The sequence below is a fragment of the Zingiber officinale genome, chromosome 1B, assembly GCF_018446385.1.
Source record: "Zingiber officinale cultivar Zhangliang chromosome 1B, Zo_v1.1, whole genome shotgun sequence".
NCBI lineage: Eukaryota > Viridiplantae > Streptophyta > Magnoliopsida > Zingiberales > Zingiberaceae > Zingiber > Zingiber officinale.
This window is the reverse complement of record NC_055986.1, coordinates 170,509,717-170,580,483: the sequence shown is the minus strand read 5'-3', so window position 1 is coordinate 170,580,483 and position 70,767 is coordinate 170,509,717. Positions and strand designations below refer to the sequence as shown.

The 70,767-nt window shown below is 38.9% G+C and overlaps 6 protein-coding genes, 1 non-coding gene and 1 pseudogene across 9 annotated transcripts; 5 read left to right on the top strand and 3 right to left on the bottom strand.

The window, feature by feature from the left end:
- Positions 1-12,906: 12,906 nt before the first annotated feature.
- LOC121991959 lies at positions 12,907-15,858 on the top strand. The gene is made up of 3 exons (XM_042546046.1): positions 12,907-13,387; positions 13,729-13,863; positions 13,950-15,858. Exons 1-3 carry the CDS (start codon positions 12,983-12,985, stop codon positions 15,582-15,584), a joined length of 2,175 nt encoding a protein of 724 aa, XP_042401980.1. The 5' UTR covers positions 12,907-12,982; the 3' UTR covers positions 15,585-15,858.
- An 809-nt stretch (positions 15,859-16,667) lies between these two features.
- On the bottom strand, positions 16,668-16,800 carry LOC121995111. Its single transcript, XR_006115843.1, has one exon. It is a non-coding gene; the product is annotated as a small nucleolar RNA snoR111 (small nucleolar RNA).
- Positions 16,801-39,152: 22,352 nt separating this feature from the next.
- LOC121992035 (probable sugar phosphate/phosphate translocator At3g14410) lies at positions 39,153-45,379 on the top strand. The gene is made up of 7 exons (XM_042546157.1): positions 39,153-39,396; positions 42,360-42,467; positions 42,592-42,626; positions 43,880-43,992; positions 44,089-44,350; positions 44,428-44,696; positions 44,807-45,379. Exons 1-7 carry the CDS (start codon positions 39,256-39,258, stop codon positions 44,953-44,955), a joined length of 1,077 nt encoding a protein of 358 aa, XP_042402091.1. The 5' UTR covers positions 39,153-39,255; the 3' UTR covers positions 44,956-45,379.
- Positions 45,380-45,786: 407 nt separating this feature from the next.
- LOC121992057 lies at positions 45,787-48,333 on the bottom strand. The gene is made up of 4 exons (XM_042546191.1): positions 48,036-48,333; positions 47,866-47,943; positions 47,260-47,715; positions 45,787-46,623 (listed from the first exon to the last, which is right to left on the bottom strand). The coding sequence occupies exons 3-4, from the start codon at positions 47,691-47,693 to the stop codon at positions 46,080-46,082; spliced, it is 978 nt and encodes a 325-aa protein (XP_042402125.1). The 5' UTR covers positions 47,694-47,715; positions 47,866-47,943; positions 48,036-48,333; the 3' UTR covers positions 45,787-46,079.
- A 142-nt stretch (positions 48,334-48,475) lies between these two features.
- Positions 48,476-54,098, bottom strand: LOC121992046 (probable 3-hydroxyisobutyrate dehydrogenase, mitochondrial). Of its 2 annotated transcripts, none has more exons than XM_042546169.1 (10): positions 53,863-54,098; positions 53,473-53,561; positions 52,841-52,955; positions 51,997-52,147; positions 51,242-51,324; positions 50,871-50,966; positions 49,785-49,927; positions 49,233-49,317; positions 48,771-48,850; positions 48,476-48,684 (listed from the first exon to the last, which is right to left on the bottom strand). In XM_042546169.1, exons 1-10 carry the CDS (start codon positions 53,992-53,994, stop codon positions 48,597-48,599), a joined length of 1,062 nt encoding a protein of 353 aa, XP_042402103.1. In that variant the 5' UTR covers positions 53,995-54,098; the 3' UTR covers positions 48,476-48,596. The 2 variants fall into 2 exon arrangements, with proteins under 2 accessions (XP_042402103.1, XP_042402112.1); XM_042546178.1 differs by having other exon boundaries at positions 53,473-53,589; positions 53,863-53,995.
- A 1,702-nt stretch (positions 54,099-55,800) lies between these two features.
- Positions 55,801-55,944, top strand: LOC121994654 (annotated as a pseudogene).
- A 5,815-nt stretch (positions 55,945-61,759) lies between these two features.
- Positions 61,760-62,395, top strand: LOC121992136 (inhibitor of growth protein 1 homolog). Of its 2 annotated transcripts, none has more exons than XM_042546310.1 (2): positions 61,760-61,906; positions 62,015-62,395. In XM_042546310.1, the coding sequence occupies exons 1-2, from the start codon at positions 61,816-61,818 to the stop codon at positions 62,353-62,355; spliced, it is 432 nt and encodes a 143-aa protein (XP_042402244.1). In that variant the 5' UTR covers positions 61,760-61,815; the 3' UTR covers positions 62,356-62,395. The 2 variants fall into 2 exon arrangements, with proteins under 2 accessions (XP_042402244.1, XP_042402235.1); XM_042546301.1 differs by having other exon boundaries at positions 62,012-62,395.
- A 4,015-nt stretch (positions 62,396-66,410) lies between these two features.
- LOC121992028 (U-box domain-containing protein 8-like) lies at positions 66,411-69,543 on the top strand. The gene is made up of 2 exons (XM_042546144.1): positions 66,411-67,701; positions 69,254-69,543. Exon 1 carries the CDS (start codon positions 66,540-66,542, stop codon positions 67,641-67,643), a length of 1,104 nt encoding a protein of 367 aa, XP_042402078.1. The 5' UTR covers positions 66,411-66,539; the 3' UTR covers positions 67,644-67,701; positions 69,254-69,543.
- The last annotated feature ends 1,224 nt before the right edge of the window (positions 69,544-70,767 follow it).

Genomic DNA, 70,767 nt, shown 5'->3' with positions numbered 1-70,767 from the left:
GCTTGAAGCTTGACTTGAGCTTAGTTTGTTTAGATATTATTGAGCTCTCAATTCAAACTTGTTTGATTATTTAAAATTTTTACTTGTTTAATTAGTTGTTAGTAAGCTTGATAATTCAAACTTATTTGTTTATTTTCTTTATTTTTAATTTATTTAACATATTAATAAGAGTTTAATTAATGAGCATAGTTCACAAACGTTGTTCACGGTGTTAGGACCTTCGGATAGCGGTTAGAGAGGGAGGGGTGTGAATAGCCGACCCCAAATTCTCGTTTCTTCCTACAATTTGAGTTAGCGCAGCGGAAATAAAAGGTAGAAACGAGAATGGAGAAGATCAAACCTCAAACACGATGATATAACGAGGTTCGGAGATGATACTCCTACTCCTCGGCGTGTCCGTAAGGTGGACGAATCCTATCAATCCGTCGGTGGATGAGACCCCAGAAAATCGGCTAATAAGAACTCCTTCTGGGTGGAGAAACCTCGCCACAATCTCTTTTGCAACAGCAATAAAGGAGTATAAGAAATAAAGCAAGAAACAATGGATAATATGAATGTAAATACACTCTACCAAGTTTGCTTGCCTTCTTCTCGTCGACTGGAGTCCGTTGATGAAGCAGCAACTTCACGGATGATGCCAACAACAGCTGATCAACCAGTCGAGAGAAGCTCACACGAAGCTTCAGAAAAGAGGAGCTCAGCAAAGCTCAAATCGCAGTAAGGAGGAAGAGCAAGAATTGTTCCTGTAGAGGCCCTCGACCTCGATATATATATCCTGCACCTACTACACCTGTGAAGAAGACAAAGAGCAACACAGAAATCTAGCCGTTGTGTCGCAACAGCTAGGCCTGGACTGATCAGGCTCCAACCTGATCGGTCTGGGAGCCAACTGATCGGTCTATGGACCGATCACGCCCTAGGCTGATCGGTCCCCAGACCGGTCAGCCATCTCTGTGAGGGTTGGCTTTAAAGCCTGATCGGTCTGTGGACCGATCAGGCAACGATCAGTAGCTTCCTGATCGTTTTCTGATCGGTCTGTGGACCGATCAGATAACCTTCAGCGAACCACTGTTTGGTTACTGATCGGTCACCAGACCGATCCAATGCCTTAGAGCTTCCCAGCCCTAAATCCTAAAGCTTTCCCTGTCTAGAGAACGAGCTACCGAGCCCTCTCTGACCTAGTCTGGAGAAACGAGCTACCGAGCCCTCTCCGACTTCCATGTCCGGTCCAGAGAACGAGCTACCGAGCCCTCTCTGACCTAGTCCGGAGAACGAGCTACCGAGCCCTCTCCGACTTCCACGTCCGGTCCAGAGAACGAGCTACCGAGCCCTCTCTGACCTAGTCTGGAGAACGAGCTACCGAACCCTCTTCGACTTCATCCGGTCCAGAGAATGAGCTACCGAGCCCTCTCTGACCTAGTCCGGAGAACGAGCTACCGAGCCCTCTCCAACTCTGTCTGGTCCAGAGAACGAGCTCCCGAGCCCTGTCTGACCTAGTCCGGAGAACGAGCTGCCGAGCCCTCTCCGACGTCGTCTGGTCCAGAGAACGAGCTCCCGAGCCCTCTCTGACCTAGTCCGGAGAACGAGCTGCCAAGCCCTCTCCGACTTCCCATGCCAAGCTTCCATACTTGGACTTCTCCCGTGCCAAGCTCCCTGCTTGGACTTTTCCGTGCCAAGTCTCCATACTTGGACTTTTCCCGTGCCAAGCTCCCTGCTTGGACTTTTCCGTGCCAAGTCTCCATACTTGGACTTTTCCCCGTGCCAAGCTCCCTGCTTGGACTTTTCCGTGCCAAGTCTCCATACTTGGACTTTTCCCGTGCCAAGTCTCCATACTTGGACTTTACCGAATCAAGTCAACTCAAGTCGGGTCAACCAGGTCAGCCTTGACCGAAGGTTGCACCCACAATCTCCCAAGTTTGTATTCTTGTTAAACATCAAGATATAACTTTTCTATTCTCGTCAAACATCAAAATACAACTCGAGTCAGGTCAACTCGAGTCGGGTCAACCAGGTCAACCTTGACCTAAGGTTGCACCAACAATCTCCCCCTTTTTGAGTTTGACAAAAACCATAATCAAGTTAGGTTAACCCGATAACCTAACTTAGGTTTTACAATAGTTCTCCAATCAATGTTCTTTCTTGAACATTCTCCCCAAACTCCAATGTTCTTCCTTGAACATTCTCTAGACATTTCTCCCCCTTTTTGACACACATAAAAAAGAGTGAATCAAGGTTAAGAGTTTCTTCCTAATGAAAGTCTCATACCTTTCATTGAAACCCTTAATTTCCCCCTTGATACTAAAGACAATAATCAACTTAGTGATAATCCCATATCACTCATCCTCAGAAATCCAGTAAAAACTCCACCTAAAAGTCAACTCCCCATTGACCAATAGGTAAAACTCCCCCTAAAGGTCAACTCCCCTTTGACCAATAGGTAAAACTCCCCCTAAAGGTCAACTCCCCCTTGACCATTGCACCAACAATGTCTTGGAGAGTTTCAACCCTTTAGAAATAAAAAACACCAACTTCCAAAGCTGAAATTTCAGACAACAATCGAAAATCAGCATTTTGGCACGCTCTGATCGGTTACCAGACCGATCAGAACCTCACTGGATCGGTCACCAGACCGATCCACACTTCTCTGGATCGGTCCAGTGACCGATCCAGACTTCCTTGGACCGATCAGGATCCCCTCTGATCGGTCCACAAATCTCTGATAGGGATTTCTGATTTTTCTCCCGAAATTCAGAAACCCCTAAAAAATCACAGAAAATTTCAAAAATTATAAAATTTTGAGGATACATTCCTCATAACATATATTATCATGGAAAAATAGTTTTCTATGAAAATAACTTCCATTTTTAAATCTTGATACAAAGTTCGAAAGACTTTGAAATAGCTCAAGGTTAATCCATCTTTGTGTCAACTTGCTCAATGATGAATGCTATCATTAGAAAAGCTTCATCAAGGTTTTTCAAATCAATTTTGAAATGATTTTAAACCATTTAATTTAGGACCACAATCTTAGGGCTAAGTGTACATGACTTGTACGCAAGCTTTCTCTATGATCCTCAATTTCGAATTAGGCTCATCTAGGTACAAGAACTATGCACCTTGATCCTAACTCATAATCCTAATATCTCACACACATCTAAGGTGTATCAAACACATCCAAGTCAATTTTGATGTGAGATATGAGTTTAGGTTATCTTAAGCTAAGTTCTCATGCATTTTCTAAACAACAATTTGATCTCCATATCAAATTATGTTTTTATCCTTAAATCAATTTAATTGATCATACATGCAAGAGATGATGACATGGCATAAAATAATATCATAAGTGGAAACATGTGTCAATGTCATGATGTCATGGCATAAAGTATGAAACTTAAATAAGGCATGACATATAACTAACCTAAGCATTATCATGACATTTCAAATGATAGTAAATTAGATATGATGTCATGACATGGCATATGACAAATAATATATGGCAAATAACATATAAAGGTATAGAAAATACCTAATTCTAGCTTTAGTTGCCATTTTTGATAATTTTGCCATAAATTCTATATTCCTAAGTGTAATAGTTCTAAAATCATATACTAAAGATTTTTAGATCACTATGTGCCAATTAGATTGACCCTAGAAAATTCCTCAAGTGTGGTTGACACATCCTAATCACCTTAGGAATGAGTAAAATTTTAAATTTCATTTTCAAGGCTTGATTACACCTTGAAAATTCCTAAAATGCAACCTTTTGCCATGATTAGGTTAACTACCTATCCAATTAAGGTTGGCACACCCTAACCCATCTAGCGTGATGGAATCACGCTCCTAGGAACCCAAAACCTATTTGAGCTCATTGGGTTCACTAAATATTCACTAGGGATGACTTCCCTAGCAACCCTCCTAATGACCCTCCTAGGCTTTAAATCCTTGGTCATTTGGGACTCATCAAGATCAACTCTAGGGTTGACTCCCCTTGTGACCTTGGTGATGGTCTTCCTAGCCCTAGGTCTTGTTCCATAATCGAATGGAACATTATGATAAGTGGGCTTGACCATTTGAGACTTAGGTTTGTGACTCAAACCTCTCATGTCCTTGGGCTTTTGTTTTTGACCCTTAGACCCTAGAGTTGACTTCTCCAAATTCTTAAGGGTCTTTTCTAAAGTGTCAAGTCTTGACCTTAAGACTTGATTTTCCTTCTCTAATACCTCAAGTTTTAATTTGTCATTTTTCTTTGAGGTATTCCTAGGCATATGTCTAGTTGTTTTGGGATTCCTATCTAGGTTTTCCTTAACCTTAGATGAATTAATTCTAGGGTTGGTACTTCTAGTATTGTCCTTATCTAGACTAACATGTTTGGCACCTAAGCACATGTATCGGTTTCTATAGTTATCATGCTTATCATTATTGACAAATGCAATAAAGCTACTAGCATGTGTCTTATTAGAATTGCAAGTATATGCCTTAAAGGGTACCTTAGGGTTTGCCTTAGCTCCCCCCATAGATGTGCTTGGTCTCTTGTCCTTGTGAGGTTGCCTCCTCCTCAGACATTGGCTCCTATAATGTCCCCTTTGCTTGCATTGGAAGCACACCACGTGCTCCTTGCCCTTGCGTATCGGGACTCCGGCTTCCTTGACCTTTGGCGTCGGTGGAGTCTTCCTAATCCTCTTTGGACATTTACTCTTGTAATGCCCATATTCCCTACACTCAAAACACATTATATGTAATTTACTTGAAATTAAGTTGCTTGAGTTACCTAGGGTTGAGGATGGATATAAGCTCTCTTCTTCATCCCTTCCGGAGGTAGAGACTTCTTCTTCTTGCTCCAATCTTGAAGAAGAACTCTTCTCCTCTTCTTCCTTAGATGTTGAGTAGCCCTCAACTTCTAATTCCATACCTCCATGATGTGAGCTACTTGGCTCACTTGACTCCTCTTCATGACTTGAATTGGAGCTCTCCTCATGGAACTTAGCCAAGTTGTTCCACAACTCCTTGGCATCGTTGTATCCACCTATCTTATGCAAGACATCATTAGGTAATGAAAATTCAAAGATTTTTGTTACCTCGTCATTGATCATGGATCGGTGGATTTGTTCCTTCGTCCACTTCTTCTTCTCAAGAGGTTCTCCTTCTTTATCCACCGGAGGAATAAAACCTACTTTTACACAATTCCAATTTACTAGGTTAGTCATAAGAAAATACTTCATTCTTACCTTCCAATACGCGAAGTCGTCGCGATCGTAGAAGGGTGGAATCGTGATGTCTTCTCCAAGTCGATCCATTTTCTAGCTTGTGCTCCCCCGGGTGTTAATCCGTCGAAGAGCAACCTTGCTCTGATACCACTTGTTAGGACCTTCGGATAGCGGCTAGAGAGGGGGGTGTGAATAGCCTGTTAGGATCGATGGTCGCGGCTAGAGAGGGGGGGTGTGAATAGCCGACCCCAAATCTTCGTTTCTTTCTACAAGTTGACGTTAGCGCAGCGGAAAATAAAACAAAGAAACAAAGACAAGAAGATCAAACCTCAACACGCAGCGATGTAACGAGGTTCGGAGATAAACTCCTACTCCTCGGCGTGTCCGTAAGGTGGACGAAGCCTATCAATCCGTCGGTGGATGAGTCCCCGGAGAACCGGCTAATATATATACTTCTTCTGGGTGGAGAAACCTCGCCACAATCTTTCTTGCACCAGCAAGAATAGGAGTACAAGAATACACAAGAAGAAGCAACAATATGAATGAAAAAAAACAAACAATCTTGCCTTCTCGTCGGCTGTTGATGAAGCAGCAACTTCACGGGCCAAATACAGCAGCAACTGTTGGAGACCCCAGCCGAGTAAGCTCACGCGAAGCTTCAGCTAAGAAGAGCTCAGCAAAGCTCAACTACAGAAGCAAGAGGTAGCAGCTGAGGAGAGGAAGAAGAAGAAGTGTTGCTGTAGAAGCCCTCGATCTCCTTTTATAACCTGCACTGCAAAGAAGACAGCGAAGAAGACGGAGATAGCCGTTGTCACTCATAACGGCTATACCTGGACCGATCAGGCTCCACCCTGATCGGTCCGAGGCCTCCCTGATCGGTCTTGGGGACCGATCAGGACCTATGCTGATCGGTCCCCAGACCGATCAGCACTCTTCACAAAGAACTCGCCCAACTCTCTGATCGTCTCCTGATCGGTCTGTGGACCGATCAGGGTGCATGTGGATCGGTCCACAGACCGATCCCCTCCTTTTCTCTTTGCCTTCTGTTCGCTTTCTTGATCGGTCTGCAGACCGATCAGATAACATACAGTAGCATACTGTTTGGTTACTGATCGGTCACCAGACCGATCAGATAACCCAGTGTATCATTAGATCGATCCACTGATCGATCCAGCTCTTGGTTTTTGCCCAAACCAAGTCTCACGCCTTCCAAACCAATATCCGGTCAACCTTGACCTATTGGTATCTCATGCTTAGCATCTGGTCACTCCCTTGACCTGCTAAGACTCCCTACCAAGTGTCCGGTCAATCCCTTTGACCCACTTAGACTTTTCTCTTCGTGGCAAGTATCCGGTCACTCCCTTGACCTACTTGACCTTCACAACACCAGATGTCCGATCAGCCTTGATCCATCTGGATTTTTCCTTGCCCGGCTTCACTAACCAGGACTTCCCAACTGCCTGGCTTCACTCACCAGGACTTTCACTTTCACCTAGCTTCACTCACTAGGGTTTTCACCTAGCTTCACTCACCAGGATTTCCAATCTGCCTGGCTTCACTCACCAGGACTTTTCCGTCTGCCTGGCTTCATTCACCAGGACTTTCCATCTGCCTGGCTTCACTCACCAGGACTTTCACCTGGCTTCACTCACCAGGATTTTCCATCTGCCTTCCTGATCTAGAGAACGAGCTACCGAGCCCTCTCTGACCTAATCCGGAGAACGAGCTACCGAGCCCTCTTCGTCTTTTACTTCCGATCAAGAGAACGAGCTACCGAGCCCTCTCTGACCTAATCCGGAGAACGAGCTACCGAGCCCTCTCCGTCTTTCACTTCCGGTCCAGAGAACGAGCTATCGAGCCCTCTCTGACTTCCACTTGCCAAGTTCCCATACTTGGACTTCTCCGTGCCAAGTCTCCATACTTGGACTTTCTCCCGTGCCAAGCTCCCTGCTTGGACTTTTCCCGTGCCAAGCTCCCTGCTTGTACTTTTCCGTGCCAAGTCAACTCACCTCGGGTCAACCAGGTCAACCTTGACCAAGGGTTGCACCCACAACCTCCCAAGTTTCTGTTCTTGTCAAACATCAAGATACAACTTGAGTCAGGTCAACTCGAGTCAGGTCAACCAGGTCAACCTTGACCTAAGGTTGCACCAACAATCTCCCATCAAAATATAACTCTTCTGTTCTCGTCAAACATCAAAATACAACTCGAGTCAGGTCAACTCGAATCGGGTCAATCAGGTCAACCTTGACCTAATGTTGCACCAACATAGCCGACCCCAAATTCTCGTTTCTTCCTACAATTTGAGTTAGCGCAGCGGAAATAAAAAGTAGAAACGAGAATGGAGAAGATCAAACCTCAAACACGACGATATAACGAGGTTCGGAGATGATACTCCTACTCCTCGGCGAGTCCGTAAGGTGGACGAATCCTATCAATCCGTCAGTGGATGAGACCCCGGAAAATCGGCTAATAAGAACTCCTTCTGGGTGGCGAAACCTCGCCACAATCTCTTTTGCAACAGCAATAAAGGAGTACAAGAAATAAAGTAAGAAACAATGGATAATATGAATGTAAATACACTCTACCAAGTTTGCTTGCCTTCTTCTCGTCGATTGGAGTCCGTTGATGAAGCAGCAACTTCACGGATGATGCCAACAGCAGCTGATCAACCAGTCGAGAGAAGCTCACACGAAGCTTCAGCAAAGAGGAGCTCAGCAAAGCTCAAATCGCAGTAAGGAGGAAGTGCAAGAACTATTCCTGTAGAGGCCCTCGACCTCGATATATATATCCTGCACCTGCTACACCTGTGAAGAAGACAAAGAGTAACACAGAAATCTAGCCGTTGTGTCGCAACGGCTAGGCCTGGACCGATCAGGCTCCAGCCTGATCGGTCTGGGAGCCATCTGATCGGTCTGTGGACCGATCACGCCCTAGGCTGATCGGTCCCCAGACCGGTCAGCCATCTCTGTGAGGGTTGGCTTTAAAGCCTGATCGGTCTGTGGACCGATCAGGCAACGATCAGTAGCTTCCTGATCGTTTTCTGATCGGTCTGTGGACCGATCAGATAACCTTCAGCGAACCACTGTTTGGTTACTGATCGGTCACCAGACCGATCCAATGCCTTAGAGCTTCCCAGCCCTAAATCCTAAAGCCTTCCCGGTCTAGAGAACGAGTTACCGAGCCCTCTCTGACCTAGTCTGGAGAAACGAGCTATCGAGCCCTCTCCGACTTCCATGTCTGGTCCAGAGAACGAGCTACCGAGCCCTCTCTGACCTAGTCCGGAGAACGAGCTACCGAGCCCTCTCCGACTTCCACGTCCGGTCCAGAGAACGAGCTACCGAGCCCTCTCTGACCTAGTCTGGAGAACGAGCTACCGAGCCCTCTCCGACTTTATCCGGTCCAGAGAACGAGCTACCGAGCCCTCTCTGACCTAGTCTGGAGAACGAGCTACCGAGCCCTCTCCAACTCTATCTGGTCCAGAGAACGAGCTCCCGAGCCCTCTTTGACCTAGTCCGGAGAACGAGCTGCCGAGCCCTCTCCGACTTCGTCTGGTCCAGAGAACGAGCTCCCGAGCCCTCTCTGACCTAGTCAGGAGAACGAGCTGCCAAGCCCTCTCCGACTTCGTCTGGTCCAGAGAACGAGCTCCTGAGCCCTCTCTGACCTAGTCCGGAGAACGAGCTGCCGAGCCCTGTCCGACTTCCCATGCCAAGCTTCCATACTTGGACTTCTCTCGTGCCAAGCTCCCTGCTTGGACTTTTCCGTGCCAAGTCTCCATACTTGGACTTTTCCCGTGCCAAGCTCTCTGCTTGGACTTTTCCGTGCCAAGTCTCCATACTTGGACTTTTCCCCGTGCCAAGCTCTCTGCTTGGACTTTTCCGTGCCAAGTCTCCATACTTGGACTTTTCCCGTGCCAAGTCTCCATACTTGGACTTTACCGAATCAAGTCAACTCAAGTCGGGTCAACCAGGTCAGCCTTGACCGAAGGTTGCACCCACAATCTCCCAAGTTTGTATTCTTGTCAAACATCAAGATACAACTTTTCTATTCTCGTCAAACATCAAAATACAACTCGAGTCAGGTCAACTCGAGTCGGGTCAACCAGGTTAACCTTGACCTAAGGTTGCACCAACACACGGATGTTGTTCATGAACATTATTCACAAACATTAATGAGTTGAACATATGTGTTCAAACTTATTTATTTAGTTTAGCAAGCTGTTCAAGCATATTTATTTAATTGATTTTGTATATATTGAATGAACATAAACAAGTACTTATCAAGTCAAACACCAAAATTATTCATGAATAATTGGTTCATTTACAACCCTACCATTGCCTACTTGTTTTTTATCTTTGTATTAGAGTGCTTGTTTTGGGAAAATGCTTTAGCTTTCACCCTAAAGCTTGTTACAGAAATGTTTGAATTGGAAATTGTTGGTGATGCCGGAAGCATCACTTGTAAAGAAACTCTTAGGAAGTTAAACCTTGGGCATATAAGATAGCATTATTGACCTTATATATTCCATGATATGAGACAATTATTATCATCCCCTTTTATTCAATTTTTTTTTTAAATTTTAGTTTAGTGTAATAAGTGTTTGTCTAATATCTATAATAAATGGTTGTTTTAGAGCTTGATTTATTTATTTTTCTTGTAGAAAATTGGAATGTCTCCCACTAGGATATATCTATCAGGATATACGAGAAAAAAAAGTTGAAGGATTTATTGAGTATCAAAGAGGGGTGATAGACAGATTTGTTGTTAAAGAATCGAAAAATCCATCACTTGAAGATTTGAATAATGAAGAGTAAAAATAAATAATTATAATGAATTACACGAAGGCTTAGACATTGAAAATGATATAGAGAAAGATGTGAATGAGATTGAAGGCAATTAAAGTGGTGATGACTTAGACTTTGAAAATAATTATTTTGAAAGTGATGATAATATTATTAATGCAGTGAATGAAGAACCAAGTTCATCGATTTCACTTGACATTTTTTATCTAAGAAACTGGAAGAAGTTAGATCCTAAGTGGAAGGATCAATTAGTGGAAAAGGGGTCCTATAAGAGATGTATTGATAGGGAAAGGTCTCAAAGATAGATCAAATATATGATTCTCTTCATATTCCTACACTCGGATTTTTCTAAATAGTCAAAAATACTATTGAGATTAGTTGGTTTATTCAAAACTACTTGATAAAATATTTTATTTTTGTTGCAAGTTGTTTAAAAGAGGGTCTCAACCAAGTCAATTAGCAAATGAAGGATACTATGATTGGGGGGATCTTAGTAAAAGACTTAAAGAACATGAGACAAGTATTGAATATAACAATTATTATGCTTGCTAGTCTGAGTTACGTATTAGGTTAGTGAAGGGTAAAATAATTGATCATGCTATTCAAGATCAAATCAAGAAGGTAAAAGAGCATTGGAGGAAGGTATTACATCGATTAATTTCACTTGTGAGATTTTTGGTTGAATAAAACATAACATTTTGTGGTAGTAATGAGAAACTTTATGATGATAACAATAGAAACTTTATGGCTATTATTGAGATGATTGTCAAGTGGGACTCAATGATGAAGGAACATCTTGAAAGAAATGCACATCATCATCATTTTAGCCACAAAATTCATAATGAGTTGATATGTTTGTTAGCTTCTGAAATCAAGAGTTCTATTCTTCAAAACATTAAAGAAGCTAAATTTTTTTTCTGTAATACTTGATTGCACTCCTGATGCTAGTAACAATGAGAAAATGACTTTGAGCATTAAACACTCCGTGTGGTTGTCATTTTTTGAATTTAACCCTTTGTAACATTGCAAATTCCTGTGGAAAAGCAGAAAACTTTTTTGGAGTAGTTCAATGACTTTATACAATATTTTCTCATTCTACAAAGAGGTGGAAGGTTTTGATAGAAATCTTTACCAACATTTGAACTTGAAAATTTTGAGTTTTTAGTGGATATGATTATTTAATATGACATAATGGATAAAGTTAACATTATTAACAAAGGCTTACAATATGAAAATATGCTTGTTGACATTGCTATGATCAAGGTTAAGGGGATAATTGCTTCTTTTGAAGAGTAAAAAGAATCTAGATTTGGACAAGTTATCAATACAATAAAAGAATTTATTTCAACAATGGAGCTTGATCATATTTTTTTGTGAAAAGAGACAAATATATAGTAAAAAGATATTTCTGTTAAATTTTGTTTGAGATCAATTATGATCCCAAAAAGATTGAATACATTAGTAATGATTTTGATTGAGAGTGAGTTTCTAGAAAAATTTAATTATGAAAAATTGATGGATGACTTTATAGATAAAAACTTAAGAAGATTAATTTTTCATAGTTATTTTTCATTTTCTATTATGTAAAGATATTGATTATTATCAATGTAGATTATAATATTTTCCGTTATTGTAAATCTCAGTTTATGTATTCCATTAATAATTTTTTTTTTATAGCATCGAATTTATTATTTTTTAAATTAATACAGTATTCATTATTTTTTGCACCGGACTCTATGGCCGCCCTGGGTTAGGTGAACCATAATATTTTTGTACATGCTGTAAATTAATCTCATGCTTTGCTATAACAAACCAACTGTGCCACTCTGTCTAGCAAAAACAATCAAAAACAAAAACTATTACTACTAATATGGCGCATCTGCAAGGAACCCTTAGGAAAAAACATTATGATGATATTTGGTCGGTGGATTTAAAAATGAGAAAATAAAATGATAGTAAAAGATAATATTTAGATTATAAATTTTAAAATTATAATTTTTAAATAATTTCTAAATTTATTATATCGTATATACACTAAAGGTAGTGTTTGTAGTTCCTTCAGGGTTGTGTGATGGTTAAAATATAAGATCTTCATATGAGATTTTAAGATCGAAATTTGATGCGTTCGAATATATTTTTTTTTATATCTTGATCATCTATACTAATGATTAGTAGTTACTTATAATTTATTTCTTTTATATTCATCTAGGAACGGATTGATAAAAATACTATGATAAATAACTTACTCACTCAGATAAAACAAAGTATTATTCAATTTGTTTCAAACTTAAAGCATATCAAGTATAAAGAATGACAATGTAAATACTCTCCTTGGTGGGACTCTAGCAACCGTCGTGATCTATAACAGATGAATCATGAAATAAGTCGAAAAAATCAAACAGACATCGCACGTGACGACGTGGCACGACGAGGGCCCGCACTCCGAGGTCCTCCGTGCACCCTGTCTCATCTCGGCATCCACTGCCATCCTATTCTACCTTACCCTCGGATTCCTTTCCCATTCCCCGAGGACGAAATAAGCCTGACCATCTCAACACAACAAGCATGCTTTTGGCCAATTATCATCAAAATCTGAATAGCTTTGTTGTTTTTCACGCCGATGAAAGCACGTTTCCTGTAATGGGCATCACATCGTTTTCTGATCCACTCACTATATTCGAAATAAAACCGAGCCCCGCGATCGTGCAGCGTACATGTCTGTTTATTTATTTAATATCTCCTGAAATTGGTAATCTATTTTCAAGATCGGAGCCCGAAACTCGGAGAATCACATGATAATTAAATTATTTGGGGCAAAAAATATTAAAGACATTATTTATTTATAAAGAGTTGTTGCAAGGATAATTTGGTAATTTCGACAGTACTCTGGGTAAACGCTTGCTTCCCCATACCCCCTTTCTATTCGCTCTCCTTTTTTCCTTCCCGTGCCATGCCGTCGGAGTGACGTTGTGGTGAATGCCGACTTCCACCGTGGCTTCCGCCGTCCGCCGCATCCCGGGGATTCCCCCCTCCAAGGTGCCTCCTCACTCTGATCTCCGTCCCGCGCGCAAGCCCCGCCCTCGTCGCCAGATCCGCGGCCCCGCATTCCCCGGCGTTAATGCCGGGGCCCGCCCCAGAAAGGACAGCGCCGCTTCCGGCGGGAGGAGGAGCGGTCCCAGCACTCCTCTGCTCCGGTGGAAGTTCTCAGAGAAGCCCTCGCAGAAGACCGAGGCTGTTACTGCCGGTGAGCCACCGTCGCCGCCTCCCCAGCTCACTCGGGTCTCCGCTAGGAAGCTCGTTGCCGGGATCTGGCGCCTACGGCCTATAGATTCCGCCTGCGGTGGCGGGGGAGAAGGATGGCGAGCTCGTGTAGGTCTTGAGGTATGATAGTACTATGAACTTCGCCCCCTTTGTGATTTTGTTTCTAGGGTTTGTTTCAACTGTACGACATTTTGACAGCATTCTTGTGTTGTTAAAAATTGTTTCTCGTTGCTCAGATTGTTCGCAACCTTCAATAGTCCCTTCATGATCTCATAGAAAAAGTGAAAAAGAGACATTAAGAGTATTTATTCAGCTCTTAATTTAGCAATCTGTTCTTGCTATGTAATTGTTTTTATTCACTTCCAATTTATGATCCATCTGGTTGTTTGCAAAGTTTGGTACTTGTACACGATCATGGCACTTGGAACTCATTTCTCTGCTCCTTGCATTTGTCTCTGCAGTCAGGCTCTGGTTGCCAACAAGTTCAGTTGCTTTACAATCCCCTAAGCACTGGCATCCATACTAATAAGAGCAAGAAGCTTGAGTTTGCAAGTCCAGTCTCCGTCTTAAGTCCAAAACACAGTGAGATCCACAAGGTTACATTTCCGCATTATAAATTCGCTTGAATCCTTGGGTTTTATACTTGTGTCGATTGTAATTATAGTTGCTTCATGTTCAACAGTGTTCTGGTTTTCCAAGCTCTGCACTGGAGAAGGCTACTAAATGGGACCCTGGGAGCTCAATGACATCAGAAGAGGTCTATCGATTCTACAGTCACTTGAAGCTTCTTGAAGACCAGGAGGTGAACACTGTATCCGTCATTTCTTCTCTCAGAACTGAGCTTGAAAAGGCTCATGTACGCGTTAGTGAGCTCGAGACAGAACGCAAGTCATCCAAGAAGAAGTTGGATCAGTTCTTGAAAAGACTTGCAGAGGAGAAAGCATCATGGCGGAGCAGAGAGCATGAGAAGGTCCGAACAATAATTGAAGCAATGAAGGCTGACCTCGATAGAGAGAGGAAGAAGCAGCAAAAGATAGACATCGTTAATTCCAAGCTTGTCAATGAGCTAGCTGAGGTCAGGTTAACTGCTAAGAAGCTGTTACAGGATTACGAGAAAGAACGCAAAGCTCGTGAGCTCGTAGAAGAGGTTTGTGATGAGCTTACGAAAGAGATTGGGGAAGACAAAGCTGAAATTGAAGCACTGAAGATTGAAGCAATGAAGATACGAGAAGAGGCTGAAGTGGAGAAAAGAATGTTGCAGATGGCAGAAGTATGGCGCGAAGAAAGGGTTCAGATGAAGTTAATTGATGCAAAGCTAACTCTTCAGGAGAAGTATTCGCAGATGATGGAGCTAAAAGCAGATCTAGATGCATTTTTAGCTGCAAAGAAGAGTGGAGCTATGGATGTTGCATTAACGAGAGAAGCTGAGTTGCTGAAAGATAAAGTAAACTTGGTTAATGTTGAGGACATAAAAGAGTTCATTTACCAGCCGCCGCCTGCTTCCGAAGATATTTATGCTGTGTTCCAAGAACTCCAGCCAAGACAAGAAACTAGTGAAGCAAATATCCACCAACAATGCAGCGGTCTTAGCCCTCGAAGCCATGCCTCCAAGATTAACGAATCAAGTCATGAGAGCAATGTCTTTCTAGAGCATCACATAAAGCCGCATGAAGATGAGTTGTTTGATAGTGATGAGGATGCTGAAGATGAAAGTGACTGGGAAACAATGAGTCATCCCGAGGAACAAGGTTCAAGCAATACACTCGATGGGAGTGAACCATCTGTTAACGATTACTTTAAGGAGAGCAATGCAGATGCTTCAGTGAGTGAAGCAGAATGGAAGGAGATTGGGGACAACAAACCAGATGCTGAAACTGTACGAGAAGTTTGCTCGACAAATGCAAAGTCGAGGAAAAAGGTGCCTTCGATTAGTAAGTTATGGAGATCATCCATGCATGATATTACAGGGATAGAACCAGGACGACTGTCAGTATCAGACGCAAGAGTTTCGAATAATGGCGAAGAGCACAAGAAACATTTGGTCGAGCATGCGAATGGAAGGCTGACAAAAGGAGGAAGGATCTCCAATGGTACATTATCTCCCGATATAGGATTAGGCGAAAGTGGCTTAAGCCCAGGGAGCTTAGGACAGTGGAATTCGCCTGATTCACTGAATCCTCATATCACTCAGGGAATGAAAGGGTGTATTGAATGGCCGCGAGGTAATCAGAAGCGTAGTTTAAAGGCAAAGCTAATTGACGCGAGGATGGAGAGTCGAAAGATTCAGTTGCGACATGTCCTGAAACAGAAAATTTAGTATGCCAACGACCAATATGAATGAAACCCATTGAAGAGGAGAATGTTCCTTCATTGAAGAAGCCATGAAACATTAGATACATTCTCCCATGGAGAGAATTCACTGGGTAGTTCCTACATTTGAGTAGTTTTATAATCAACTTTAGTCCGGAGCTGATCTTGAACTTGTACTCTAGGTCTCTATTGTATATGATGTGTAGGTAACTCAATTTCAGCGACTATGAAATGTGCAATATTAATACATTTACAGTGCTACTCGTAATAAATTTATCAATTATATGATTTCTGAGTATACTGATAAGTGTCATAATTTAATCATAGTTATCACAATTTAACTTAATATGCTATGTGATATGATATACTTGGTGGAATTCCACCTACATTGGTATTGGATCAAGTAAACAGATCATAGGCAGTGGAAAAAAGGAACATTTACTAGAGGATTAGGATCAAATCAACTTATGAACATTTAATTATGAATTTTTTTTCACGAGTACATTTTTTTGGACGTTTTAGTACAGTGATGTGATAAACATGAAATTAGACCGATTAATTTTGATTGGTATAACAAATTAAATTGTCTTGATTGATAACCGAATCCAACTAAATTAATTTGTCTTGATTAAATATGAAATTGAATCTTTTAATTACACAGAACGAGAACTTCTAGATCGTTTTGCACAATTCAGATTGGCTTTTAGTTTCTTTTCCCTTTCCTATTTAATTTAAATATATATACACTATAAATTGATAAAACCATAAAAAATCTCTTCTAGTAAAATAAAATCCATCAACATTTATGAATCACTTATCGAAATGATTTTCGATTTATAAACGATTGTTTATATAATCCTCCAGTAAAAACACTTTTACGCGTAATTATCAAAAGTCCATCGACATGTTCTCGATGGCGCCTATTAACTTGTCAAAAAAAAAGCAATTTTTTATCAAAAAATATAATTAAACGTTCCTGAATGAAGAATTTGAGATATCAACACACCCCTTGAACTTTCTCTAACAATAAATGGATAAAGGCCGCGATGAAGGAGCCAAAGAAATGTAAAAGAAAATCATATGGAAAGAAATGTGGTCGAGCAACAATCGTACCGCCAACGGGAGGAGTGGCGGCAGAAACGATATCTCGACTCGTCGTTTTTGCCCCCGCGCTGCTCTTGCAAAAGAGAATCGCCCAGGGAGAAGAGCGTTCCCTCTTCCGAAGAAGCAGAGGCCACAGGCAAAACACAGTAGAGCAAAAACAAAAAAACAAAAACAAAGAAGAAAAAGAAGAGACTTGATGCGATAAAAAGGGAAGAGCGTCTCGGCCGCCGTCGAGCTCAACTTCATGGATCGCGGGGCGAGGAATGAACCCTAAACTTGGATGGAAGACGCATTTTATAGAGAGACAATTTAAAGGATGCGCTTTGATGGTCTGTGCACGTTGCCACCTCTTAAGCCCGGCCCATTTAATGTACATCTAAATATGCTTCCTTATTAAATATAATTTCAAAACAATAATGAAATTTTAGAAAATTTCGAGAAATATGGAAACATGATTTCAAACTTTTGTTTTTTTTTAATTTTCACTCCCTTTAACTTAAATGTTATATCCTACACTCTAAATTTCAGTCCTATTTTTTTTTAAAAATAATTAATACTAAATACTCACAAATAAATGTAAAAGTAACAAATCCGTTATTATTTTATTATTATTATTTATTTATTTTAACTTGACTTGAGGCGCCTTCAATATATTGAAAACCTTAGTCAAAATAACGAGATTGTGGCTACAGTAGAGAAGAAAAACATACCTCCGTCGAAATCCGGAGGTCTTTATATAGGACCCCGGAGAGGCGCGTGCACACTTCCCGAGGCGTGCACACTCCTCAAAGCATACCTCCGGATGGTTGTGTCAGAAAAACGTGTCTGACGTCATACCGCAATTGTTCGAGCATATATCTGCTACGACAGTAGAAACTTCCACCGTACGATCCTCGGTACAGCCCGGTCATCGACCATGCTGATTGTCGACGACAGATGTCTCGAGAATGATATCATTAGCTGCCCTTTTTGTCCTCTTCTAAGCCTTTTGTCTCTTATTGGGTCGGACGGGATGCCCGCTCGGCCTCCAGAGTGCTCCGGTGCGCATGCGCATCGGACCGGGGGAGAAGGCCGCTCGGTCAAATACTCGGACGAGAGGGTGATCTGGTTGACTTGCGGTTCGGCCGAGCGGATCGGCCGCTCGGCACGACGGTTCTGCTATAAGGGAGCTTGTGAGCGTCGGAAGCTCGACCCGAGGTCGAGCTATCTACACGCCGGCCCGAGATTTACTCCGGCCGGTCGGCCAAGTGGCTTCCCCCCGCTCAGCCGGGACCTTGACTCCTCCGTGTCGTTGATCCCTCCCTATGTGGGCCCCCGATTCTTACCACCGAATCACGTGCTTTCCCTTTAAGTCTAGTCGAAGGAGGCTGCAAGTCCGACTAACTGGACCACTGGCCTGGTGACATCACGGCCGCTCTGCCCCTGGCGTAAATATATATCCGATCGGGCACTATGTAGTGAATGATGCCGCTCGGCATATCACCCGCCGGCACTTGGCGGATACTGGTCTTACAAGTGTCTATCTTGCCGACCCAGTGTCAGTCGATGCTGACGTCCCTCGGATTTCATCGGGATTCGCGCAAATCCTGGCCATTAAGGCTGAGCACGCGCCTGCGTAATGGATGTCATTAAATGCGCCTTACGGGGTGACGCCACGTGGCCAGGCAGCCGTCATCGCCTGCTCGAGCTGTCAGGCTCGAGGTGACCCCTGGCGCTTTGAATTCAACAGTCGAATGCGCTCCTCGGATCCCGTGCCCTGGATTGGACGGTTCCAGTCGTTCGAGCCCAACCTTTATAAGGCCGCCTCCTCTCCTTCCGCCGCTTCCGCTTTATCGCGCCCGTGTTTTCGAAGGCTCCTGCTCTGTTCTCCGGCGAACCGGTTCTCCGCCTTCCGACCATTTGCTCTCTTCTCCGACCATCTTTTTTTTTCTGTAAGAACTCTCTGCCCGTTCCTTTTTCGTTCCCTTCGCGCTTTTCTTCGCATTCCGGTGGTGTCTGTGCTTTGTGGGCATTGTTCTGCTCGCCTCCTCCATCGCCTTTTTTATTTTTCCTTTGCTTCGTATTCCGCCGGTAATGGCCAGTTTCTCTGCCCCCTCTCCCGGCCTTTGGTATCAAACCATGGAGAGTCAGTTTGATTCGGGGGATGCCTTTAGACTGATTAATACATATGACATCCCTGCTGACCATAAACTCATTTTGGCCGAGTCATCCGACCCGCCACATGACCCGCCCGTCAGGACTGTTACCTTCTTCCGCGACCAATTTGTAGGTGACCTTAGGTTTCCGATCCACCCATTCATCTTAGAAGTTTGCAATTATTTTCGCATTCCGCTCGGCCAGCTCGTGCCTAATTTTTTTAGGCTGCTGTGCGGTGTAGTTGTGCTTTTCCAGGTGCACAATATTCCACTCAAGCATCAAATCTTTCACTATTTTTATTACCCCAAGCAATCCGAGATCGGCACCTTCCTATTTCAATCGCGGATCGGCTTGGTCTTCTTCGACAAAATGTCTACCTCCAACAAGCATTGGAAGGATCATTTCTTCTTTTTAAGTTTTCCCGAGCCGCCACCCTTCCGAACCCAATGGCAAACTTCGTTGCCGACTCCTCCCGACCTGAAAAGGTACCGGACCGAACCTGCCTTTCTACACGCGGCTAATCTGCTGGCCGGGCTGAAGCTGGACATCCATAAGTTGTTGTTCGAGAGGATGATGTACCTATTCGGGTTAAGTCTGATCCGCACGCGGCTTCCGAACGACCCTGGTAAGAAATAACCTTCTCTCCTTTTCTTTGAGTCTAACTAATTTTTTTTTCCTTTCTCGCAGTCGAGACCATGATGAAAGCGGTGGTGTTCGGCAAGCTAAAACGCAAGGCCACCAAGATAGAGGCGGCTACCGCGCAGGAGGCGGAAAAACTAGGCATCACCCCGATCGGCTCTCACGAAGGTGAGAGTGAAGAGGTGCAGACGGCGGGCGAGGCATCTGTCGCTCGGACGGTCACCACCGATGCAGCTGGGGAGACCACTCCATCGAGTGGCCATCGGCCACTCAGCCCGAGGAAGCCGGATCTGATGACAATGAACTTCCGTTGGTCGGGCGCAAACGTCGCCGAACGGGCACCCCCACTCGCTCGGCCACCTCATTCGTTCATGTGTCCGAACAGATGGGCAATCCTCCAGCTCCTGCGTCTGTGGAAGCGCTGTCGTCCGACAGGACCCTATCCCAAGGAGACTGGCCTTCCGACCCCGTCGCGGCTCTGCCTCTTAGCTCACTTCCTCTAGCTCGCCGAATAATCCAGCGATCTCTCATTCGCTCCGAGCCGGTCGGACAATCTTCTGCCCCATCCGCGTCCGCTCAATCTACTCCGAGCCGGCACAGGACAATCAAAGCTCTGCTCCACTTACCAACAGAGGAATATTTACAGAAGGTTGATCAGCCATCGAGCCCCGAACACTTGATAACAATTCGAGGGTCCCTCGCAAAAGTTTGGGAGGACGCCCAAGCGCGCATGGGTATGATGCCACCTGGGTTGCTCGGCAACAGCTACCTGCAACAAACTACAGGGGTAACTCTTACAAGTCTTTATTTCTTATCCCTCGTTCGGCATTGACTATTCTTCACGTTTTTAACCGAATCGCAGCATTGGGTGGAAAGTATAGCGGTCTGCCACCGCTTAACTTTCCTCGAGGAGGAATTCAAAAAGCTCAAGGTCTCTGGTGGGACTCCTCTTCAAGGCCCTTCCTATGCCGAGCTGAAGGTCGATCTTGAGGAGACCAACAAACTCCTGGAGGTCGAGCGGCACAGATCCTTGGGCTTGTAGACTATGGTGGATCGGCTTGAGACCCAAGTCAAAACATGACAAGAAGATCACATTGGCCACCAACAGGAAGAATCAGGCCATCACCGACCTGGAGGCAAAGAATGCTGAAGCCTGGGCGCTGGAGGTGAAAGCCAACGAGTTGACCAACCTGCTGACCACTGAGAAGGACGGACGCTCGTCAGAGGTGGCCACTCTTCAGAGCGATATGAAGACCCTTCAAGATGCCTTAGAGACCTCCTGAGCTGTTTTCAAATAATATCAAGATTCTGAACCGAGTCGGGTTGCTATCATGCAGCAGAACTATATCCGCTCGGAGAAATTTATGGGAAAAAAACCTGTGATCGACTCGTCCACGCATTTGAGTTATCCATTACGGCCACGGCCGACTACCTGAAGACCAAGGGTCGGCTTCCTGAGGACTTCACTATTCCCGTCCAGGATCACGCTGATCTTCTAACCACGATTCCGGATGAGATTTTTAATTACCTAGAGTGAAGTCGTTGCTTATGTACTGGTCGTTCGACCTATTTTATCTTGTATGTTTGCCTTTTTTGATTTAATGAACTTTCGTTATTGTTCCTCTGCTGTGTGTATTTGTGCAAGTTATCCGCTTCTTTGATCTTCACCGAATTCGTGGGAGCGTCTTTTGATTTCCGAACTACCGCTCGGCAATCGAGTATAAGACCACGTGAGTCTTGCTAAGCTTAAGCGATGCCTTAGTAAAATTTTTTTAAGTAGTTTTTTTTTTGTTTTTTTGCTCTGGGGTTAAAAAATAATTAGATTTTGTAGATTTAGGGGCTAAAAAAATGTAAATTAAAATTTACTTCCTTAAATATAATTTCAAAACAATAATAAAATTTTAAAAAATCTCGAGAAATAATGAAACACTAGTGTAATCGTGCACACGCGTTGCGTGTATAATATAATAATATATAAATTATTTGGGTCTTTGAAAATCCGAATTGTTTGGATTTTCTAATGTCACCCTTATAAACTAAGAATTAATTATTTGGGTAAGATACCCATGCAATAGTGACGCTAGAGAATCCCATCAACAACTACTGTAACGGACTTCCCTATGCAAAAAATTATTTTAATTTAATATTATACTTGTCTTAGTAAAAAAAACTAAGAAAAGTATATTTTTTAACATTATCGGACTAAAATATTTATAGAAACTTATTTGATCATAGTGTTGTCAATTCTAAGATATGGGACTAAAGAAAACTATATTTTTTTATATAAAACAACCAGATAAAATTAATGATGAGAAAAATTCATAATAATACGTTGTAGCTGAGTCTCGAACTCTAGATCACTGATTGTTTCGCTTGTGGAATTACTAATAAAGCTTGGAATTATTTTTAGTGTAAATAGAAAAAAGGATATTAACGTAAATATATTTTAGGCTTCACCAAATTTAATTAGTAAAGGGGAGAGATTTTTAATAAAATAGTAAGATGATTTCAACAACCTGAAATTAAGTAAAATTTTAGAAATATAATCCACACTCATTCGTAAGCCCTAGTATTATTTTTTTTTTTAATTTTCACTTCTTTTTAATTTAGATACGGTACCCTAAACTCTTAATTTTAATCGTAATTTTTTTAAAAAAATTAATATGCTCACAAATAAATGTGTAGGTAACAAATCCATTATTATTATTTATTATTTATTTTTTAATTTGCGGGTTTGACGGTGATGGGATAGGATAAGGATTTAAAATAATAAAAAGGTGTTAATTTTGCTGGTGAGACAGGATAAGTTATACCTTAGGAGACTACTCCAGGGAGATTGAATAAAAATTACTTTTAAAAATAAATAATAGGCATGAACGAACATATTTAAAAAAGATAGGAATTTTTTTTTTAACACTGGAACTTATTCTTCTAGATTCTAGATCTTTTCGAAAAAAAAAAATACATCTAAGCCTGATTTAGAGTCAATTAAGGAGTATATCTTTTTTTTTTTTCTAGGATTAGTAATTCGAGTTCGGGGGATCATGATTATTTATCACACTTTTAAGCATATTCTATTCCACCAACCAAAGTTTTGCATTATGGGTTGGATGATATTAGTAAGTATAGAAAATTTTGTTGTTTCCGGTAAATTCCGGAGTATGCAAACTGATCATCGAGGCTAGTGTTCGACACTATCTCCGTAAACGATATTGCTCCGCTACGGTGCTTAACGGATTGTTGCAATTCGTTCCCAAGATACAACGACGACAATCGTCTCGGAATCGTAGCACTCCGACTTCCGAGACCAGCGAACCTTCTCGTAGGCTTCTTGGACTCTTGAATGCACAAGATGAGTGAGTGAATACTTGAGGAAGAGAAGATTAAGTTGAGTGATTTGATTCCAATCTGGAGGGTTCTATTTATACAGAAGGAAGAGGCTTTAGGGAGGGGTGTGACCTTTGGGTGGATTAATCTGGGCCGTCCGGACTGAAGAGTTATAACCCTTCACATAGCCCCTTTAATCTCATCCATCAGATCTAAGAGTTGTGACCCTCAGATCTATCAGCCATCGGATCTGGATCCATTGATCCGATGCTTCAGATCATGTCTCATCCCAAGCCGTCAAATCGTGACTCATTGTGATCCAACGCTCTAGATCGCATCACAAGCGATCCACCATACTTCTTTGATCAACGGCTGCCATCCGTTCGCCCAACCAACTGTCCAGTCATCTCCCTTTGCCCATGAGGATGCCACATAGGCACTGCCATGTCAGGTACTAGCCTGACACGTCACCCGAGTGCCATGTAGGCACTGCAATGTCACCTGGAGCATAAATTTAAGCTCCTCAATGCTCCTCGCGACAATGCAAAGTGCAAAGTGCAAAGTGCGCCTACAAAGCGCCCATTGCGCATGTGAGCACATGGCGGGTGGCGGGCTCACAGGTGCGAGCACCTGCTCGCCCCTGAGCAGAGAGTACCTGGTACTTTTCTGAGTTAACTCCAATAACTCAACATCATTAATAAGTAAGGAATGCACATCGGAAATTTCCGATGTGGGACTATTCTCCCTTGCATTTCCTTAATGAATAACCAACGTTATTTTGGGCCGACTTTGAACATTAATTTCTCATTCACCCTTAATCGGTTTTGAGCAAATTAATAGTCTAAATCTATCTACGCGAAACGTAGATTTCAATTTTGAAGTCAATTACGACTTTCAACAATTGATGGCTTCCGATTTTTCCTCCTCAAAATCGTATTGGTCCATTTAGGCCCCAATATCCAACAAATTTTGAAATCGAAAATATTAAAGATGGAATTCATACACTCTATATGCTATATAAATATCATTACAAAGTAAAAAAAATAAAAAACAGATAAAATAGGATAAATATATAAAATACAATAAAATAAATAAGTATTTTCTAATAATAATTATTTTATAATAGTTAGGAAATAAATAAGTATTTACTAATAATAATTATTTCCTAATACGCCCCTCAAGATAGTATCCCAGAAATGATATCAATCTTGCTGCAAATAACAAACAGTCGAGATCGAGAAAATGACTTGGTAAGTGTATCAGCCAACTGATCCTCAGTAGGAATATGAATAAATCGTAGTTCGGAGGTCTGCACCAGATCACGAACAAAGTGATAGTCAATAGTCAGATGCTTCATCCGAGAGTGAAAAAACAAGATTACCTGAAAGATGGTGGCACCCAAATTATCAGTGAAGAGCATAGCAGACGTGGTAACCGAAAGAAGCGGGTCTGTCAAAAGTGACTTAATCTATTGGATCTCATATGTCGTAGAGGCAATGACGCGATATTCCACCTCAGTCGAAGAGCGCGTAACCGTGCGTTGTTTGGTAGATTTCTAGGAAACTGGATTAGTACACAGAAAAATAATAAATGCACCCGTAGAACACCAATCATCTGGATCTCTAGCCTAGTCCGCATCGGAGAAACCATGAAGAATAAAAGGTGTATCCACAAGAAGACAAATGCCAAGATCCCTAGTACAATTGTGATATCGAAGTAGACGCTTCACAACACCCTAATGCGTCTATGAAGGAGCATGCATAAACTATGAGAGCTTGTTGATCGCAAAGGAAATATCAGGACGAGTCATACGAAGATGTTGTAAGCTCCCAACCACTTGTTGGAACTTAGTCGCATCAAAAAACCAAGACTCGTCATGTAAAGTAAGACGAGAGCCAGTAGCAATAGGAGTGGACACCAGCTTGGAGTCAAGCATGTGGTGTTTGGAGAGAAGATCAATGACATACTTTTGCAGAGACAAAAGAAGACCATTTGAGGTTGGGCAAACCTCAACACCGTAGAAGAGGGAAAGAGCTCCAAAATTCTTAATCACAAATTTTACATAAAGTTTATATACTATGACGTCAACAGAAGAAACATCACTCCCTGTAATAATTAGATCATCAACATATACAAGGAAATAGATAAGAGTACCATCCCGAAAATAAACAAATAAGAAGGTGGCAGTCCGAGATGCGACAAAGCCAAGAAAGACCAAGAAAGCACGAAGCTCCAAATACCGAGCGCGTGGAGCCTGCTTCAGGCCATAAAGCTATTAGGACCTTTGTGCCCGCTAGAGGGGGGTGAATAGCGTTTCGTCGCGCTTGAGTTGGTTTGCTTCTTCTTGATGATGTACAGCGGAAAATACAAGAACTAAACACCAACAACGCTAACTCTAGGGATTTACTTGGTATCCACCTCAAGCAGAGGTGACTAGTCCAAGGATCCACACACTCACGCACCCTCCACTATGAAACCACTCCTTTGCGGTAACTACCGAAGGCGGAGAAGCCTTACAAGCTCACAATACAACAAGAATATAAAGAGAAGCAAACACAAGGGAAATCTTACAAGATTTGTACAATAAACCCTAACCCTAGCTTCTTCTTCTTGTTGCAACTCGCCTCTTGACTTAGACATGCCTCCAAGAACCTTTAAGACTGGCGGAGAGAGCTATGGAGAAGTCGCTGTGAAAGTCGCAGAAGAATCGCAGGAAAGAACGCAAAGTTCTACGGAGAAAACGCTCCGCCCAGGCTTTAAACAGTGCTCCCAATCGATTCAATCCATCCCCAATCGATTGCCATGTCAGCACCGCTTCATCGTAGCCGTCCATCACTCGTTTCTTGCACAACGGTCGAATCCCAATTGATCGACCGATTGATTGGGAACATCTGAATCGATCGGTGGATCGATTCAGAAGCGTTCTGTGTTCTCGCGATCGCGCGAGAACTCCCCTGCCCAATCAATCGACCTATCGATTGGGCAGCTCCCAATCGATCGCTCGATCGATTGGGAAAGCTTCTGTGCTCGCGATTTCACATCCCAATCGATCGACTGATCGATTGGGCCTTCCCATAATCGCAGCACACACCAATCGATCGACTGATCGATTGGACCCTGGTTCAATCGATCGGTCGATCGATTGACCAACCTGGACTTGGCTCAAACTCAAGTCCAAAGCCTCCAACCCAACTCCCGGTCAATCGTAACCTGTTGGGTCTCCGTGCATAGTATTTGGCCACACCCGACCAACCTCAAACTAACCTTCTAGCCTCCTCCATCAGCCTTGCGCCCCTCGTATATCTCCCATCCTTCACGCCTTGCCTTCAGGAGCTTCCTTTGGCCTCATCCTAGTTGTCGGATTATACCACCACACTCGACTAACCTCGAACTAGCCTTCTAGCCTCCTCCATCAGCCTTGAGTCCCTCGGATATCTCTCCATCCTTCACGCCTTGCCTTCAAGGACTTCCTTCGGCCTCATCTTAGTTATCGAGTTCTCCTTGCCAAGTCACACTAGGACTTACCTTGCCAAGACCACATGCTTGGACTTACAACTTATGCCAAGATCACACTTGAACTTTCCAATTGTCTGGCTCCTCACCAGGACTTTCTCACTTGCCAAAATCACACTTGGACTTTCAACCCTTTGCCAAGATCACACTTGAACTTTCTAATTGCCTGGCTTCTCACCAGGACTTTCTCCTTTGCCAATATCACACTTGGACTTTCCAATTTGCCTAACCTCCAATTAGGACTTCCACCACTGCCTAAACTCCAGTTAGGACTTCCATACGCCTAACCTCCAGTTAGGACTTCCATACGCCTAACCTCTAATTAGGACTTTCCCAGTCAAGTCTCCTGTCAACCTTGACCTATTTGACTTGTATTCTCATCAACCTGATCAACCCTTTGACCATCTCCATAACCGGACGATTGCTCTAGTAATCTCCATATATTGTCAAACATCAAAACTCAAACCCCGACTCAAGCTTGACTCAACTCAAGCTTAGTCAAACTCGTCAACCTTGACCAAGGAAAATTGCCCCAACAAAAGCGTCTTATGCAAACGGCACACATGATCCGGAAACTCAGCACTACGCATACCCAATGGTTGGACCATATAAACCTCCTCTTCATGGCGACCATTAAGAAATGCATTGTTGACATCAAGTTGGCGAAGACACCACCCCCGATTCACAGCTAGATTAAGAACAATGCACATTGTTACTAGATTAATAACAGAGCTGAATGTATCATGAAAGTCAACACCAGGATGTTGATGAAAACTCTTGGCAACAAGGCGAGCCTTATACCGATCAATTAAACCATCAGAATTATGCTTAATGCGAAACATCCACCTGTTACCCGCAAGATTTTGGTCTAGCAAAGGTGGGACAAGAATCCAAGTCTAATTACGGAGAACAGCATCATACTCTTCGTGCATGGCTTGTACCCAATTCAGATATTTGAGCGCTTGCATCATAGAGGAGGGTTCACAGGGTTGTGGAAGGCTAGTATGAAGAAGATACTTTGAATTGGATTTGTAGATGACATTTTTGGAGCGAGTTTGCATGGGATGTTGGTTTTGAGAAGCAAGAGGGGGATAGAGAGGCGATGGGCTAGACGGTCGGTCGCCACCAGACAATGTGAATGACCCAACAACAAGAGGCGGTGATGGCGGCGACGATGATAGCAGTGAATAAGTCAGTTGCAGACGGCTACGACTAGTGGCAAGTTGCGGAACCGGTGCCAGAGGGTCCCACGAGAGGACTGGTGCAACAGAGTGTTGGTTGCTACTCGGAAAACCTATAGGTTCCACTGTACAAAAATTTTGTACAAAGGTCTGAACCTTTTCCTAGCTACCATGTGTTCTTTTAAATTAAATTTTGGATCGCCTGCGGAACTTAACACGTTTGATCCAAAACTTAATCTATTTGTTCTTTTAGGTTTTGACTTGGATCTCCTGCGGAACTTAACACGTTCGACCGAAGTCTCCTTAAGTTATTAATTCCATTAAACATTAATTTCCATAATTGGTTCCCAGTACTGACGTGGCGAGGCACATGGCCTTCTTAGATATGGGAGCAACCACCACCGACTAGACAAAACCTTTTATAGAAATCTAATATTTAATTTCCTAAAATAACTTTAGGTTAACCAAAAAGAACAATCAAATCACAAGGAAAAGAAAAAAAACAAAAGAACACAACATCGAAAAATATATTCAAAATTCTAGAACGTAAGCCTCTTGTATTTGGTATTATTTCCATAAATAACTAGCATGATGCGGAAAGAAAAATTACTAGTTATACCTTGTAGAAAAAACCTCTTGATCTTCTACCGTATTCCTCTTCTAACCTCAGACGTTGTGTGGGCAACGATCTACCGAGATGAGAAACCACCAACCACCTTCTTCTCCTCCAAGCAAGGTTCGGCCACAAAGGAAAGCTTCACCAAGGAGAAAAACCAAAATACTAACCAAGCTCCAAGAGATGCTAGCTTCCTCTCCTTCTTCTTCTTCTTCTCCTAGTAGTATCCGGCCACCACAAGAGCTCCAAGAGAATAGAGATGTTCGGCCACCACAAGAGGAAGAGAGGGAAAGGATCTTGGCCGGCCACACCAAAGAATAAAAGAGGGAGAGAAAACAATAGAGATTGTGTCTTGTGAAGGCACCCTCACCCCTTCTTTTATATTCCTTGGCCTAGGCAAATTAGGAAATTTAATTACAATAAAATTTCCTTAATTCCCTTGACATGATTTAATTGAGAAAAATAAAATAATATTTCCCCAATTAATCTCTAATGGCCGGCCACATCAATGGGAAGCAAATTGGACAAGTTTTAATCAACAATTAAAACTTTCCTTATTTGTTTCCGGAAATTTTAAAAATAAAATTTCTCTTCAAAAATCTCTTCATGGTTAATAAAAAGAAATTTCCATAATTTTAATTTTTACAACATGTGAATAATTTTTAAAGAGAAAATAAAATATCTCACCAATCTACAAATAAGGAAAGAGATCTAATCTCTTTCTTTAATCTTTTGTAAATTTTACAAGAGAGATAATTTAATTCAAATTCTCTTTAATAAATTATTTCTTCCACATAATAATAAAAATTAAAATTAAAATTCTTTTTAATTTATTTTGGCCGGCCCTACTAGCTTGGGTTCGCCACCCAATTTTATACCTAGGCCGGCCCTAGCTTGTTCCCAAGCTAGCTTGGCCGGCCCCTATTGGGTGGGTATAGAAGGTGGGTATAGGTGGGTATAGAACTCTATAAATAAGAGGCTACGATAGGGACCGAGAGGAGGAATTAGTTTTGGTCTCCCGATAAAATTAAGCATCCCGTGTTCGCCCCGAACACACAACTTAATTTTATCAATGATAATTCATTCCACTAGAGAACTATCATTGAACTACCGCACCAATCCCAAATTACATTTTTGGGCTCCTTCTTATTATGAGTGTGTTAGTCTCCCTGTGTTTAAGATATCGAATGTCCACTAATTAAGTGAGTTACTGACAACTCATTTAATTAATATCTAAGTCCAAGAGTAGTACCACTCAACCTTATTATCATATCGGACTAAGTCCACCTGCAGGGTTTAACATGACAATCTTTATGAGCTCCTCTTGAGGACATTATCAACCTAGTATCTCTAGGACACAGTTTCCTTCTATAATCAACAACACACACTATAAGTGATATCATTTCCCAACTTATCGAGTTTATTGATTCATCGAACTAAATCTCACCCATTGATAAATTAAAGAAATAAATATCAAACATATGTGCTTGTTATTATATTAGGATTAAGAGCACACACTTCCATAATAACTGAGGTCTTTGTTCCTTTATAAAGTCAGTATAAAAGAAACGACCTCTAATGGTCCTACTCAATACACTCTGAGTGTACTAGTGTAATTATATAGTCAAGATAAACTAATACCTAATTACACTACGACCTTCTAATGGTTTGCTCCTTTCCATTTTAGTCGTGAGCTACTGTTTATAATTTATAAGGTACTGATAACATCATCTTCTGTATGTGACACCACATACTATGTTATCTACAATATAAATTAAATGAACAACTACAAACAAATGTAGACAATTTGACCAAATGTGATTCTTTATTCATAATGAATGTTTACAAAGCTTAGGCTTTCAGTATACACTCCAACACAGAGAACTCGGAATCAATGTCTATTATCGTGGAATCCAAGGAGGAGGTGATGGTAAATGGAAAAATATGTTCCATAAACTTAACATGACGAGATACAAAAACTCTTTTTAGAGTGACATCATATAGCACAGAAAGGCACTCTGGGTGAGAGAATAGCCAAGGAAGACACAAGAGGTTGACTTGGGATCAAGCTTGTGGTGAGAGTAGGGGCACAGCCACGGAAAGCATAGACACCCGAAAACTCGAAGCTTAGAAAGATCAGGAACGGTGGTGAATAATTTTTTGAAAGAGGACATGTGGGAAAGACCGACCTTAGGCATGTGGTTAATCAAATAAACTGCCACAGCAAAGTCATAAGGTCAGAAAGTGAGTGGAATAGATGCTCTGTGTAATAAAGTGAAACCAATTTCGATGATATGACGACGATGACGTTTAGAGTATCCATTATGTTCAGGAGTGTGTGGAGGAGTGGTAAGGTGATTGATACCATAAGTACTAAGAAAGGAGCGAAGAGATAATATCTAATGAACCATGAGATGAAATACGAGATTTATGAAAGGGCAATTTATGACTCTTATTAATATTACACGAAGTGCATGAAAAAATAGATAAAGTATCGGTAGGAAATGAAAGACCTAAGGATAACAAAAAAAACGTTGCAAAACATCTAATGACGGATGACCTAAACGACTATACCATAAGGAAATAAATGTCGAGATAGACATAGAAAAGGCGGAAGGGGATGATAGCGGAGACGTAAATTTTGGCCAGTAATAGACATAATCTCTATAGACACCGCTGACTAGTGTCGCTCCCGTACGATGATCCAACACCTGAAAATAGGAATCAAAGAAAATAAATATAATAGAATTAGTAGCACAAAGTGCAACGACAGAAATCAAATTTTTTGACATAGATGGCACAAATAAAACATTAGAGAAAACTAAAGGGAAAGATGGAGTGGAGAAAGAGAAAGAACCAGTGTGTGTAATGGGTAATCTAGAACCATCACCAATGACGATGCTATCATTCACAGAGTAAGGCTCATGCAATGAGAGAGTAGTGAGATAAGTGGTGACATGATGAGAGGTGCCAGAGTCAACCACCCATTCCCGAGAATCAGACGGAGGTGTAAAATGAACAGCAGTGTGCACAAATGATGCACTATACAGTGGACGTGGAGCACACGGAGCAGTCAGCGGAAGCAGAGTAAGCATCGAGGCAGTCATATGACCACACTAGTGAGTAGAGTGACCTTGAACACTATAGATCTGATAGTGCCCAAGATAACGATTGGGACTGGACACAGCAGGATGTGCAGGAGGATGTGCAGACAGCCCAGGAGTAGATAAGCGCGGTTGATGGGACATCGACAGAACCTGCTGGCGACCAACACTATAGTTTGAATATCGATTACGAGAATTCCCTGCTGGAGCCACGAGAGCAGTCATTGGCATTAAAGATGGAGATGGTGTCGAGAGTTTTAACTAGGCTTCATAGCTGAGGAGCTGCTCGAATAGCTCATCAAAGGTGATAAAGACATCACGAACTTGTAGAGCATGTGAAATATTGTAATAATCTTGGCTAAGACCATTCATGACATGAATGGAAAGCTCATCAAAATCAACTTTGACATTCATAAGCGCAAGAGCGTCAATATTTCTTTTGATGTCCTGCATATAATCAGTGATAGATCTGTTACCCTATTGAGGGCTAGCAAAATTTTGACGATGAGTCATAATCCTGCTACATGAGGGAGCAGCGTAGGTTCTCTCCAATGTCTGCCATGCATCTCTAGATGAAATTGATGATGAAATAAACTACACAAGAGTAGGAGACATCGAACTTATAATAGCGTTGAGGAGAAGTTGATCCTAACGGAGCCAAAGAATATGACCAGGATTCGCCTAAGGGAGAGTGGCGTCTGTAGGCGTTATCTGCGCAGGGGGGGGTAGGGACGTGAGCCATCAACAAAACCTAGTAAGTCATATCCAAATAGAAGAGACATGAACTACAAGCGCCAGACAGAATAATTGGAGGTAGTGAGTTTCAACGGTGCTTGAGTATTGATGTTGAGAACCACAAGAGCGGAAGGTGAATCAGAAGTATTTGTGAGAGATAGCCGGTGAGTGATGTCGTTAGCGGCAGCCATTGTAGAAGGCGGTTGGTGGATATTGTGGAGAAAAGAAAAAAAAATTGATGTTAAGCTTAACGCTCTAATACTATGTTGACGATAGAATTTATACACTTTATTAATGAAAATATGTGGTATATAAATACCATTACAAAGTGAAAAAAAAAAGAAAAACACATAAAATAGAAAAACATATAAAATACTATAAAACAAATAAATATTTCCTAATAATAATTATTCTCTAATAATTAGGAAACAAATAAGTATTTACTAATAATAATTATTTCCTAATAGAAAAATATTTTATATAAACATGAAGTGTGTAACATATATATATATATATATATATATATATATCGACATGATCTGCCTCCAATGCATTAGAGTCATCTTAGTGATATATATATATTGTTTAGCTTTGGGTTAAAAAAATAATTAAATTTAATCTTTAAGATTTAGGAGTTGAGTTATAGTCATCGAGCTAAAAAAAAATTAAATTAAATAATTTTTAGGTGCTCACGAGGTATATATTTAGGATGCCCAATAATATTTTTTTGTTTATTTTTTTTGAGTTTCGGGATTAAGCCAATTAGATTTTACCTTTAGGGTCTAGGGATTGGGTTATAATGTTAGAGCTAAAAAAATTTAGGTGTTCAATGAATTGAGACACTTGGATTTGATCCAGACACCTCAACACTGTTAAATATATATATATATATATATATATATATACAAAGACGCCTCCAATGCGCCTCAAGTCGGGGCGAGGACGAATTCATAACAAACGGTCTGTAGGGCAACAATTATGTTGACCTTCCACTATGGACTTGTCCGGAGCTGACTTGAAGCGCCTTGCCATTATTTTTTTTATTTACAGTGTTAAGACAACTAGATCAAATCCAGGTGCTTCAATTCAATCTGTTTTTTTGTTTATTTTTTTAGCTCAAGTTAAGATTAGATTTTATTTGTATGGTTTAGGGGTTGAGTTATAATGTTTAAACTAAAAAAAAATTAAAATTTAAAAATTTTAGATGCTCACTGCGTATATATTTAGGGTACCTAATAATATTTTTTATTTTTTTAGATTCGGGGCTAAGCCAATTAAATTTACCTTTAGGGTTTATGGATTGTGTTATAGTGTTCAAGCTAAAAAAAATATAAAGCTAAAAAAAATTAGGTACTCACATGGTATAATATATGTATTTAGGGTTTACGATTTAGTAAAATGTTAAAAAAAAATTGAATTGAGGCGTTTGGATTTGAGCCAGGCATCTCAACACTGTAAAAAAATTGACAAAGGTGCCTTCAACCTTTCACCGTGTGCCCGTGCGCGACATTGGTCCATGCGCCTGATCCTAAATCCAAGTGCTTGGATTCATTCAGTATTTTTTATTTTTTTTGTTTTTTTTTAATTTTGTTTGGAGTTTATTATATGTATTTAGGGTTTAAGATTTTAAAATTTAAGGGTTAGGTTATAATGCGTTTAAGCTAATAAGATTTTCCCTCTAGGGTTCAAGTTTTCCTCTTAGGTTATAGTGTTCAAAATAAAAAATTTTAAATACTCACGGGGTATAATGTTCATCTTTAAGGAAATGTTGATTTTAAAAAAAATGAATCCAGGCGCCTGGATCACCGTGGTACTCACTAGTGCTCGACATTATATAGCCTGCACATCCGTTCGGTGCACACTTCTCGATGACCCTCACATGTCCCCGCGCCCGAGAGTGTTCATGGGCCCCCTAATTCTCAAAATTGAATCGGGGCATCCAGGAAGACTCCCAGGCGCCTGGACATGTGAGAGTCAACCAATGATGTGCACCAAATGAATGTGCTGCAGATTATCTCCCCCCTTCTCTCTCTCTCTCTCTCTCTCTCTCACTTTTACAACCCCAACTTTTTTTTTTGGCAACTTACCAAATGGCACACCTAAGTTTCTAAATTGACCAAATGACGTATGCTACTTTAGTATTTATCAAAGGGTGTATCTTTTCAAGTGCACTTCCTGTTCTAACCTCTTGACAAATCTGATTTTTTCTATCTTTGTTTTTCTGTATCATTTTTTTCTCTCTTCTCTTTCCTCTCTCTTATGCATGCAACTTCTCGCTTATTTTTCCTCTTCTCTTTCTTTCCTTTTTTGTATGCATGCATAACACATGGATAACATTTTATAAGATTTAATTGATTTTCTTATAACATTTTAATATATTTGGAGAAGTTGAAATAAATAATGGATAGCATATTTGAACTCCGTGCAGCCCCAAAAATCCATAGAAATTGAAATGGATGCAATCTAAGATTTCTAGGTCTATTAGTGGATTTTGACCGAAACCCGCTGATAGACCTAGAGAGCTCTGATTGCATTCATTTCAACTCCTGTGAATTTCTGAGGTTGCAAGGACTTCAAATATGCTATCTATTATTCATTTTGGTTTCTCGGATGTGTTAAAATATAATAAGGAAGAATCATAAAAAAAATCTCCATGTTAAGCCTGTTATGTATCATTCCATATCAAGCCCAATGTGGATTTGATATGGAATGATATCAGGCCCAACGTAGAGAATTTAGGTGATTCTTTCTTATTATATTTTAGCACCTCTGCCAAAATAAATAATGGATAGTATATTTGAATTCCTTGTAACCCCAAAAATCCATAAGAACTTAAATGATTGCAATCGGTGCTCTTTAGGTCCATCGGTGAATTTTAATATTGATTTGAAATCCACTAATGGATCTAGAGAGTTCTGATTATATCAATTTCAGTTCTTATGGATTTCTGAGGTTGCAAGGAATTCAAATATGCTATCCATTATTTATTTTAGCTTTTTGGAAATATTAAAATGTAATAAGAAAGAATCAACAAAAATCTCCATATTGGGCCCAATATAAAATCATATCAGGCTCAACGTGAGCCTGATATGGATCAATTTCTATTCAAGAAAACAAAAAATCTGCCCTGGAAGGACGAATAACCATGTTGTATTCAATCTTCATTTAATAACTTAGAGAAGCTTTCATCTCATGAGTGTAGGACCCTTGTCGACCGATAAGAGGGGGTCAACTGCCCTGCAAAACAAGAACGTAAACCCTTCTCGAGCATTATAGCGTAATTAAAACTAACACTTGTATAAACGAAATTCAGAAACTAATTAAGAAAAAGGAGGCACCTAATTTATTTGGTTTGCAATCATGGGATTATAAATCTAAGACCTTGAAAAGCACACTAAGATTCTCCTCTAGGCGGAGTAGCTTCTTATAACGTTAAAGCACACAATTACAAAGTTACACAAGAAAGGAATTGATTACAAGTGTTGTTTCTAAGCTTATGGGATTAGGACTATATTTATAGTCCTAGTCGGGGCACCTAGAAGGGTTCCAGGCACATGGGGGGATAAACTTTTATCTTCGTCGCAACGGAACACGCCACATTGCATTTCGGATAAAAACCTACTACGAGCGCTCGAACCAGAAAGTCAACTTCCAATTGACTTTTTGGTCCTGGTCTTCCGCTCCGGTTTCGCTCGCATTAGTCTGGATTTTCAGCTCCGGTTCCACTCACTTGAGTGATCTCGACTATCCAGAATAGGACTCACCCGAATCCAACTTCTGGCCTTCGAGCAGCAGTCTTCTGCTCTGGCTTCTCGTCCCTCAGAAAGGTCGCTTTCCTCCTTCTCGTCCACCCGCGTACTCTTCCGCAGCACCTCGTCCCTCGGATGCACCGAACTCGTCGGCTCTCTCCCGTGCCGTGTTTCTCGCTAGTTGCGTCTTTCGCTCGACTTCCTGTACTCCTAAGTTGATAACACTTAGACACAGATGTTAAATATCAATAGAACCTAACTTGACTTGATTGATCATATCAAAATCATCACAGGATATTTACAATGAGTTTGCTTCACAGCTATATTTTTGCTGGTCTAAATCTTCATTACTGTGGTACTTAAGTTCAGTTCAGTGTGTTTATAAAACATATTGACGTTGAAGTTGGAACATTCACCCACAACTACATTGGTGCTTGATTGTTGCTCTACACCAACCAACAAAAGAAACTAAATTAATTAAGTGGGGTGCCGTTTTAATTAACGAAGACTAAATTTAATGAAATTACTAATCATATTTAAATACATTAAGTATTAATCTATTAATTAATTAGAATGAAAAATATTAATAGCTATTAATTATTATAATTCGATTTGTCAAGCACTTTTTTCAAATAAATATTATTTTCAAGTAATGGGAGAACTATTGTTTTAACTCATTAACACTTTTAATTAAATAAAATATTAAATGATTATATATCAAAATTTGATACTAAATTGTTAATGATATTTTCTAAAAACAAATATTAACAATATCTCTGAAAACAAACACTATTTTTTAATATAGTAAAATTTGGTCCAATACGATTAAGTTGACAATGAATTAAAGAATTATATCCAAAAAGAATTATTTAAAAATAGAATTGACATTTTTTCTTCATTGATTTAATAATAGAATAATAATTTTACCGTACCAAAGTAAATATTTTTAAGGATCAAGAATTTTTACTAAAGATCCCCAAAATTACTTGTTTGTGAAAAAAAAACAAAAACAGCTATGAATTTATTTGCACATTGAATAGCAAGTGGATGAATCAACAATAATTCTAAAGGTGCGTTTGATTCGGGGTTATTCTTGATAACCTTGGTTATCCATCTAAGGTTATCAACAAAAACCTTGTTTGGTTTAGGTATTTGATGATTCCCAAGTAATGTTCCATGCCCGACACGTCAGCAAAAGGGTCATGCAGCCCGGAATCGGAAAACCTCATAAAACTAAGGTTTTTGTTGATTCCGGGATTAACGATTTTTTTTTACCAAAAATACCCTCCGATAAGAAAAAACATGAAAAAAAAGAAAAAAATATTAAAAAATAAAAAAATGTTTTAAAAATTTTAAAAATTTATTTTTTAAAAAAAATAAATAATTCTAAAAAATAAAAAAATTAAATTTAAAAAAAAAATTTAAAAATAAAAAATAAAAATTTTAAATTTTTTAAAAAAAAATTTATAAAAATTTTAAAAAAATTAAAAAATTTAAAAATAAAATAAATAAGTAAAAATTAAAATTTAAAAAATGTAAAAAAAAAATATATATAAATATAAATAATATAAAAATATAAAAAATTAAAAAACACATAAAAAATTAAAAAAATATACAGGAAAAAGAAAAGTAAAAAAACATTAAAAATAAATAAATAATAATAATAATAATAATATTATGTATAATTGGTTTTGTAACTGAGGGTAATACGGTAAAATATTAAACTAGGGTATTCATTAAAACCTTCAAACAAACAAGTTTTTGTTGCATTACCTAAGTTGAACCAAACAACATTTGGTTATGTTTTATTCCCTATAATCTTGGTTATGTGATTATCTAGTAATCACATAACCAAGGTTATACATGATGACTTGAACCAAACACACCCTAACTTTAATTCATCATTAATAATATTAGAATTTGTTTACAAAATCTCATAATACTATATAATTAAGTTGGAATCATTTTTTTTTTTTTTTGTACTTGGGATGATAAAATCTATATATTTCCTAACCTTATTCTTTGCAAAAGGATAGAAAATTTAAGAAGAGGAAGATTGGAGAATTTATGAACAATTCATTTACTGTAAATGGAGAATTCATTCAAGTTAATAGTGCAGAGTTCATACTTTAACAGAATAATGGATTATGATTGAGCTAAGATATCATGTTTCATTAAGTTGTTGGACCTAATATGCAATGATATCAGACCCACCTGATATAGAATATTCTATATGGAGAATTTTGATGATTCTTTCTTATTATATTTTAACACTTCCGAGAAGTCGAAATAAACAATGGATAACATATTTGAATTCCTTACAATCTCAAAAATCCATAGGAACTAAAATAGGTGCAATCGGAGTTCTCTAGGCTCATAGTGAGTTTTAGTCTAGAGAGCTCCGATTGTACTCATTTCATGTCAAAACTCACTAATGGATTTAGAGATTTCAAATTGCATCTATTTTAGTTTTTGTGGATTTATGAGATTACAAGGAATTCAAAAATATTATCTATTGTTTATTTTGACTTTTAAGTGGTGTTAAAATATAATAAGGAATAATCGTCAAAATTCTCCATGTTGGGTCTAATATAGAATCAGTCCCAATGTGAGTCTGATATCATTCCATATCAGACCCACGTTAGGCCTGATATGATACATATTAGGCCCAACGTGGAGATTTTTGGTTATTTTTCCTTATTATATTTTAACATCTTTTAAAGTCAAAATAAATAATGGATAGTATATTTGAATTCTTTGTAACTTAAAAAAATTCATAAGAACTAAAATGAGTGTGATTAGAATTCTCTAGGTTTATCAACAAGTTTTAGTCAAAATTCACTGAACTTAGATATCTCAGATTGCATCCATTTCAGTTCCTGTGAATTTATGGGATTGCAATGAGTTCAAATATATTATCTACTATTTATTTCAACTTCTCCAAATGTATTAAAATATTATAAAAAATTAATTAAATCTCATAAAATATTATCTATACGTTATGTATAATATGAAAAAATTGAAAGAAAAAGAAGAGAGAAAATAAATTAGAAATTACATGCATAGGAAAGAAAAAAATAATAAAACAATAGAAAATGTTAAATTTATCAATATGATAAAATGGAAAGTACATTTGAAAAGATGGACCCTTCAATAAATACTAAAGCAGTATTCGTCTTTAATCGATTCAGAAATTTAGATGTGCCATTTAATAAATGACCCTTCAATAAATATTAAAGCAGTATTAGTGTCAATTCAGAGATGTGTCATTTAATAAATTACCTTTTTTAATCGATATTTATTTATTTTTAAATAAATCACTACGCGAAGCTGAGATATTAACCACGCGGGTTATGGATTTCGTTCAAGAGAACGATCTAAGCCACGATAAAAGTCACAAACCTGCTCGTCACATCTATTTCCGCCACGTAATGGTTTCGCGATTCAAGTCGTAACCATCTATCAAGCCACAGTTCGTTCAGCGTCGGTCAATGCAGTTGTCAGCACCGCGCTGGAACGAGGCGTCCCCCCTCTCCCCATCTCTCTCTCTTGCTAGTCGGTGAGAGGCGGCGAGATGGCTAGATCCGGCCGCCACCTCCGGTTCGGCGGAGATAAGGCGGTGGACTGGATCCGGAGATGCGGCGAAGGCGGCATCACCTATGCTTACATTCTCCTCTACATTGCCTTGTCCAGCGGCCAGATCTTCTTCAATAAGGTCAGATTCCGGATCCCTGCGTCCTTACTGGATAATTTTGAGATAGAAGTTTGGTTTCCTGGGTGGAAAGCAGTGTCCTTGATTTTCGGCGTCGGAATCTTGGAGCTTCGCTATTGTGTCATGCGATCTTCGAACCTAGAATCAGTTTAGGGTGTAAATGGGAGATCTCCACAGTAAATTCGTATGGTAACGCCAAGGTCGCTGCTTGATGACGTTTTTATTGCCCGGTAATAGACAAAAGTCAGTTGATGCCGGAGATCTAGATTTTAGTTTATCACCAACTGTAGTTTTCTACTTTGTTTTTGTTCTACTCTGATGAATGTGTGGTAATATAAAAATATTAGATCTTGGTGTACGGTTCGGATATGGATTCTTATTATAAGCTCCATCTTCAATCATTAATTTAGGCATAATTGAGCGAACTAACATTCTGAATGAGGAGAAAGTGACCTAGTTGTAATATGAAAGTAACTTGGACTTGAAGTGAAAATTTATGCTAAGCTAGATCGTCATTGTTCTTCGTAAGTATGCCAAATTTGGGTCTCTTATTTAAAATGTAACTGACCATTCCATTCTATTTGCCTGATTCTGGTTCTGTCAACTTTACAAATAAGAAATTAGATCTGATAAAAATTTACGAAACAATAACACAGGGCATGTCAATGGTGCTCTCTTCACTGAAAAGCTTAGCTATACTCATGAAGATAGGATAATACAAGGAGGCAATCACAATATTTCATCATTTGAACTTTAACCGTGGCGATTGTCGCCCTCTGGACAACTTGCTCAGCAGATCTGATGGTGGACTGGAACTCTAGAGATGACATTTTTAGATATGTGCATCGAGTAGTGCATCTAAAATGAGAAGTTATCATTTGAAGATTGTGTACTTAGACCCATAGTTTGAATTTGCCATAAAATTAGATTTGACAATACTAAACTATCAGATACTGGATTCAGTAATACTCTCATAATCCTGATAGAAAGTGAAAATGAGATATTCCATATTGTTGAAGCTAACATGTTTGATGCCCATAATGCCACATGGCCAAGTGCTGTTACTGATGGTGCCATATACTAAGAGGGTGTCCTCCTACCTGTGTAGCATGGATACGGGTACGGGTATCGTATCGAACACGACACGGATACGGCGATACGAAATTTTTTGAAAATATAAGACACGATACAGCTAAGATACGGCGATTATTAAAATATATAAATATTATATATATATAATTAAAGAGCAGATGCGACCACGGCTAGCAGAGGCGAGCACGGCGAGCAGATGCGAGCAGATCAGTGGCGAGGTGAGCAGAATAATGGCGACTTTGGCGAGGCGAGCAGAGCAGGCGAAGCGAGGCGAGAATAGAAGCGGCGAGAGCAGAGCAGCGGCGAAGGTTTGCACGAGCAGCGGGGAAGGTTTGCAGCGAGCACCGGCGAAGGCTTGCACTTTGCAGCGAGGCGGCGAACTGGCGAAGGTTTGCGGCGGCGAACGGGCGAAGGTTTGCGGCGGCGAACGGGCGAAGGTTTGCAGCGGCGAGAGTCGGGAGGAAATAATCGGGAGCAATACAAAACCAAAGGGATTTAGGGTTTTGTTATGTCAAATTCATTTTAATTTATTTATTAATCAATCCTTAGAAATTTATTATTTTTCAATTTGAGCCTTATAATTTTTAGGTTTTTTACATTTGAGCCCAAATATATCCGAAAACGTGTCCCATCCGTGTCCTAGTCGTATCTTAACCGTATCCGGCTGGTGAAACTCTAAAAAAGTCAATGACACGGATTTTGCCGTATCCGACACGCGTATTTGCGTGTCGTGTCCGTATCCGTGTCGTGTCCGTGTCCGATACTTGAAAAAAAAAAAATCTGCAGGTGTCCGTGCAACATAGCCTCCTACCATATGGCTAATTCTTTTGTGAGGACATGGGCTAAACTTTGAATTAACATTGTAAAGTTTTCCTCAAATATTCATTTGCCAGCATAGATTTTCTAAGAATGACATAGGCATGATCGAACTAAGATGTTTCAAAGAACACAAGTGAAATCTGAAATTAATCATCTTGAAGATGTTTAAGTTAGTTTGTATAACTAAATATCGTGCAATATGTGTAACTAAATGATGTGTATCTCCAGTGGACATGAGGTACATATGATTATCAATTTATATCATCTCTGGATGTTGCTTTGACTGGACTAGTTCTATGAAAATGAGCATTGATACATGGTATATATATGAATGATTAATCAAAGTGAAGGACGTTGTAGGTGTTACTAAGGATGTCTCACTACCACCACATAAACTTATCTAGCATTATTAGTGAGTGGGGGATACAATTCTCTTACTGATAACTAATGTCCATCCATCATTTGCTATTTTGAATGGATATTTTAGCTTTATGCTCCTTTCCTACAAGGGAAGGAAGCAACTAATGAGAAAATTAAAAAGAAAAAGGTTGCAAAGATTTTTTTTTGTCTAACCGTTTCTTTGGAGGGAAGAAAAGAGGGTGGAAAATTTAAATTTCAAAACTTTATTTGTCAAAATAAAAAATACATAAATCAAAAACAGGGTTGAAAATAAAATAAATAAAATTTTAAGTTCGGATTTAGATGTATTGCATGTGAAAGTGAACTTTTTGTCCAAATCTGTAAAAGCAATATAGAGAAAAACTACAAAGACCTTCTGAGTTTTTCCTTCCTCCAATTTTTTCCACCAAAGAAAATAGAGGGAAAGTGCTATTGGAATTTTTTTTTTCTGTCGCCTTATTTCCTCCCTGGGTTTTCTTTCATCATAAGAAGCATGCCTTTAAAGAACAATATTCAAAAGCTGAGTTGATCATTGTAACTCATGGATTGCTTCCTTTGATGATTAATTTTGTTATTATGATTTAGGGATGGTTACAAACCTAGGTATTAGCAATAACTTACTTTTGTACGGCTAATATGCTTCATTATTTGTGCAGTGGGTTTTATCTTCCAAAGAGATCAACTTCCCATATCCTGTTGCATTAACCTTCCTGCACATGTTGTTCTCTTCAGTATTGTGCTTTTTGCTCACCAAAGTTTTCAAGGTACTTTTATAAACTATTATATTTTGTTTTCTTATGCTCTATTTCTGGTAGTGAAGATTGAACCATCAATAATTACCAATCATTTGATACAGTTAAAAATTTCAAGATGTTTATTTGTTTGCAGATTATAAAGATTGAAGGGGGGTTGACTTCAGACATGTGAGTTATTCTACTTAATGAGAAAATAAAGTAGTAATCATCGCATTAAATATTGCTGCTATTTCTAATGATACACATGCACTGTTGGAGATGAATGCTATTGCATCTTCAAATTTTCTTGGTTTCAGGGTAGCATTCTCTTTCAGTATGTTGCACTACAATGCCCTTTTGAGTTTAATTTCCTATAATAGCATGCTTTAATTCCATGCGACGTGTAAAAAACGTCATAATATCTAGATGCCCCTGACTTTCAGCTAAATCTAGACAGTTCTGTAGCACCATCTTTTCAGTAATAACTAAGAATAACAGTGTTGGTAGTTAAAACAAGTAAAGCAAATTTAATGTAATATAATGATGGAGAATGCTAATATTGATGCATGATTAAAAGCAAAAAAATATATTACTATTTGCGAATATTTTGGTGTTTGTTTCATTATATAATAAAATAAGGGAAAATAACTGACCAGACAAATAAGAGAAAGCAACTGATAAACAAAAAAAAAAGGAGAACAGATTATGTGCATGTTAAACTCAAAATAATGATGGAAATTGTTGCTGATAATATAAACTTTGGCTAAAAATAGTTAACATGCTTAGAGGAGAAATCAAATTTGACTGACCATACTGCCTAGCATGGGTAAGCACCAGACTCTAACAATGGTGGATTTTGCTGGAGATAGATAGACTGCTGATGCATGTTCGATAGAAGAACAGGAGAATGTATGTGTTATCAGCACGACTGTTTTAGCCAGCATATTGGAAATATTCAATTTTTTAAGAAGCTATATTATTTGCATTGGAAGTTCATTTTAGTACCTAAGATTACTTTCCAGGTGTTTACTTTGACATTTTTATTCTGCCGAGTGCTGAAGATTTTGAAATTATGGTAGTTTAATACACTTTTGTTTTTTTTTAAAAAAAAAAGCAACAAAATATTCCCTGTAATAACTCCCGGTTTTATCAATCTCTAATAGATAATAAAGGTCTTGCCATTTTAGGATTGGAGTCTATTAGCTTCGAACATTTCCCTTGAGAGTCTTGTTGAATTATGACAATTTTAAAATATTGACCTTATGAAGGAAATCTGAACCTTTATCCATTGAAAATATTTTTCTCCTATTTTGTATTTAACTGTTGAAAATTTCCCTGTCATGGACTTGCATGATTATAGACTATATGATTATTTTTTCTAGTTGCTACCTGTATTTGATCTCACATTTCGTATTTGGGACATGCTTCATGTGAATCATCAGATATATCACATCAGTCATACCAATTGGTGCCATGTTTGCAATGACTCTTTGGTTGGGAAATAGTGCCTATCTCTATATATCAGTTGCATTTGCCCAAATGCTGAAAGCTACCAGTAAGAATTATTCTTTCACCTTATTGTGGTTTGCTTTTCAATTATTTGATTTTATTTTGTAATATGTATCAATGAAGGTTCTCTTGAGTTTTGCAGTGCCTGTTGCTGTATTTTTTCTTGGGGCAGCAGTAGGTCTTGAAGCAATGAGTTGCAAAATGTTCACGATCATGTCTGTGATCAGCATTGGCGTAGTTGTGGCTTCATATGGGGAGATAAGCATCAGCTGGGTTGGAGTAGTTTACCAGATGGGTGGTGTGGTTGGTGAGGCTTCCAGACTAATCTTCATGGAAATATTTGTGAAGAAAAAGGGTGTTCGACTGAATCCCATATCAATGATGTACTACGTCAGTCCCTGCAGGTAGTTTTCTTCTGTACCTCCTAACTATAAGGATTATAAAACCTTTCTGACTATAGATGTTTGAATGGTTGTCACAGTGCTTTGTGCCTTTTTGTTCCTTGGATTTTCTTGGAGAAATCAAAGATGGATTCAAGTGAACCATGGAACTTCCCAGTGATCACATTGGCCCTCAATTGTCTCTGTACATTTGCACTTAATCTGTCCGTTTTCCTCGTGATTTCTCGTACAAGTGCGCTGACAATCCGTGTAGCTGGAGTTGTCAGGGACTGGGTTGTAGTTTTGCTTTCTGCTTTGCTGTTTTCAGATTCAAAGTTAACTGTCATCAACCTAATCGGTTATGGTCTAGGTACGTGGTAAACTTCTTTTCTCATTCTTTAGAGCCCAGTAGACTGTCTATATTATCTTTATGAGAAGTTCTTATCAATATGTTTTGCTTTAAGCATGTGTTGTTTACAGCTATTGCAGGTGTCATAGCATACAACAACAACAAGTTAAAGAAAGAGGCATCCCAAGTAAATCCCATAGTCAATGATTTCGTTGCTCAAGAAAGATCACAAGATTTTGAAGAACAGGTAGCTATGCTTCCACCAAGAGAAGGTTCTTGAGAGTCTAACAACCACCCACATCTTGAGGCTGCTGAATTAGTATCAACTCTTCATACAAAGAAGGAACCATCATTTGATTGTAAAACATGGAAAACTATTATAAAAAAAAAGTCGAATTTCATCACAAGGAGCAGCAAGAAACTAAACATTTTGGTGTTCCATGCAAAAGTTTTGACTAGAGGGTTGAAATATAAAAACCTGGAAGTTTCATTTTTTGAAAAGATTAAAGTTTCTCAGCAGTGTTGAAAGATTCTCAAAATTTTGTGCCTCTCAGATTCTGATTGTAAACCTTCATGAATTTTACTTTTCCCCCCAAATTCTTGTCTGAGTATATACCAGACTATTGTATCTACCTTGATTAGACGATCCTGTAGTTAAGACTTGCTGCCAATATTGTTTGTTTATATTGTCTCATCTTTGGTTACGAGTTCTTTGTGCATAGAAAATTTGAATAAATAAGATTCAAACTCAAGATATTGTGCAAGTCTCTTCCCATTAATTTTACATCTGTACATAGGAAATTTAGATTAGTTTTTTATTGTTGATTTGGATTTTTTTTGTCAAAAGAAAATGTTTAATTATCTTTATTGCTGACAGACAATTAGGATTAAAATTTCTGATTGTAAATTTCGCTAAGATCTTATTGGGCATACCATTGTTAGTTATGTTTACTTGCAGCAAGGAAAGGAGAGGAGAGGGGATTCGCTAAATTTTTGCATATAATCAATACAAAATTGTTAATTTTTCATTTTAAAATCATCTTGAAGATGTTGAGTTGTCCAGGTATGATTATAAAATCATCCTGTTTTAGTTTGGCTATCTGGGACATAATTAACACCAAACATTTTTGTTCAAAATGAGTTATCGACATCGTTGACTCTTAATCACTAGCTTTCGCTAAAACTGAATTAAATAAACCTTCCAACAAGGAAAGGGAATCAAATCAATGGACACGACAAACACAACGAAACACTAGTACTAGACACGAGGCATGAACGAGGCTTTGATGCATACAACAACATAAACGAAGAGAATCATGCACTGCTGTGGCTGTTTGCTTGTGATTCTCTCTTAAAGTATATTTCTACCAAACAGAGAGGAATACCCTGAAGCTCCAGTCTTCTTCAGCAAATGCTAACTGGATCCTCTTTCATCTGATTCATAGAATTAAATTTTTCCTGATGATTCCGAAACTTCTGCTTGGCCCACGCAATCGCTTCATCTATGGCATCAGATCCTTCTCTATCTCCCTGGTCATGGTGGTCGGCTTCGATCTTGTAGGAGGAGCTTCCAACTCTTTGCCTGTCCCTTTTCAGTTCCAGTATCACATCCTCCACTCCTGAGCCTGCTTTCGACAGCATGGGAGCAAGAAATGCAGAAGATATTACCGACGAGATTGGGGAATCATCGGAGTTGTAAGACCCCGCTGGCTCATCGTGGTTCTTGCGGAAGCTGGCTTCTAGGCTGATCGTCTCCGGCGGTGAGAAGCAGCAGGAGAATCCAAGATGAGATTTTTGTCGAAGTAGTTCGTTAGAACTGTGGCCTTTGTTCTTGGAGTCTTTGCACTCCAACAAGTAGGAATCTGTTGGGTATGAATCGATGCTCCATCCATCTCTTGCAGTGGTTGATGGAGAAGACCCATAACCTTTTGAGGGGATTGCGATTGGCCTGAACAGTAAACATAGTTCCAACTTTGAATGGCATCAATTAAAGCATACATCGAACAACTTTCAACTGCTTGAACAAAATGACAATTTGAAAGAAGGAAAAAAATAATAATTAAATGTGCAAATGAAACTTTAGTAGATGTAACAAAGCATAAGTCTTTTGGATCAAGACACTGGAAACAAAACCACTGTAAGCATCATTAAGCGTGGAAACATAGGATGACATTCATCTGCAAAGTGAATTAAATATATGATGACAAAGCTTTATTTCTGTTCATGATGAGGCTTATCGCATGAGTCTCACTTTTTCCAGCAAAGAAACAAAGGCGCGATGCACGCCTTCATTGCTAAAACCTAACAATTGCAATCTTTATTTGTTAAGCATCCTACTTTTAGTGTTTTTGATGATATAGCATTTTAGGATGGAGCAGGAATATACTTTAGCATAAGTTGCAGTACACAGAAATTCTCAACACCAACGCAATGCGAAGGAATTCCGGACTTTAAAATCAATTTTATGTTAAATGGCTTGCAAAGTGAAACTTTGATGATAGCTCGAAATTTAGGTCAGAAAGTCCTTTCTCCAGATATGGCATTGCAAATTGCAATGGTAGTTAGAGACCAAGAGCTCGAGTACCTGAGCTTAGAAGCGAAGGAAGAGAGCATGGCGTCCTCCGAGCTAAGCACTGATGATGACGACGACTTCGATTTCGACCTCTGACCGCCGATGCTTTCGTTCCCAAATATGTCGTCGTAGAATCCCTCCTCTGTCTTCACCATCCCTCGCCCATCTGCCACCCCTCGAGGGATCCGCCTCTGCCGGTTCGCCGGGCGCAAGATTTCGCCGTAGAAGCTCCCGGGCTTGGGATCTCCAGACCCGTGGAGCTCACCGGAGAATCGGCACAGGAGGACCGTCCGCGGCGGCCCGCCGAAGACGTCGCGGAAATCGTCTGGACCAAGCGCGGCGGCGCTGCCGTAGTCCGCCCAGCGGCTCCGCGGTCCCCGCGTCTCCTCGGTGGAGCGCCGCCGGGGGATCACGGATCCGATCGGTGCTCGCCACGATTCGTCCATCGCCACCGCACGGATGAAATAGCTGGCGCCAGGCGACGTATTTATACGCCAAAACGAATAAATTAATCGATTAATGAAACTATATCATTAATAAACGAATATTTATAAAATACATTGAAAAAAATCTCTGTAACTAATAAGAATGAGATGTTAAATGAAGTTTTAATGCCACCTTGAAGGAGACCGAGCATAATGGAGATGGATGAACTAAATCCTTTTTCTTGGCCACTTTTTCTCTTCCTTTATGATGCTGTACAGTAGAGATGTGTATCTCACTGCACTGGTTTGCTACAACAGTAACCAAGAAGTCTGTCTTAATGCTAAAATGAATCAGAAACTCACCTTCGCTTTAATAATTGAGGAATTAGCCTGAAAGTCGCATTGACTTTTTGCTTTTAGTCAGGGCAGACAATGGAATGAGGAGACCATGTGTTGTCGCCGACATGAGGGAGACAGAGATGTTGTTCACAGAGATAAATGTTATTGATTAGAGTATGTATGTTTGTTGCTACTAAATGCATACCAAATCTTTGAGTTCCAGTACACCTTGATCTCACGCTTGCCTCCTGTAAACTTTCCAGCACAACCTGAAAAAAAGAAGGTGGGGAAAGGAACAAAAGGAAAAAAAAAAAGTGTGCATGTTTTGTATATTTCTGATAATTGACAGACAATAAAATACTTTTATATGTATACTACAATTTTATGCTGCAATTTTGTCAACCACTAGCTCATTATTTACAAATAAAATGGATGGAGTAACGTCTCCTAAAAACAAAAAAAAAAACACTGGAATCGAATGTTTTTATTCCTTGGAAAGCATAAAAAATGCAAGTTCACATAAACTCCAGTTATCGCATACATATTCGACATTTTAGTACAGTAATCTTCCCTGCACTGCTTGATCTAATCCTCATCCTTGCCCGAGTAGTAATGGCGGAAGACGCAGGAGAAGTCCTTGAGTACAAAGCCTTCCTCGCACATTTTTCTGTAACTGTTAACGCAAGACTTTGCCAAGTAATGTATATAGCTAAATGCAAATGTACAAAACTGTAAAACTTCTTGTCGATGAAAACTTACATGCTATGCGCTTCAGAGGTTATTGGGCACTTAAATCCAACCTCGGCTGCAGCTGACATGGCCAGACTCAAGTCTTTAGCCTGCAATATCAGGGTTGCCAAGTGAGGTAATCAGCAGAAAGAGCAGTGCCGTTTTTTTTATTTTTTCTTTGTTTACAGGTGCATGGCATTGAACAATGAAACGTATAGAAACAATTTGCTTTTGGGGAAGCAGAAGGGAACAGGGGGGCTTTTTCAAACCAACTCCAAATTTCCTTTGAGATAAAATACGATACAGCCAGTCTTTCAATTTTTCATATAAAAAAAGATATACTTAAATTAACACTGAAGTTTCTGTATAAGATTATGCTGTTCGCTTTTAGCTGATCCTAAAGGTTTGCCTGCAGTTTAGACATGGACCTCTAGAAACTAGAATGACAATGAGCAAGTACTTTGGCAAAGTGCTGAGGTAGCAGAAATGTACCATTAGTTTGGATGTAAATCCACCATCATAATTCCTCGCTGAAGGCACCCCTTCCATCACTCCAGGAACTGGGTTGTAACTATCACTGCCAAGTTAGACAGAATTAGATGACATTGTTCAATTTCTTTAGGAACTTATGTCAAACACAGGAATAGTTATTCAGCTACAATGAAATTATACTACGTTTTTATGAATCAAACAATACAAGATTTCTATTTTGTTCCTATTGTTTCCACTACCTAATAATAAATATTCTATTTCAATTCAATTCCATTCACATAAACCAAGCACGATATAATTGTATAGTGGCTGATACCAGGTTTGGTTCCAATTGTTTTGCCATAAACTGTGAAGTACATAATTAGACCAACAGAATGTAGCCGACAAATATAATTGTATAGTGGCTGATACCAGGTTTAGTTCCAATTGTTTTGCCATAAACTGTGAAGTACATAATTAGACCAACAGAATGTAGCCGACAAAAACTTAAATTTCATTTGTAGGTTTTATGTATAAATATACAGGTGAAAGTTATGAGATTGGTAGAAATACCTACTCCAACAGCGAGCACTTGAAGAGTTGAAAACTTTTGTCAGTGTACTAGCTGGGATTCCTAGATTTTGACCAAGAGCAAGTGCCTCTGAGATCCCAAGCATACTAACAGCCATGGCCAAGTTATTACATAGTTTTGCTGCCTAGAGACAAATAAATCATACCAGGTATATGTGAAACAAATTATAGGAAGACATCGTTGATAGAAATAAAGATAAACTCCTTCTGCAGTTAGAGATTCAAAATAGGAAACTAGATGGGCATGCTGAGCTATAAAAGGATTTGATCAGTTTTACACATTAAAAATGGAACAACCAACATTAAAAATGGAGCAACCAACTGATGGGAGAACAAAGACAAACATATCACTTTGAACCTATATTGAAAAGATGTAATGGGTTATTTGGAAAATCCATCTTAAAATGATTAAAAATTTGCACTCCATATAAGCCCACAAAAAATCCCAGCGTTCTCCCACATGGAACTGAGTGAGGCACTTGTGCTTCAACACAGCATATGGTCATAGGGCGTTCGTGCTTAGACATATTCACCGGTCACACCCAACTAAGGGTGTGCACTGCTTGTATATGATTTTGAAATGGAGCAAACTCTATTATATCGTGAAAGACTGGTCACTTAGAAGAGGAACTCTTCATATAAACCCTCGAAGGATGTCATCCTTTCTCACATAGGACAGTAAGGTGGGGGCACTCATCCTTCAACACTATCTGAGGGTAAGCCTCATGAGCAATCATGCTTTAATTGGTAGTGTTGAACAATTAAGTACTCCACCCTACAGAGAGCATGGAGATTCTTCGAGGCTCATGTGAAGGTGTTCCATCCTCCTAAGCGGCTAATCTGTTTTGGATGGAATGGGCTTTACCTCACTCCAGCATGTTATCTAAGAGGCCCCACATCTGGGTCTAAAGGAGCATGCTGAAAAGCTGATTATCAAGCTATTGCTTAAAAGCTGATTATCAAGGTATTGCTTGCATGAGAAATATGATTGCTTCACCCTGTCCCAACTGAACTGACAGACAGAAGTAAGACCTCACAAAAAGAGTATAAGAAGAGAAGCAAGCTTACAACACCATTGCCATTTCCACCACAATAAATTGTATTTTTACCCATAGAAGAAAATAGTGGCTTTGCTGCTATACAAGCCTCTTCCATACCACCAACCTGCATTACAGCACACACAATCTGAAGTGTATCATCCATGAATAGCAATGTCACCACAGCAAGAAAACCATCAAGGATTAGTTTGAGGAATTTTCATAATGGTAGAAGAAACATTTTCATATTTTTTTCTATAACTATAGAAACTAAGAAAACGGGAGTGAAAGAAAAAAAGTGTTTCAACAAGAAAAAATACATTCAAGTATTTAACATCTTTAGGAGGATATAGTTTGACTTCCAAATAGTTAATGAAACACGTGAATCATGCATTTTGGTACCATGAAAGTAAGTGTCCCTGCTTCAGCAGCAAGAACACCTCCAGAGACAGGAGCATCCAGCATAATGGGATTTTCTACATACCCTGAAATCAAAGGGTATCAATGGTTGAGCATAGAAGAAGAAAAAGAGATCAAAATAAGAAATTGGATAGAAGATTAACAACTAAAGTGAATTAATGTTGAAAATTTTCTCTGGACCGCATTAAATAAGCAAACATGAGGAATAACAGATCAGGATTATGCTATTGCTTAACAACTAGAAGACTTTTACTTAATGAAGGAAATAATAATTTGCCTCGCTCAATTTATTTAATTCAATAAAAAATCATACTGTAGAGACTAGTCAGTTAGAATGCAAGTGTAATTACTATCCCAACTCTAAGAGTCTAGCACATAATATGCTCATGCAAATGGGCAATAAGGCCCATCCCAAAAGAAAGAGAACAACAAACATAAAGGTTAGATCAGAGTGTTCAAACATTGTTTTTCTTTTTTCTTCTGGTAAAGACCAATAATTCAAATGACTAAAAGGAAACGAGGATATAATAGCATTCCTTTAATCAGTAATGGTAAAAATTTAATACTGGAAAAGTTTATCCCTATGTTTCAGCCTTATAGTCTACTGTAAAAGTTGAAGCAATACATTATCAGAACAGCTAAGACAAATGCACGTGAACTAGGTGACTTTCTGCACACTAAAATAAAACTTGAATGAAGTCTACAAAGGAAATCAAGTAATTGTATTGGATAAAAACCTTTCTTTTCTTTGAGAAGGTATTTTGAGATTTTATTAGAAAGCACACGGGACGTCTGTGGATCTATTGTAGAAGAATCTATAAATAGCCAGGGTCTCAAATGACTTCCAGAACTTAGCAATCCATCTTGACCAGTATAAACATCCAAGACCTGTGGCATAATCCCACAATGATAGAATTAGCAGGTGAACAATAAAAAGAAAGATGAATTATTTAAATAAGGTTCCTGGGACATCTTGCATTCAAAATCCCAAGTGACGTAAACTACACAAATTACAAACATACTTGTATGCTTCTTCTTGGAAAGAATTTCAGTTACTATCATGCTTGTGTTCTCAGTTGTTGAAAGAACTTTGTCATGAGCCAAATTCTAAAGATAAACCAAAAAATATACCAAAATGTACATAGTTAAGCAGGAAAGAGTCGAAATCAGGAAACATTCAACATTCTCATAATGTATTAAACCAACAAAATCTTCTGTTATATGAAAAGGTTGAGATTCATTAGAAATATGTTATCAGCAATGTCCCCATCTAGAAACAATAAGTGAACTTTTAGAAATAGATCTGTATGTGGAAAGCCATCCAAGATTCAACGAGAATGGAAATTAAAATAGTGACAGATGATTTTTAAACAAAAATAAACTGGTGCTTCTGTATGTAATATTCCTGTGAACATTCTAGAGGCCATAACAAAATCTCAGTGGAAGCATAAATGGCATCTGATAGGCATAAAGTATTGAAGGTCCAGAGAACTGACTATGAAATAATGCAAACACAAGGGCTAAATTAGTCAAATAAAAAAGCCAGAAACTAGATTGTAAATGGAAACATAAATAACTCACATTGGAGGAGGAAGGAAGCATTGTGATTACAACATCACTAGACTCTGCAATTTCACCAGCTGTTTCTTTTGTACAGATTCCTTTGTCAGAGAACTTCTTCATTGCAGCAGAATTACTAAAAATTATCCAAAGTCTCAGCTTTTGTACATTGCACTAAACTAAAATATCATGATTAGAAAGTTATAATTGATGAACAAAACGTGCAATAAGATATTTTTTAGCATCATATGAATCAGCGATTGTGTTTAATAACTATTACACACACACAAACACACAAAGAAAAAAAAAATTGATATAGCCATAACAGAGATCCAGTAGAATGCACATGTAGAAAATTCAAAATACAAAAGAATTAACACGATGAGTCATGTTGATGCCACTAAGACTAGATATTAGAAGTCATTATATAACTATGTGGTTTAACTCCAAGAAGACCTTGTATGCCAATAAATATTGAATTTGGTTGGAGCTAATTCCATCACAAAATGATTAATCACATCTTAACATACAACCATAATGTGCCACCACAATTGTAGATTAATGAGAGTGCACATCCTCACTTCAACAGAACATACAAGTGCCAAGCTAAGACAGTTAAATGGGGGAAAAAAAATATAACATAGATAATTTACATGTCATATGTGGTGACTTTATATCCAGCATTTATGAGATTGCTTGCCATGTGGAACCCCATATTTCCGAGTCCAATGAACCCAACGCTCTGCACCAACATATCAACCAGCGAAAATCTAGATAAAATCTTCCCAAATAAGTCATTTTAGCTCAATGATACAGAAAAAAAATAGGTAGCGCGAAACAAAATACCAGCATTAAAGGGAAAAAAAATGGGCTGGCATAGTTAGATTCGCGATCAATGCGCAAAAACTAACTGATTAACGCAATCCAACTATCATATACAGTTTCAACTAGCTCCTATACCACAAAATACCCCAATTTCAAAATTGAGAAAGGGAAACACGTTAGGGTTTCAAAGTTCCAAAGATGGGAGGGGGTCAACTCGCCTCCAGTTGGGGTTGGGCCGGAACGGCGGTCGAAGAGAAGCGTCGAGTTGTTGAGGATTGAAGCAGAGGCAGAGTGAGTAGACGGAGACTCCTCGAAACGATCACGTGACGTCGGAATCCGAAGCTGGCCATGGCCGCAAATCGATCGGAGGTTACCGAGACGGCAGAGAAAGGTCGATCACGAGGAGCCCGCCCGGGTTATTCCGTACAATGTGAGATGCACAGTCATTAATTAAATTAAATTACAGAAATTTCTTCAGAGTTCACTCATCATTCAATAACTTCCTTAATTAATCTGATATTTTGGAGCAGAATTAGACTATTTACTAAATTTTATTACCTTTTAATAAAATAAGAAAAATCAATAAACAGTCGTCACAGATAAATAGCATGTTATCGAAATAGATAAAATAAGGTAATTATTTAATTATTAGAATAAAATACTCTGAAGTTGATTGATTTTCTTTACAAAAATTAATAAGCTTTCATAAAAATCAAGATAATTAAAATTTATGAAATTAATATTGTATCGATTACCTTTATTTCATTAAACTTTAATAAATTTAAAATAGTTATATTTGTTTAAATTTTAATACCTTACTTGTATTATTTCAGTTGACTAATTAATCACGCAATCAGAATTAATTTATTTTGCAATTTTGACAATTACTGAAATATGGCCAACGAAATATGAGGAATAAGACACCTTCTGAGTCATGAGTGATGAGAGGGGAAAATCGTTATCCAAACGCTTTCTATGAATCCACGCAATTAAAAGACACCAATCGTACGTTCATTGTGCTTTGTTGAAAATTGTTGAAAATTAAATTTATTTTTGATAGAGATAAAGATAAAGATAAAAAGTAGTGATAGAATATTATGGATAGAGATAGAATAGATGAGGTGATAATTATTGATAAGAATGAGAGAATGATTTGGATTATGGATAAAGGCTATAATGAGCCGCGTGATGACTCAATGTTATCTCCGACTAAAAAATACAGTCATAGAGATTTAAGAAAGAAAGAGAAGACTCTCTTCCTCATTTATCAAACTTTAAATAAGGATGGTTTTAAGAAAATCTCAAGTGTAATTTCAGCCAAACAAGCATAGGAAAATTTCTAAGTCTCATATCAAGAAAAAAAGAGTAAAAATGGTACGACTTCAAATATTTTTAAAAGTTAATTTGATTTGGTATCCGATTATTTTTCTAGAATCTCTATAATTTTCAATCAACTAAAGAAAAATTGTGAGAAACTAGAAGAAGTAAATATCACTAAAAAAATCTTCGATCATTATTGGATTCAAAATTTGATAATATTATAACCATTATCGAAGAGACCAAGAATCCATAAACCATGACAATAGAGCAACTCTTGGTTCATTATAAGCCCATGAAGAAAAGAAGAAGATAAATGAAGAAATTACTCAATAACTCTTAAAGATGACTCTTCAACCGACAAAAAAAGGTGAAAACTTCAGTAACAATAGAAGTCAACGTGGAAGAGGTCGTGGATATAGACAAGGTCGTGCTAATGAGCAAGGATCAATTTTCAACAATAATAAATAAAGAGGAGAAAATTCAACAAGAGGATGTGGAAGAGGGCACAAAGATGGTACCTTACTACTAGCGTATCTTACTATTTTATTAATAATTTGTCCCCTTTACTAACTAATTTTGGTTAAGCCCAAAATGAAATTACGGTAATGTCCTTTTTTCTTTTCACAAAAAAAATAATTTCAAGGTTTATTAGTAATTTTCTCAAACACATCAGTCAGTAATCTAGAGTTCAAGACTCAGTTACGGTGTATTATTAGGAATTTTTTTCATTAATCAATTTAAAAACTAGAGTTCTCTTTAGTCCTATATCTTAGAATTGACAATACTGCAAGCAAATAACCTTCTATAAATACCTTGGGTTGGCGATATTAGAAAATATACTTTTCTCAGCTTTTTGGCTAAGATCAAATATGATATTAAATTAATTTTTTATAAGGGGAAGTCTGTTATAGTAGTTTGTTGTTGGGATTCTCAAGCGTCGCCCTAGTATTGCACTATTGCATAGGTCTAGCGCACCCTTATCCAATTTATGGGTAGTCTTTTGGCTAAAATTAAGTGTAGTATTTGTTCTTATTAGTTTAATATATGATATAAAGAATTAAATTGATTTTTTTATGAATGAGAGTCTATTATTCACATGCGTTCATGTATTATATTACGTACGCAACTAGAGGCGGAGCCACGTATAGTTTGGTTGGCCAGTTGACCTACCTCAATTTTTTATAAGTACCCTTAGAGATGTATAAAATTATAAAAATATTTAAGTCTTGCTCCATTACAAAAAATAAAATTAGGGGTAATACTAAAAAATTTAAACTATTTTCTATAGGCCAATTCTTCTTCGGTCATATCTCTCCCCGCATTGCCTCACACAGTAAGGGGCTTAGCTCATGCAATGCGTGTGCACGATCGCTAGTAAAGATAATGAAAGAGGCAAAGATACAATGTGGTGTCTCAACACTGGTGCAAATAATCATATGTGTGGAAAAAGAAGCATGTTCGTAGAGCTTGATGAATCAGTTGGTAGTAATGTATCATTCAGAGATGAATCAAAGATCGATGTGAAAGGTAAAGGTAACATTCTCATCAATTTGAAAAATGAAAAATATAAATATATTTTGAATGTTTTCTTTGTGACAAATATGAAGAGCAACATTTTGAGCTTACGATAACTTTTGAAAAAAGGGTATGATATTCATCTAAAAGATAATATGTTTATATTGAAAGATGATTTTGGTTGTTTAATTGCTAAGGTGCCTATGCCAAGAAATAGAATATTTTTGCTTAATATTCAAAATGATGTTGTCAATTGTCTCAAAGCTTGTTATAAAGACACCACTTGGTTATGACATCTTTGATTTGGGCATCTCAATTTCAAAGGACTAGAATACTTTCAAAGAAGGAGATGGTGAAAGGGCTACCTTGCATCAAATATCCTAACCAATTCTGTGAAGCATGTCTACTTAGGAAGCAATTTAGAAGAGATTTTTCAAAGGAGTCAAGTTCAAAAGCCCAAAAGCCACTTGAACTTATACACATAGATGTTTGCGGTCCAATAAAACCAAGTTCACTTGGTAAGAGTAATTATTTCATTCTTTTCATAGATGACTTTTCTTGAAAATTTTGGATATATTTCTTGAAACAAAAATCGGAGGTCTTCGACATATTCAAAAAATTTAAAGTTACTGTAGAAAAAGAGAGTGGTCTCGAGATCAAAGCTATGATTTCTGATTGAGGAGGAGAATTTACCTCAAAGAAATTTCAAGATTTTTGTGAAGCCAATGGAATATGATCACCCTTGATAGTTCCAAGATCCCCTCAACAAAATGGAGTGGTGGAAAGAAAAATTAAACCATCCTTGACATGACAAGGAGCATTCTCAAAAGCAAGAAGCTACCAAAGGAATTTTGGGTAGAAGCGGTTGCATGTGCAGTATATTTATCCAACCAATCACTAACAAGGAGTGTATGGGGGCAAGACACCACAAGAAGCATAGAGTGAAAGAAAACCTGAGATTTCTCATTTAAGAGTTTTTGGGAGTATAACGCATGTTTATGTGTCTAATGAAGCAAGAAACAAATTAGATGATAAAAGTAAGAAGTTCATTTTTATTGGTTGTAATACTAACCCAAAAGGGTATAAGCTATACAATCCAGATACTGGAAAGATAATCATCAACTTGGATGTCATATTTGATGAAGAATGAGAATGTAATTGGAAATCTCAAAATAAATATTGCAACTTTTTCTTATACTTTGAAGAAAAAAATGTGGAGCAACCAAGGGTGGAGTAAATAAGATAGGAGCCTACTAATCCGCTAGTAACACCACCATCAAGTACTTAAAGAAATTCATCTACATCAACTTCAAGTGAAAATTCAAGTGAAAGAGTATCACGCTTTAGAAGCTTACGTGACCTTTATGTGGTAACTAAAAATCAAGATAAATTTATTCTATTTTATCTCTTTGCCAATTTTGAGTTTATGGATTTATAAGAAGATATAAAAAACAAAAAGTGAAAAATGCGATGGATGAAGAAATCAAGGCGATCAAGAAGAATGATACATGGGAGTTAACTTCACTGCCTGAAGGACATAAGATGATTGATGTGAAATGTGTGCACAAAATAAAGAAGAATGTCAAAAGAGAAGCTGAAAGATACAAAGCAAGATTGGTAGTAAAAGACTACAGTCAAAGTTCTGACATTGACTATGATGAGGTATTCACTCCTGTTGCTCAATTAGAAACTGTTAGACTAATCCTTACTTTAGTAGCCTAAAATAAATGGAAAAATACATCAAATGGATGTAAAATCTATTTTTTAAAATAGAATTCTTGAAGAAGTCTATATTCAGCAACTATCAGGTTATGAAGTCAAAGTACAAGTAGATAGAGTTCTAAAATTGAAGGAAGTTCTCTATGGGCTAAAACAAACACTAAGGGAATGGAATAGACAGATATACAAGTATTTGCAAGAGAAAGACTTCATTAAATATCCTTATGAACATATACTCTATACATTCAGAATAAGGATAATAGTAAGCCCATAAATACCCCAATAGAATATGGAGTTAAGCTATCTGTTGGTGCAATCAACCTCCAGGGTTCGATGTTTGACAATGTACCCAAGTTTGGTTAGGTTGACTAATGGTTAATTTAAACATGACTTGATGTTTAGAAGAGAGAAGTCTAGTTAGGACTAGATGACTAGCAAGGGTAAGTCCTAACCGAAGGTTAGGCAAGTGAGACGTCTACTAAGTGACTAATCATAATTGGAGATTAGACAAGGGTAAGTCATAACTAGAAGTTAGACAGGTGAGAAGTCTACTAAGTGACTATAATTGGAGGTTAGACAAGGGTAAGTCATAACTGGAAGTTAGGCAAGTGAGAAGTCTACTAAGTGACTAGTCTTAACTGGAAGTTAGGAAAGGGAAAGTCCTAATGAGTTAAGCCAGGCCCTAGTGAGTGAAGATAGGTGGTAGAAGTCCTAGTGAGCGAAGCTAGGTGGTGGAAGCCCTAGTGAGTTAAGCAAAACCCCAGTGAGTGAAGCTAGGTGGTGGAAGTCCTAGTAAGTGAAGTCAGACAATGGAAGTCCTAGTGACTGAAGTTAGACAATCCTAGGGGGAGTTAACCCTAGGTAATGAGGAGACTTAGAGGAGTAAATTCTAAGAATGTGTGACCGATTGGTTTCTGGTTGATCGCGCACGGTTGACCGGACCAACGAATCTTGAAAGCTGCTAACATTTATTTATTTTAATATTTTATATCTATTGTACTAATTTGGTATTACAGAAAACTCTTAGTTAATTAGGTTGATCAGACACTAAAAAGGACCAGAGAAAGTCCAAACATGTCTAGATGATCAGATGTTTGGCAGGTAAGGTCAGGTAAGCAACTGGAGGAGAGATCTAGTGAAAACATATTCCCGATTAAGGGAACAGTAAGAGTCGATTTGACCTAGGGTTTTAGCGAAATTCAAAGTTTGGATTGGACGGTCCCGAGACTGTCAAAGCATTTATTTTTTAATATTATGGTTGTTGTACTAACTCTGTGGTGCAGGAAATTGAAAGCTGGAAAAATGACTTCAAGGCGCCTGGAGGTCCATGTGCTCGAAGTGAGTCCAGGCACCTGTATGGTCCCAAGCCCAACCACTCATGCAAATAAGTTGGCGCACTCTGATTGGCCTGCACACATTAGTGTTCAAGCACCCGGGACTAGTCCAGGTGCCTGGGAGTGGATAGAGGCCACCGGATAGAGCTTCATCAAGGTGTAGCTATGTCAACAGTCCAGGTGCCCAGGGGTGATCCAGGCTCCCGGAGGTGGATATTCAGTGATGTAGTAGGATCGGATAGGTCTTAGTCTGGGCGTTCGGAAAGGCCTATAAAAGAGCCTTTGACCAGCAGCCTCACAAGATCAACTACTCTGACTTTCTTATTCACGTGTTGCTTTGAGAAGATCTCTACGACACTGAAAAGATGCTCCGACGACTAACGCTCTAGCTACTATTCTTCTTGTTGTCGGTATATTTTACTTTTTTTTGTATTTAAACTTTGTAATAACTATTTGAGCTTATAGTGATTGCTCAACGAAAGCACTCAGCAAGTGCGAGTCTTGGAGTAGGAGTCATCGAAGGCTTCGAACCAAGTAAACTAACTTGTGTTAGCATTTGGTTTTTTATCTTTCTATTTTCCACTGTATTCTCGAGTTTTTGAAAAACATGAAAAGTGGCTCGTGCTATTCACCCCTCATCTAGTGCTTTACAATCATTCACTATCCAAGCATGATGAAGGAGAAAAAATTGATCCAACATTTTTCAAGAGCTTGGTTAAAAATTTATAATACTTGACGTGCATAAGGTTTGATATTCTTTATGTTGTTGGACTTGTTAGCCGCTACACGGAGGCTCCAACTACCACCCACTTTAAGATTGTTAAAAGAATTTTATGTTATATTAAAGGTACGATATATTTTGAATTACTTTATTCATTATCTAACAATTTCAAATTTGAAGGATATAGCGATAGTGATTAGGGTGGATATATAGATGATAGAAAGAGTACTATGAGATTTGTGTTATTTATGGAAGATATAATTTTCACTTGGATGCTAAAGAAATAATCTATTATCACACTTTCTACTTGTGAAACGGAGTATGTGGCTGCGACCTCATGTGTTTCCCATGCTATTTGGCTCAAAAAATTATTGAATGAACTAAGTTTACTACAAGAAGAGGCAACCAAGATTCAAGTTGATAACAAATCTACAATAACACTAGCAAAGAATCCAGTTTTCTATAATAGTAGCAAGCTCATCAATACATGGTATCACTATATCAGAAAGTGCATTATAAGAAAAGAGGTGCAAGTAGAATACACCAAGTCTCAAGATCAAGTTTGAAGACTTTATCAAGATGCGAAATCTACTTGGAGTCGCAAAATTAAGTTTAAAAGGAGGTGTTAGAAATTAAACTTATTTTTGGATAGAGATAAAGTTAGAAGATAGAGATAAAGTTAGAAGATAGAGATAGAATATTATAAATAGAGATATAATAGATGAGATGATAACTATTGATAAGAATAAGAATGAGTGTTTGTGAGATAGAGATAAAGTTAGAAGATAGAGATAGAATAAATGAAGTGACAATTGTTGATAAAAATGAATGTTATAGAGATAAAATTAGAAAATAGAGACAGAATAGATGAGGCAACAATGTTGATAAGAATGAGTATTATTGATAAAAAAAATATAATAGTCTATATTCAATGCATTTGAGATTAGTGGTTATCCAGTAAACCTATAAATATGTTAATTTTAAGTGAATAAAAATAAATAGAGTTCATATTTCTTTTCTTATTTTCTTTTTCACCTAGAGTACATTTCTTCTTCTATACTTTATTTTCCAACACGCTTGAACGATGAAACGAAGGGAAAAAGACCGTAGAGTACTAAAGAAAAAGAAATCACCTTCGACATTAGTTAATTACTGCCTTCGATCATCTCTTAATTTGAAGAGAAGGAGATGGAACAGAGTCTAAATTAAGGCAATAACCATACGATTCCTTTTCTTATATGCTTGCTTCTTCATCACTATTCATGACTCTAAAGAAGAACTGAACCCAATAGTGTTGGATCTAAAGTTGGCCGGCTGGTTGAATAATTTTGAGGACCATTGTGAAACTGAAAGGGCCGCTTTACGCCTTCACGAATCCTCCACTTGGAGGGTGGTGCGCCATTTTAAGATTGGTGAAAAGAAAACCAAGTGGAAGAGGAACCTGAGCATTTTGCCTTTTTTAAAATTTTTAATATTCCTTTGATGTTTGCTTTAAGGCTTAGCATTAGAGAATATATAGGTGTTGTAACAGAGCAAACACTTGCTTTTTTGTTTAAGCAGGAATGGAGAAGCTGAAGAAACCTACTCAGTTCTTCCTCTTCCTCCTAGTGATCTCATCCTTTACTCACTGGGTGCAGTCTACCAAAGATTCAAGTATTTTCCTCAATCTTATTGCCTCTGCTAATTATAGAGAAATTCTTTTCATGTTATATTTGAGTCTGATCAATTTCCCAACCCCATTCTAATAACGTAATGAAGCAGCCGGAGTGACCAACAGCATCACAGCAGTAGATAGGTCAACAGGAGGCAGAGGTGGTGCAGCGACCGGCGGCGGCGGCGGCGGCGGAGGACACAATAGCGGTGGCGCAGGAAATACTGCAGGAATTAATTCCGACAACACTGGATCAAGTTCAAGTTCAAGTTCTGGATCAGGGCAGTCAAATTTTGGAACCACGAACTCAGACCAACCAAGGAACAATGATGACGATCGCAGCCATATTAGAAGCGATGCTGTAAGGAGCATCAGTTTCCTCGTCCACTTCATGAACTTTGCAATCGTTGGGCTCTCTGTTGTGCTGCTCTCGTACGTTCTTGTCTACTAATTAAGTAATTAATATATAAGATGGTACGTTATGGTTCTCATCTAGTCAGTATTAATTTCATGATTGATATGTGGAAGGTGAAATACATTTGTGTGAGAAAAACAGTGCAAATTTTTTTATTGGCTGTATAATTGTAATTGTGCATGTGTTGCTTGTTGACAAGACTATGCAACTATGTAATGAATCTCAGAATATATAGGTGTCCCTACTGAATAAATGCCCTGAATACTTGTCAATCAGATGAGAAGGTGAATTTATCTTGCCATTCCATTTGATAAACCACGCTACAAAAGGGACGAAATTCAGGGATAAAATTTTTTCACCCCAAATCTATAACAATAAGAAATTATTGTTAATTAGTAATACAAAAGTTTCATCACAAATTAACAACAAATAAAATTTAATTACAAAATTCACTGTCAAATTAGTGACGAAATTATAAATATTCGTTGCAAAATCTCTAGCGAATTCTATATTCATTACAAATTTTATAATGAAAATGATATTCATTATAAACTTTACGAATAATTAAAAATTTATCACAGAAGTATAGAAATATATAGAATTGATAGAGCCAATTCTACGAAGAATATAGATTTGTTATAGATTAGTAAAAAAATTAAAACACAATAAATGTGTCGCCAATTCCACGTCACATTTATTTTTTAAATTTTTTTTACCACTTTGCGACAAATCCATGGGTTCTTCGTTAATTCTTGGACGAATCTAAGGATTTGTCGTCAAATCTGCAACGAATTCATGAATTTGTCACAAATTTAGTAACGAATCTTTGGATTTATCGAAGATTGGAAAAAAAATAAATGTGTTGCCAATTATGTGGCACATTTAGTTTTTAAATTTTTTTACCACTTGCGATAATTCCATGGATTCATCGTCAATTTTGGGATGAATCCAATGATTCGTCGTCAAATTTACAACAAATCCATGAATTTGTCACATATTTGGATTCGTCGAAGATTCGAAAAAAAATAAAAAAAAAATAAATGTGTCCAGAACTGATAGATGTATCTAAAGAGGGTAGGGATCCTCTGGTTCATAATCCTTGGACCAGTTCTGAACCCCTGCCCGTTTATTAGTAGGGTGGATTGTACTCCACCTGTTAAACATGTCTAGTTCACCCCACCAATGAGCTTGTAGGGTCTCCCCTGGTCTAGAAGACCCCTGGGAATCCTTCCGGGTGCTCGGACCAGAAATTTTATCAAATCGCGACGTGGCGCGATTCGTTGCAATGAGGATAAAATTCTATCCATGTCCAAGCCCCTAGAACCCTTCCAGCAATCTTAATTAGGGCTATAAATACAACTCTGATCCCAGAAGCTAAACAACAATACTTGTAATCAATTCTCTTTCTGTTTAACTTTGTAATTGAGTGCTTCAACTACTGTAAAAGGTTTCTCCGCCTGAAGGAGACTTTAGTGAGCTTTACTTAGCTTGGATTAACAACCACTTAGGTTGTAACCAAGTACATGATCTGTCTTTTTTTTTTCTTTAATTAAGTTTTTTTTATGCAAGTATTTCTTAATTTAGCTTGAAAAGACGAGAAATGTTTTATTTTTATTTTAGGCTATTCATCCCCTCTAACCGGCCACCAAGGGGATCAACACTTTCTGTTCTCTCACGAAAATGGTCTCAATCGATTGATTTAATTGATTACTTTGGGCCAATCGATTGGGTCAATCTATTTCCCAACCTTAAACTTAAAATTTCAGGTTTAGGGTTTATCAATCGATTGGTGTAATCTATTGATAATTCAACTTTTCTAAGCTGAATTCATATCTTGTATGGTATCTAATTGATCTCAATATACCAGGACTTGCTTTGCCCAACATCTAATCATTCGTGACCTATTGGGATTTTCCATTGATTAACATTCAGTCAATCTTGACTTGCCAGGACTTTTTTACCAAGTGTCTAGTCAACCTTTGACTTACTTAGATTTTTTATCTCGTACCAAGTATCCGATCTAGTGATCCACTTAAGACTTTTCATCTCATCTAGCCCTACTAGGACTTCTATTGCTTAGTTCCTATTCGACAATTCAATATGTTGTCGGAGATTTTTTGAAGACTTAGCTGAATTTAAAATTACAGAATTTAAATTCAACTTACAATCGAGATGACCTGAGTGGATAATCTCAGGCTGCTAGCAGGGGCTGGTTTCTGCAACGTGCTGAAGAGCGGCTGATCAGACTCAGTCACCGAGCGAGCAGATCTACTGAGCAGCAGGTCTGTATTTCCAAACTGAGTAGTCAAGAGACAGGCAGGTCGATCAGACAGATCAACAGTAGTGACCAAACACTACGGTCGAGCGGGCAGAAAGGCCTGGCGAGAGACAGGCGGGGCGAGCTGACAAGCAAACAAACCGGTCGGGCGAAGCAGTTAGGCCGAGCGCGGACAGACTGGTCTAAGCATACAGGTTGAGCACAGATTGGCCGACCGGGCGGATGAAGAGACCGATCTGGAAAATTGACCGAGACTTGCGACTAACGCAGTTTCCTTAAAACAAATTCGCCCCACCTCCGGAGGATGAGAGAATGAAGGTGGAGAGAAGCTTGTGTTGCTGCGTCTTCTACGATCACAGACTCCTTGAGCTCAGATCAGCGGTAGGGTTAATGGTTGTTCCCCCGATCGGTTCGACATTTGGCGCACACAAGTCGTGTCCGCACACGAGTCAACATGGTTGAGTGCAATCCGAGTCCTGACTTTGTACCCCCCTGCGCACCACGCGTGAGAGAAAACCTCTCTTCATGCATTTGTTCACATCCTCAATGCATGTGAATCAATATAAGTCAACCATCATGCCATGAAACTCCCAATGTGGGATTAAAGTCTCATTGACAATGGAGTCTATTTTCTCTTCCACCTCTTCTCCATTCACTTTTATTCAATAGTTCCCAACTAAATATTCCATTACTTAGACCCATTAAGATTTCTATTACCTAATTTTTAACTAGGTCATTTACTGACTTGTCTAATTTTCAGTTAGAACTTTTCATTGTCTAATCTTCAATTAGAATTTTCCCAATCAAATATCTAATCATCCCTTAACTTATTTGACTTTTCTCTCACACATTATCAAATATCGAAATTCAAATTTGGACCAATCAAAATTTAATCAAACTGATTAACCTTGATCCAAAGACAATTACACGAGCGACAACTTCACTACCTCAATAATTATAACACACTAATAATTGTGAATAGAATATTCATGAAATAACAATTTTTATATTCAATATTGAGAAATCAATATACAATTTTATTAGAAAGTTATAAACCGGAGTCAGGCAGACCAAGCGAGTGAATTGAGCTCAAGATAGGTCCACCGCAAAGTCAACCGTATCGCATTCACGAGTCAACGAAAATTATTCATGGCCGTGAAATACGACTCGGCCTCCACTATTTTCTATCTTGTCAACTCCAATCTGTTGACCCGTTTGCTCAATAAATTATACACGGGAAACAATCTTGGAAATTAGGTAATTAAATCTTTAAAGATTAATAAATCCAGTAATCCACCAATTGGTTTTTAAAAAATGGCACGCGGCATCATCTCTTAGTTACCACAAGAAACGTTATCAGCGATTTTAAAAAAAGGTCAAAAGCGAAAAATTCTTATATTATTCCCTGCCAATGTAGTTTTAGATAGATTTCGCAGCAAGTTTATTGATCGATCGGTGACATTTATTTTCACTTAATTTTAGTATTTTATGTAAGACTTTGACCGATCCCCGTTGACAAATCTTTGCCGAATCTTTTAATTGTTGGATTTTCTTTCACGATCGTTTGACTTTTACGGACAGAGATCACCAGCAATGGGCAGCTGATCCGCCAATCTACAAGGCTTTGAATTATTGAAGCAAAATTTTTTAAAAAAATGAATAAATAAATAAATCCGTACATATACTAAACTAAAAGACAAAAATTGAATTAATATATAGTGATTAATTTAAAAAGGGTTTTTAGGGGCGATGGCATTTTGGTCATTGTATTATTTATTTTATCTTCCCTATTAACTCCCTTCCTTTCCTTTCCTCTCCTCTCCTCTCCTTCCAAAACCTTCAGCGTAGTCTTCTTTCTTCTTTCGTCTCTACTGCGTCTTCTGGAATCTATTAATTACCCTCCTCCGCCTCCGCCGTTGCTTCAAAACTCGCTCTTTTATCCATGGAAGTGGCGGAGGAGTTTCCGGAGGACTTCCGGTGCCCGATTTCGCTCGAGGTCATGACCGACCCCGTCATCCTCTCCTCCGGCCACACCTTCGACCGCCACTCCATCCAGCGCTGGCTCGACTCCGGCAACCGCACCTGCCCAGTCACCAACCTCCCTCTTCCCCCCTCCCCCTCTCTCATCCCTAACTACGCCCTTCGCAGCCTCATCTCCTCTTTCCTCGCCGCCCGCCGCCCTCCCCACTCCGCCGCACCGGCCTCCACCCTCACCTTCCTCGCCTGTCTCTCCTTCCCCTCAGACGTTGCCTCCCTCTCTTCCGTTCTCCGCCTTGCGCAGTGTGGGGGCGCCGCCGGCCGCCGCCTCGTCACCGACTCTGGCGCTGTCGCCGTCCTCCTCCGCCACGCCGCTGCCACCGACCGCCCAGACCTCCAGGACCTCTCCCTCCGTGCCCTCCTCCACCTCTCTCTCGACGGCGACGACGCCCGCCTCGGACTCGTCGCTGAGGGTGCCCTCGACCCCGTTGTTACCGCCCTATCCCCAGGTTGCTCCTCTTCATCCGCCCTCGCCTCCACGCTCCTCACCAGCCTCGCGGTCGTCGAGGTCAACAAGGCCACCATCGGAGCCCACCCGTTCGCGATCCCGCGACTCGCTGCGCTCCTCCGCGACGGCGACGCGCGGGAGCGGCGGGAGGCGACCACTGCCCTATACGAGCTGTGCAAGTTCGCGGATAACCGGCGTAGAGCCGTGCGCGCCGGCGCTGTGCCTCCGCTTGTGCGCCTCGTGCGCGAGGGCTCTGAGAGGGCGGTCCGAGTCCTGGGTCTCCTTGCCAAGTGCCGCGAAGGGAAGGATGAGATGCGGAAGACGATCGGATTCGTGAAGGCATTGGCGGAGGCCTTAAGAGCAGGGAGCCCGAGGGCCATCGAGCACGGCCTCTTGGCGCTCAACTTGGTGTGTTCGGAGAGCAAAGACATGGCCTTGGAGGCCATTGAAGAAGGTGGTTTGCAGCTTTGCTCTCTCTTGTTCTGTGACCTGAACCAGAAGACGAGAAAGAACGCCATGGAATTGGCTCTCACTCTGCAAAACGCAAATCAATTTTCTTGAACACAATTTCCTATCGCACTCCATCAATTCTTGGAATGCTTCATTCAAGCAAACATAGGTTAGTTACTGAATCTGCAGTTGCTTTCTTTACTTCATATCTCACTCCTGAAAGTAACAAAGAAATTTATATAAATATATATATATATAGCTTAGGATTCTGGAGGTGTTGTAGGAATAATTACTAGTGTTTATATGTTGTAAAGCATCATTATCTGAATCTGTCATGCTTCAATTAGAATCCTATATATCACACACTGCTGTTGCTAATGCTTGGGAAGATCATGTGCTCACATATATAGTTCAGTGGTAATTTTCTGATTCATGCCGTCTTGATTATTTCACTCTATCTCTGTTGAAAATGTTTAGCATGTACTGAGTTGGCAAGTAATATATTTTTAATGCTTGTTCTCCTTTAATACTAGATTATCTCTGACTATTGCTGATCAGACATTAAAATTCTATGTGGCTATTACATAAAAATTGTCTTTTGATTGGATTCATTGAGATGTCAGTAGGTAGATCAGTGGCTTTCTTTAGAAACTTTATGGCTTTCTTTTGTTTGTTGCAGTGTAATTTGGGTTGAATGTAGGAGCGAGTATATGAACCATTTTTTTGGAATCCTGTTGGCATTTGGATCTTAATTTGAATGTACTACAGTTGCTGATGTTTTATTGCCCTGGAACATTTTATTACCGACAACTGAACGAACAAGCTTGCTATTGCTTTAATGTGCTTTTGTATACTTGGGAATCTTAGGTGCTTGAATTACTGTTTTTGTGCCATGACAAGAACATGTAGGACATTTTGAGTTTTACCATTCGATTAGCACAAGTGCTGTACATAAATTTGTTCATGTAATATGTGGTTTGCATAACTTCAGAATAACTTGACACATGATAGAAAAACAAAAACTCCTATGATCTACTTTTGTCAAGAGTTGCTCAATCATTGTAACGGTCTATGGATTACAAAAGATAAGTGCTTGAAAAATCAGCTGGAAAACAATGGCTCAACGGAATGCTACTGTCAATGCAAGTCCTAAGGAAATTTGGCATACACAATAGAATGGCTCAAACTTTGTTACCAACTTAAACTGAAAGAAAAATATTATCTAATCAGACGTTTACCGAGTGCTATTTCAAAAGCTGGAAATGTGAGTGACTGAAGGGGAAGAGAACACTAGAAAGAAATGGCTAATAACCCACATAACACAGTAGATGGAAATATTCTGTGAAGTTGGAAATAAATGGGTGATAGAACTGGAAAGAGTGTTGTGCAGGTGCGGAGGCCTTGCAGACAGGAAGTAATTTTCTAGAGTAGTTTCAGTAATAATTGTAGCCAACTGGAGCTACAACCTGCTTGAGTGTCAAGTCTACTTTTGTTAATAATTTATTTTCCTTGTGCTGCCATCTTGATCACATAATGCGAGGACAATGTGCATCTGAGGGCATTGAATATATATCCAACAAGAAGAATTGTCAAAATGTTTATTTACTTGAAAGTGTTAGAGAGTTGTCTTGTTCAATGTTAGTACATCATATGTTCATCCTATGTGTTCCTGAATTGGTTCGACTTGATTGCTTATGGATAATGTTCCATCTTTATGTTAGCTCGCGGGAGAAGGAAACCAACCGAAAAGAGCTATGCAAGGAGTTTTGCAAGTCACTAGTCCAAGGGATTGAGCAATTGTATCGCGACTATATGAAGCCTATTGGAGGACTCAGCTAGAGAACATGAGTTGTAAATGAATAAATGGTGGGTGGCTATGTTTTGTAGTGTGATGTAGTAAGAGATTTAGTGGAAATATTGCAAATAGTTTCTGTTGACTGCACTGATCGAGTATGTATTGTTATCGACTATTCGTTTAATTAAATAAATTCAGACATGTTAAAGAATTATATATGAGTTTAAATTTTATATTATCCAAATCACGTAGGTATTTCCAAATCGTGTATTCAATATCGATTTTGTCGTTCGTTTACATTGTTACAATGAATTAAAGTTACTACCATGCGGTAATCGATTAAAAATTTGGAAAAAAAAATTAAAAAACTTTTTCTGATTAAAAATTCGTTGTTCTTAATATGATGTATCAAATTAATGATAATCAAGAGAATTAGACGAGTTGATAGAACCTTGTTTTATATTTGTCATTCCAAGCTCTTTAAGTATATTAATCGGTTGTGCTCGTTTAGTATTCTTGATTATATTCATGCCCTCAAGCTCTTTAGACAAGTGCGGCGGTAGATGTGGGAGGGAGGCCTCGGCCACGAGGCGGGAGATGTTGGCGCCGGTCTGGGCGGGGCGCCACTGTGGATCACCACTGAGCAATGGATGGAGGTGGACTGGAAGGATCAGAAAGCGAGAAGAGGAAGTCGCGCAGCAAGGCTTGTTGGGCGGCAGTCCAAGGTCCGTACCAAACGAGGCAGAGGTTGATTGGGGATAAGGGCGGAGCCACGCGCCCGGGTAGCTGATGGCAGTCAAGATGAAAAAAATCTGAAGTTTACTTTAAAAAAAAAAGAAAAAAAATACCAGAGAAGAAGGGAGCAGCCCGGATGACGATGTCGGCATAGTCCGTAGTCTGAATAGATCACCTATATTAGCTCCATTAGTAATTGGAGAGGAGAGCCTTGACGCGGCTGGATTTGATGCTTCCGGCCAAGCAGAGGTGGCGGTGGGTGTTGGAAAAATGTGAATGTAACACAATTTATGGGTATTAGTGAGTGGCATTCTGACTGATCAATAGTGTATCAGGAAGTACGAATCCAAGCCGAGTCGGACCTTCTATAAGAGACTCACGAGGCAGCCGCCTCAGGACCGGCTTAAGAAGGGGCCTAAAAAAAATTATACTTATCGAAATATAGAACTCCTGCAGATCCATATGAAGCGCGGCTCTTAAAAGATCCCTAAAGTTATCGCTCGTATATCTTCCTTTATCTCTACCGCAAGAAGAACCGTTGCTTCTTTTTTTCTATGTCTGTCAAATTTTTTATCATTAATTTTATGAATTCTTATTTAATTTAGTAACCTTTCGTCTCTGGTTAAAGATAACACTATCGAAATACTAATGCGGCTTGATTTTAAATATGTCAATGATAGTTGAACTTAATGTACTTATAGGAAA

Excerpts from the sequence above, each read along its gene's own strand:
- LOC121991959 (XM_042546046.1), top strand. The coding sequence starts at position 12,983 with ATGCCGACTTCCACCGTGGCTTCCGCCGTCCGCCGCATCCCGGGGATT. Across the intron at positions 13,388-13,728 it reads GAGCTCGTGTAGGTCTTGAG|TCAGGCTCTGGTTGCCAACA; the intron begins GTATGATAGTAC and ends TTGTCTCTGCAG. Across the intron at positions 13,864-13,949 it reads AACACAGTGAGATCCACAAG|TGTTCTGGTTTTCCAAGCTC; the intron begins GTTACATTTCCG and ends CATGTTCAACAG.
- LOC121992035 (XM_042546157.1), top strand. The coding sequence starts at position 39,256 with ATGGCTAGATCCGGCCGCCACCTCCGGTTCGGCGGAGATAAGGCGGTG. Across the intron at positions 42,627-43,879 it reads GGGGGGTTGACTTCAGACAT|ATATATCACATCAGTCATAC; the intron begins GTGAGTTATTCT and ends GTGAATCATCAG. Across the intron at positions 44,697-44,806 it reads CCTAATCGGTTATGGTCTAG|CTATTGCAGGTGTCATAGCA; the intron begins GTACGTGGTAAA and ends TGTTGTTTACAG.
- LOC121992057 (XM_042546191.1), bottom strand. The coding sequence starts at position 47,693 with ATGGACGAATCGTGGCGAGCACCGATCGGATCCGTGATCCCCCGGCGG. Across the intron at positions 46,624-47,259 it reads TCCTTCGCTTCTAAGCTCAG|GCCAATCGCAATCCCCTCAA; the intron begins GTACTCGAGCTC and ends TTTACTGTTCAG.
- LOC121992046 (XM_042546169.1), bottom strand. The coding sequence starts at position 53,994 with ATGGCCAGCTTCGGATTCCGACGTCACGTGATCGTTTCGAGGAGTCTC. Across the intron at positions 52,956-53,472 it reads AAAGTCACCACATATGACAT|TAATTCTGCTGCAATGAAGA; the intron begins GTAAATTATCTA and ends GATAATTTTTAG. Across the intron at positions 49,318-49,784 it reads AGTGCTCGCTGTTGGAGTAG|TGATAGTTACAACCCAGTTC; the intron begins GTATTTCTACCA and ends CTAACTTGGCAG.
- LOC121992136 (XM_042546301.1), top strand. The coding sequence starts at position 61,816 with ATGGAGAAGCTGAAGAAACCTACTCAGTTCTTCCTCTTCCTCCTAGTG. Across the intron at positions 61,907-62,011 it reads GCAGTCTACCAAAGATTCAA|CAGCCGGAGTGACCAACAGC; the intron begins GTATTTTCCTCA and ends AACGTAATGAAG.
- LOC121992028 (XM_042546144.1), top strand. The coding sequence starts at position 66,540 with ATGGAAGTGGCGGAGGAGTTTCCGGAGGACTTCCGGTGCCCGATTTCG.